Source organism: Notamacropus eugenii, chromosome 5, assembly GCF_028372415.1.
Source record: "Notamacropus eugenii isolate mMacEug1 chromosome 5, mMacEug1.pri_v2, whole genome shotgun sequence".
Lineage (NCBI taxonomy): Eukaryota > Metazoa > Chordata > Mammalia > Diprotodontia > Macropodidae > Notamacropus > Notamacropus eugenii.
Genome location: NC_092876.1, coordinates 4,656,585 through 4,713,968, shown reverse-complemented (window position 1 = coordinate 4,713,968; position 57,384 = coordinate 4,656,585). Strand labels below are relative to the sequence as shown.

Below are 57,384 nucleotides of genomic sequence, written 5' to 3'. Positions count from 1 at the left end.
TGGCAAATCAGTATCTCCAGTATCTTTGCCAAGAAAACTCCAAGAGGGGTCAAGAAGAGTCAGATGTGATTGAAGTAACTGAACAACAACAAAATATTCCCTTGATAGTTTAATTGGCATTACACTAAACCTGTAAATAGATTTATAATAGGTAGCATCATTGTTTGTATTATACTGACATAACCATGAACAATGAATAGCTTTCCACTTATTTGTCTTCCTTTATTTCAGTAAAGTGTCTTGTATTTGTATTTATATGTCTTGGCTGAGTCCTAGGTAGGCTCCTAGATATCTATTCTGTAGTTGTTTTAGATAGATGTTTTACCTTTCTACCATTTCTTTTGGTTTTTGCTTTTGCTGCATGGAAAAGTTGACCATTTTTGTATATCTTTGCATCCTATTTTAATGAAACTTTCTCCCAGTCCTTTAATGATTCCCTAGGGTTTTCTAAGAAAATCATCCTCTTGTCTGTAAATAGTGATAATTCTCTCTCTCTCTCTCTCTCCTCCACAAATATGAATTATTATGGTATTAAAAGATAAAATATGTTGACATTATACAATTTTATTTACATGTATATGTGTATATATAATGTATTTCTGAGTTTCTAAACTTTTCTGTGTCATCAGCAGCTTCCACAAAACTCTCCCCAAAGTTCCATTCAATTTCTTATACCAGCCCATGATACATCAAAAACATGATAGGGAAAGTCGTGAAAGGCCAGATACCTTATCCACAGCACCACCTAAGCTGCCACAGTAACCCCTGTTGTTTAGTCATTTTTCAGTCGTGCCTCACCCTTTTCTTGGCAAAGATCCTGGAATGGGTCGCCATTTCCTTCTCTAGCTCTTTTTTTTAATATAAATGAGGAAACTGAGGCAAACACAGATAAATGACTTACCCAGGGCCACAGAGCTAGCATCTCTGAAGCCAGATTTGAACTCAGACCTTCCTGACTTGAGGACCAGAATTCTTCACTGTGTCACTTAGCTTTCAGTATCTCACCTTTGCAATTAATAGCTTTAGGTTTTGGATTTATGTTATTGGTCATTTTAAGAAATAGACTGTCTACGCCTATGATTTTCAGAGTTTTAAACAAATGAGGACTATAGTTTTTTGACTTTTTTGCATCTTTTGATATAATCCTGTGGTTTTGGTTATTTTTGCTAATATAATTGAGTCTGCTAATTGTTTTCCTAATACTGAACCTTCCTCACATTCTGTGGTATAAATCCAAACTGATTATAGTGAATTTTTTTTTTATCTATTATTGTCATCTGTTTGCTAGGTTTTGTTTAAAAGTTTTACACCCGTAGTCACCAGGGACAACAATGTCTAGTCCTTTGCTTCATCTCTCCTTGGTTTTGCTATTAAGCCCATATTCATCTCACAAAAAGAATCTGGAAGAATCCTCCCCCCCACTTATATTTAGAATAATTAGTGTGGCATAAGTATGAACTACTCTTTAAACGTTTGATTATTAGAAGTTGTAATCATGCTGTGAGATAAAGCAAGAAAAAAGCCCACAATATTAAAGGAGATAAACAGGGAAACTACATCATGCTTAGAGGCACCATAAGCAATGAAATTATCACTAGTAAACATATGCACCAAATCACATAACATATCTAAGTCATAAAGGAAAAGTTAGCTGAATTACAAAATAATGCACTCATTTTAGGAGACATTAATGTTTCTCTCCCAAAGCTGTATCAGTCTTCACAGAAAGATAAAAAAAAAAAAACATGGAACTGAACAAGATGTTGGAAAAGTTTGATTTGAAAGTCTGACGATATTTTTTGAATAGGGGCTCTTGGTTGGTCGCTGTCCTTTGTCCTTGAAAGGACCAAAATGACGTCACAGAAGAGTGTCTGACTGTGGCTGATCACCCCAATGAGCTTGGAATGTTGTACCACAGGTCAGGCACAAATAGTCTGCGTGAACATTTGCTAGATAACATGAAAATATATGTTATTGTGCCTTCCACATCATCTTCACACAATCTTTTCACATAAAGGAACAAAATTATAAGGAAACATAAAAATACAAACATCAAAGAGATTCTTTGCAATCCATAACACAAAATTGCGATTAATATAGGGAATTAATATAATTAATATTAATATTAATTAATATAAGCAGAAGATGCAGATTCATGTGGAGATGCAATAATCACCTTCAATAATGAGTGGTGTAAGGAAAAAAGCACATAAACAACTATAAAAGAAAATCATAAAAAAAGAGACAACATGCCAACATTTTTGGCATGCAGCCAAAGCAGTCCTCAGAAGAAAAATTGTTTCTCTGCAAACATACATTAACAAAATAGAAAAATTAGATGAATGAATTGGGCATGCAGTTTTAAAAACTGGAGAATCAATGTAACCAGCCCAAAATAAGCACAAAAGGAGTAATCTTGAAAATTGGAGGAGAAATAGAGTAAAATGGAAAACAAAAATACAATGAAAATTGATAACACTTTAACATGATTTGAAAGAAAAAAAGTCAAGTTATTGAAATAAAAAATGAGAGCGAACACAACAAACATGAAGAAAATAAAAAGAATTAACAGAATCCACTATATACAATTATAACAAACCAAGAATTTAAAGGTATTGGATGATTACCTGCAAATTATAAAATATCCAGGTTAAAGAAATTTAGAATAGAATTCTTAAGCCAATCTAAGTGAATTTTAACAAAGTCAACAAGCATCTAAGTGCTCATATATCAGACACTATGTTACGTGCTTTTTACAAGTATCTCATTTGATCCTTATAATAACAGTAAGGCAGTCAGGGCTATTTATATTATCCCCATTTTGCAGATGAGGAAACTGAGGCAGAGTTTAAGAGGCTCATCCAAGGTCATACAGCTAGTAAATTTCTGAAGCTGGATTTGAACTCAGGTCTTCCTGACTCAAGCCCACCATATCTCTAGTTACTGACTCAGTAGTGTTTTTTAGTTATATCGGAAAGAAGGACAACATCAAAGGAAAGATTGGAACCATTCCTTAAGGGGGGCAAATGGGATGATGATAATGCAGAGCAGTAACAAGGCTGGATTAATCAATTTTTGTTTCACACAAGAAATTCTGGGAAAGCAGAACCCCACCCCTTAAAAATCAAACAAACTAACAACAAGAAAGAGGAGACAAGGAGTATGACATTATTGCAATAACAGACGAATAGGACAAAGAAAAGACAAAAGATTTTCTGTCTCCAGAAACTCTACCTTGAATTAGCCATATAGCTACAATGAAAACTAGGGATAGGAAAGAGCGAAAACTAGATTTAAAATGGTTCAGGAGTATAAAAGTTATGATGGAAGGCTTATAGATTTTATGCAAGCCTCATGTTTATAGATGAAGGATATTTTCTTCAAGAACAGCATGAGGAGGTGATGGATGTGGCAAGAACTGGATAACATCACAAAAAATAAAATTTGTTACATTTTGACAGGAAATAATTGGTTACTGAAATGAAAGTGATTTCTGACAGACCATTGAGGTGTTAGGGGAAAGACAAAACTCAATAGAAATTGAAAGAAAAATGTGTCAGTAAATTAGAACAACTATGTTGATCTTTTCAAATGATGTAGGTAGAGGAAAGAACATCAACATTAATTATGATTTTGTATAGTTTTAAGATAGCTAGGTGGTACGGTGGATAGAGTGTTGGTCTTGAAGTCAGGAAAACCCAAATTCAAATCCAACCTCAGACGTTCAATTTCCTCATTTATAAAATGGGGTTAATAATAGCATTTGTCCTATGGAGTAGTAAAGATCAGAGGAGATAACAAATGAAAAGAGCTTTGCAAACCTTAGAACATTATGCAAATGTTAGCAATTAAGTTTGACTGATTTAAATTAACTGACAAAACTAGAAACTGTCTCACCAGCAAACATCTGATCTCCTTACCATGAATTAAAGAATGCATTTGTTAAGTGGTTAAGCACGGTTAAAGCATTGTTCCAGCACGGTTCCATGGGGCAAGGGATACAAAAAGAGGACTAAGACAGTCCCTGCTCTTTCAATAGAGAGAGAAAGATGATAACACAGGGCAACAGTGGGTTAGGATATAAATTCATTTGTAAAATCTATGTATTTTGAATTACTTGACGCAAAGAAAATTTTTATTTCAACCCTTCATTTTCCACTCTGTTTATTTTTTTAAAATTTCTTTTGTGTAGCAAACTGTCAAATTTTGTTTCCTTGTCCATTCTACCATTTTTGGAGAATTTTTATTTATTCATATTTATTTATTCATATTTTTAGTTATAATTGTCATGTTCATATTTTCCTCTGTTTAATTCTTTGGTATTGCTTTATACCCCCTCCTGCTTTGACCTGAATACTTGATCTAGATTTGTCTACATTGATTTGATTACAGTTTCTTCCCATGGTCTGTCTCCCATTCCTGATTCCCTGTCCTATCCAGGTTTCTAACCCTAACTGCACTAAGGTGATTTTCCTAAAGTTCAGATTCAAGCATAGCACTGCTCCACCCCCTACCCTCCACTCAAACTTCAGTGGGTCCCTACTGCCTCTGGGATCACATACCAAATGCTCGGTTTGGCATTCAAAGCTCTTCCTAACTCAGACCCCACCTACCTTTGGGTCTTCTTTCATCTCACTCCCTGCCATTCCATCAGTGACCCTGGCCTGTTCCAAGAACAAGACCCTCCACCTCTTGCCTCCTGGCATTTTCACTATGCCTGCAGCTGCCAATGTCTTCCTCTCCAAGACTACCTTACATCTACTCTGTCCATGTGTGCCTAGCTATTGGAATGAGTGAATGAAAAAAAGCATTTTTGAGGACTTACTATGTGAAAAGCACTGGGCTAAGTGCTGGCAATACAAATAAAGTCTGCTCTCCAGGGACTCGCAGTCTAATGGGGAGACAACACCTAGTGGGAGGTTATAGCTGCAAGTCAGATGCACAGCTGCGAAGTGGATGGTGGTGCCTCTTCTTTATTCAGTACCTACTATGTGGCTGGCACTGTGCTAAGAAAGTCCCTGCCTTCAAGGAGCTCACAACCTAAGGGAGGAAATGAAGAAACGCTTTCTGGAGTTGTCATTTCCATGGAAAAACTCCTATCCATTTCTGAAGTGGAATCATCTCCATCTCTACAGTGCCAAGCCCTTTATGGACAAGAACTTCCTTTTCTGGACTTCAGAAACTGGGGATGTAGCCCCTGTGGGAGCAGTCCGTGTCCAGGCAACATCTCCACAGGGGCTGCTCCCCAAGACTGGGGGAGAACACTGGGAGGGAAGCCCTACTATTGCCTATGGGGTCTTAGGCTGTCTTCTTCAGAGTCTGGGGGAGATGGTGATGGGAGGGTGGTTTTCACTTACTTGGCACACGCTGCTTTTGTCTCCCTCATTCTGTGAACTCCTTGAAGGCAGGGGTCATTCTTGCTTCTCTTTGTATTTCCAGCACTTAGTGAGGTGCCCTACACTTGGTTCGTTGTTCTTTGTTCCAGAATGGAACCAAAATGACACTTGTAGGTACTTAATAAACGATTAGGCAGATCGGTGGTTCAGTGAATAGAATGCTGGGAATGGAATCAGGAAGACCTGAGTGTGACCCTGGGGGAGTCACTTGACCTCTGTTTGTCCAATCCACTGGAGAAGGAAATGGCATGCCACTCCCGTATCTCTACCAAGAAAACCCCACCTGGGGTCATGAAAAATCAGATATGACTGAATGACCTAAGAAAAATAAAAATAATGCTTGTTCCTGGACCACAAAGCTTCACTCCCCAAGCTCTCAATTCAAAAGAGACATTTTGATACCCAGTTTCCTGAGTTATGGCATCTAGTCTCTATCTCATCTCTTGCCTATCCCAATAGCCTTATATGTCATGCCTCAAATTGCATGCTCCCTCTCTCACTTAGATATTCAGCGTCCTTAGAAGCTGATATACCCTCTTTCCTGCTGTGGGCTGCATACCATCTTTGCATAAAGAAGGGTTCTCCTGAGGTACCCAAAATGAAGTCCATTATGGGGGCCCCAACAGTTCCCCCCTTTCAAGTAAGGGAATTTTGATGTCCCTCAATTTAAGATGAAATCTGCTTCCTCTTCCTCCTGACATCACAAGTGTCTTCTTACTACTGTTACGCTACTGGTTCCTTCCCAATCTCTTCTTCCAAAGCAGGTCAAGGGACCAAAGAAACTGCTTCTTTCTCTTAAAACCCAGCCATATCTCCAACTTTGCCAATGTAATAAAAATGACAGCACTACCTGAAGTAATTTGAAGATTTAATGTTACACCAAACTACCAATGGGTTACATGATAGAATCAGACTCTAAAACATGAGAACAGGAGTTCTTAGCCTGGCATCTATGCATTTCTCTTTGAAAACATTTTTATGATTATGTTTCAATAAAATTGAGTTCCTTTGTAACCATATGTATTTTTTTTTTTGTATTTGAAAACATTATTCTGAGAATGGGTCCATGGGTTTCATCAGACTGTGAAAGAAGTTCATGACACACACAAAAAGTTAAGACTCCCTGGTCCAGAATCTCAGCAAAAATTAAAAAAAAAAACCAGTTGAAATGAAGGTGTCACAGTTTTAAAATAATATTACAAAGCAGTAATTGTCAAAACTGTTTGATGCTGGTTAATAGAAAAATAGGTAAATGGAAAGATTAGGTAAACAAGAATCAGAAACAATGGAGTATGGCAGCCCAATGTTTGAGAAGCCTATCTATTGCACAGTCTACTGGGAATGACTCTGTATTTGGCAAGAACTATTGTGAAAATTAAAATTGGTTTGGCAGAAAATTAGGTTCATACTAGCAACTTATACCATATATTTCAATAAGCTCCAAATGGATACTTGAACAAAATATATAAAGTCACATTATTGTTTAAATGGGAAGAGGTACCTTTCATGACCATAGTTAGAGTGAGAGGTGTGTGGAAAAAGTAAAATAAATCCTTTTGATTACATGAAAATTTAAAAAAAAAAACTTTTTCAAGAGTAAAGTAAATTCAACTAGAATAAAGAGGAAAAATTGGAGTGGAAAAAATTTTTTGCACTAAATATTCATCATAAAAGTCCAATATAGTGAGGCAAGTATATGACTCAGCAAACATATGACCCTAATACATAAGTGGTCAAAAAACCCTGAACATTTCCAGAAGAAATGCACATGATCACCATATGAAAAATTGTTCCAAATATTAGTAAGAGACATGCAAAATTAAACAACTCTGAAATTAAACACTTTCCAACCTTGACAAAAGATGATTAAAAACAATAATAATCAATGTTGGAGGGATTTGAGGGAAGACAGACATTAATACAATGTTGGTGAAATAATGAATTGGTTCAACTATTCTGAAAATTAAACTGGAATCATGAGATAAATTACTGAACTGTTCATACCTTATGACTCAGCAGCCCCACTACTAGAACTGACCAAGAAGGACCAAGAAGGCAGAAAGAAATGTTCTATACCTAACAAAATATCATAATGGCACTTGTAGTAGTGAGAAACTAGAAGCAAAATGAGTGTCCATTGACTGGGGAATGACTAAACAAATTGAAGTCTATGAATGCAATGAAATATTATATCCCTATAAAAATTCCAAATATAAATATTTCAGAGAGAAAAAATACTCTAAATCACTATTGATTAAAGAAATGCAAATCAAAACAAATCTGAGGTACCATACCTAACATTGGCTAACATGGCAATATAGGAAAATTATAAATGGAGATGTGGGAAAATTGGAACACTAATGTGTTGTTAGTGGAGTTGTGAACTGATCCAACCATTCTGAAGAGCAATTTGAAACTATGTCCAAAGGGTTACCAAACTGTGCCTACCCTTTGACCTAGCAATACCACTTCTGGGGCTGTATCCCAAAGAAATCATAAAAATTGGAAAAGGACCCACATGTACCAAAATATTTATAGCAGCTCTTTTTGTGGTGGCCAAGAATTGGAAACTGAGGGGATGCCCATCAAGTGGGGAATGGCTGAAGAAGTTGTCATATATGAATGTAATGGAATACTATTGTGCATAAGAAATAATGAGCAGGCAGACTTCAGAAAAACCTGGAAAGACTTCAATGAACTGATGCTGAGTGAGGTGAGCAGAACCAGAACATTGTACACAGTAACAGCCAATGATTAATTTTGTTAGACTTAACTCTTCTCAGCAATACAAGGTTCTAAGACAACTTCAAAAGGCTCATGATGAAAAATGCTGTCCACATCCAGAGAAAGAACTATGGAATCTGAATGTAGATTAAAGCGTACTATTTGCTCTCTCTCTCTCTCTCTTTGGTTTTGTTTCTTCTTTCTCATGGTTCATCCCATTAGCTCTAATTATTCTTTACAACATGACTAATGTGAAAATGTTTAATATGAATGTATATAGAGAGTCTATATCAGATTGCATGTTATCTTGGGGACAAGGGAGGAGAGGGAGGCAGAGAAAATTTGAAACTCAAAAACTTGTGGAACTGAATGTTGAATAAGTAATTTTTAATTTACTTATTAATTTAATTTAAAGTAATTTAAAAATAAGTAATTTTTTAAAAAAAGTCAATTAAGCAGTTATTAAGTGGGTCCTACGTGCCAAGCAGCATGACTACCATAATTTAGAAGATGACACTAAAAAGCTGCCAATCTGATGAATTGTGTTGAACAAGCTCTATCCTGAAGGTATGATAACTTCTTCTTTAACCCCAAACACACTTTCTTTTTCTCAGATGGTGAAATATGATATTCACAATAGGATCAAATGGCTGGGTTAGTTGGCTTTGCTTAAATCTCTTTTATTGTTACAAAGAAGAGTTCAATGAAGGCAATTAAAAGGAAATGGTTTATGGAAAAACAAAAGACAACAATAAATCCTTTTATAAAGGAAAAATCCTGTGGAGAAAGGTGGTGAATGACCATGAGTAGGACTCGTGAAGTGGCAGTGGAAACAGACCCAGCGGCCATGAAAAGCTAAAGAAAGCTTGGCCAAAGACCTAACTGAACAAAGTCATCCTACGGTGAACATTTAAGGTAAACATTGGAAAGGGAAAAAAAGATCTGTGGTAGAGCATTTTGAGCTCGTATTGGTCCAATTAGACACAGTCAAACACATTGAAACTTGACTTTATCATAGTGATGTCATTTCTTCCAGAACGAAAGACAACAACGGGTACCAGTACCAGGTCTCTCCTTGGGTGACAAACGCTGAAATGAAATCTTCTGATCAAAGTGGATGAACATTTTTAAACTTTTCTTACATCATTTAAATTCTTTTCCAGAATCGTTGGACCAATTCAATGCTAAACCAGTCATGACTAAGGTGCTTGTCCTTCTATAGCCCCTCAGATAACAACTCTTCCCATCTTTTAGCTACTGTGCTCATTTGAAGGATGTGAGGTGAATCCAGTGGCTTTTCTGTTAATGATTTCAAATGGTTATTGTTAGTTTGCAATTTTTCTTTGGTAAATTGTTCATATCCTTTGATCCCTTGTCTTTAGAGAATGCCTTAATCTTGTAGCTTGCTTTCAATTCCCCATAGATTTTAGATATCAGAACCCATTAACCTTTCCAAGTTATTCTTAAAATTAATTTTTAAAAGAATGTTAAAATTGTTTTTACATGTAATTGGGAAAAATTCCACCCTACAAATGTGTTGAATATTGGATAGCCTTTATTATTGAGTTGACATCACCAAGTTCCTCTTAAACGGAAACTCTATGAATGCACTGAATGTGGAAAGCCAGAGATTGAGCATTAGTGAATGCAGGCTGGAGGGCATTTCTTTAGATCTATTTTTAAAATAGTCAAAGTTATTGTTAATTCCACTAAATCCTGTTATTCCTCTTTTGGAGGGAAAAACAGCACTTGGTACCAGCAGTTTGTTTTGTAAACAATCCAGTCCTTATATCGCTAAAAGGAAAAATCTTCATTAGGGGTTGTTCCTGCTTAAGGCAAACTCAAGAAGAGAAAGTTAAAAGGGAGTCTAATAACATACTAAGGCAACACAAGTTGGTGGGCTAGCATGGATTCAATTTGTGCCCACTATCTTATGTAGGTAAGAAATTTTAAACAAAGTTTTAAAGTGGAGTCACCCAGACTGACTCAGCACAAATTTCAATGATATCCTCCATAACTTCTCATACCAACCTAGAGCCACAACCTAGGACCTTGCTCTTTAAGGAACAGGCCCTTTTGGGTTGCTGTTCAGTCATTTTTAGTCATGTCAGACTCGGTGACCCCATTTGGAATGTTCGTGCTAAAGATCCTGGAGTGGTTGGCCACCTCCCTCTCCAGGCCATTTTGTAGATGAGCAACAGAGGCAAAGAGGGTTAAATGACGTGCTCATGGTCATACAGCTAGTTAAATGTCTGAGTCAGATTTGAACTCAGGAACATGAATCTTGCTGACTCCAGACCCAGCACTGTATCCACTGTGCATAGGTATGTGACTGAAGTCACTCCCCTTTACCCTTATACACAACACCCCCCCCCCCCCCCCCCAAACTTGCCTAACCAAACCAGAACAGATTTCCTGAAACTATGACATTTCACTTTCCTTGTGTGTGGTTCATTAAACCTAATCTCCTCCACCCTCCTTGACTATCTTTCACAAGCAATTTCCAGAAATGGTTGTCACTTTTTCCCTCATCCCTCCCTTCCTCCAAAAGAATGCCTTCTTCTCTGTTACTGCATTGACCTTTAGATAAAGAGAGATTTCTGTGAAACAACCTTCTTGTATTATACTAGGAGCCCTTTTGCATTTGCCTATTACTTCAGGATATGCAAGGTTTTCTTTGTGAGGATTTCTTTCTTTTACGTTGATGGACACATTTCTGGAAGTTTTCAGGTGAAAGGAAACTAGGCTTAGACATAACCACTCACTCTTTACTTGCATCCCTTACATCTGAAGAAATGCCCCCCAACATGCTGGATCTCTGGCTTTCCACATTCAATGCATTCATAGAGTTTCCCTTTAGGAGGAACTTGGTGATGTCAACTGAGACCTTTCCCTCAATAATAAAGGCTTTCCAATATTCACTACATTTATAGGATGTATTCCACCCACCAGGCGGAATTCTGATGCAGGATAAGGGTCCTCCTCAGACTGAAGGCTTTCCCACTTTCACAGAATTCACAGAATTTCTCTCCAGTGTAAATTCTCCAATGTTGAGTAAAGTTGAGCTGATGGAAGAGTCTTCTACAATCTTCATATTCGTGCTGTAGAACAGAGGCATTAAACTCTGGGCCTGAGGCCCTCAGACAGCAAAACTGCCTGAACCAGATTCAAATGCAACTGGGAAATGTTTTTTAAAAATAAATAAAAATACAATGCAATGCAAACAATGTTAACTCGTGGCTTTCTAAATCCCTAAGAGGCCTTTGGGTCTGATGCCACTGGTGTAGGCATACATGAAATAACAGCACTACACTTTGTATTTTAGGCACAAGTCTGCCAGAACCAATTTTATTAAGCATTATTCTAAATCCAAGTACTTCCATCCTAGAGAGAAAAATGTCCAAACTGACAAAGCTCCCAGCACATATCTCTGCCCCGAGACAACGTTGAGGTAATATATAGGGATTATAGGGCTCTTGAACAAGGAACAGGTCACAATATTAAAACAGGGGCTTTGTTGGGGGGCGGGGGCCAACATTCTCCAACAGTCATTTAATCTTCAACTAAACTACTAGATTCCTTCCTCAACCACTCCCCTAAAGAACTGAAAGGGTCTCCAGCCTATGTTCCATATCTTAATCCTCAAATGGAAAAGAGGTGACCTCCCTTCAGCGGGTCACAGCACCAGTCACTTCAGGGCTGGGGAAAATGAGAGCTGCACCTAGACAACAGGGATGTCTCAGTTCTAAGTCTGGTTACTATTCTTAATCCCTATTCCTAAGACCGTAGCCACTTTTCTAAAGGGAAAAGTCTTGAAAAGATTTTAGACTGAAAGAAATATTATTTCTTAACATTTTTAGTTGAACTAAAAAGGATGTTTACATAAAACAGTTGCACCATTTATACCAGTATGCACCATGAATTAATACATATCCTTCAAGGGCTGAGACCCAATCGAAGTCTTTCCCTTCTTCCTTACTTTCAGTGTTTTTCCTCCAGTATGATTTTATTGGTGTTTAGTAAGGGAGGAGGTCTGGATGGAGGCTATCCCACATTCCTTCATTCATAAGGTTTCTCTCCAGTATGAATTATGTGATGTCGAGTAAGGTCTGACCTCTGGATAAAAGCCTTCCCACACTGCTTACATTTGTAAGGCTTCTCTCCAGTATGAATCCTCTGATGATGAGTAAGGGATGATCTCTGGATGAAGGCCTTCCCACACTGCTTACACCTGTAAGGCTTCTCTCCAGTATGAATTCTCTGATGATGGGTAAGTGCCGCTCTCTGGATGAAGGCCTTGCCACACTCCTTACATTCATAAGGTATCTCTCCAGTGTGGATTTTCTGATGTTCAGTAAAAACTGCATTCCAGCGAAATGCCTTCCCACAGTCTTTACATTTGTAAGGTTTTTCTCCAGTATGAATTATCTGATGATGTATGAGGGCTGAGCTCTGCCTAAAGGCTTTCCCACATTCTTTACATTCATAAGGTTTCTCACCAGTGTGAATCCTCTCATGCTGGATAAGGCCTGAGTGCCCACTGAAGACTGCTCCACAATCCTTACATTTATAAGGTTTCTCTCCAGTATGAATTCTATGATGTTGAATAAGGGATGATCTCTGGCTAAAAGCCTTCCCACATTCCTTACATTCATAAGGTTTCTCACCAGTATGAATTCTATGATGTTGAATAAGGGATGAGCTCTGGCTAAAGGCCTTCCCACATTCCTTACATTCATAAGGTTTCTCAACAGTGTGAGTTCTCTGATGTTGAATGAGGTATGAGCGCCAACTGAAGGCTGCCCCACAATCCTTACACTCATATGGTTTCTTTCCACTATGAATTCTTTCATGTTTAATAATATCTGAGCTCTGGCTAAAGGCCTTTCCACATTCCTTACATTCATAGGGCTTCTCTCTCGTGTGAATTAGCTGATGTCGGATAAGATGTGAATTCTGTCTGAAGGCCTTGCCACACTCCTTACACTTATAAGGTTTCTCTCCAGTGTGAATTCTGAAGTGTTGAGTAAGGGATGAGCTCTGACTGAAGGCTTTCCCACACACCTTGCATTCATAAGGTTTCTCACCTGTGTGGGTTCTCTGATGTTCCAAGAGGTTGGAATGCCAACTGAAAGCTGCCCCACAGTCTTTACACTCAAATGGTTTCTTTCCACTATGAATTCCTTCATATTTAATGTCTGAGTTTTGGCTGAAGGCCACTCCAAACTCTTTATATTTATAGGGTTTCTCGAAAGTGTGAATTTTCTGTTGTTCCGTAAGAATGGCACTCCATGTAAAGGCCTTTCCACATTGTCTGCACTTGTAATAAATTCCTCCATCATGACTTCTTCCATGATATATGATATCTGAGCTCTGATTGAAGGCCTTTCCACATTCCTGGCATTCATAAGGTTTCTCTCTAGTGTGAATTAGCTGATGTCGGATAAGATGTGAGTTCTGTCTGAAGGCCTTGCCACACTCCTTACACTTATAAGGTTTCTCTCCAGTGTGAATTCTGAAGTGTTGAGTAAGGGATGAGTTCTGGCTGAAGGCTTTCCCACATACCTTACATTCATAAGGTTTCTCACTAGTGAGAATTCTCTGATGTTCCATGAGGTTTGAGTGCCAAATAAAGGCTGTCCCACAGTCACCATACTCAGATGGTTTCTTTCCATTATGACCTCCTTCATATTTAATAATATCAGAATTCTGGCTGAAGACCTCCTTAAACTCCTTATATTCACAGGGTTTATCACAAATTTTAATTTTCTGGTGTTCAGTAAGAACTGAGCCCCACATAAAAGCTGCTTCACACTGCCTATACTTATAGTGTTTCTCTCCACCATGAGTTCTTTCATGACTGATGATGTCTGAATAGTTGGTGAAAGCCTTCCCACATTGTCCACATTTATAAGGATTCTCTCCTGAACAGATTCTCTGATTTTGAATAGGAAATGAGTTCCTGCTGAAATCCCGTCCACCTTCAAAATCACAGGGTTCATTTCTCTGATAGTGATTAAAGAGAGTATAGTAATGGGAGAGATTCGAATATTTATTATAATCCCATGATCCTTTGTGCTTGGGAATGTTCTGATTAAAGCTTTTACCAAAGTCAGTACATTCACGGCTTCCGTGCTCAGTGGAATTTTTCTTATGGAGGACTGTAGATGCAAAGAACCCTCTTTCCTGGGAAAGGACTTTCCTTGGAGTCTCTCCTGCAAGGTTTCCCATTTGCTTCCATAATGTGATCTCTTGGGTAGGACCCTCCCAAAATTCTTTCCTTGGATCCTCCTGTGCAAGGTTTCCCATTTGCTTCCATAACATGCTATCTTGAACAGGACTCTCCCAAAATTCTTTCCTTGGAGTCCCTCCTGCAATGTTTCTCATTTGTTTCCATAAAGTGATGTCTTGGACCGGACTTTCCCAAAGTACTTTCTTTGGAGTCTCCTCTGTAAGGTTTCCCATTTGTTTCCATAATGAGATGTCTTGAACAGGCCATTCCCAAAATTCTTTCCTTGTAGTTTCCCCTGCAAGGTTTCCTATTTGCTTCCATAATGTGATCTCCTGGACAGGGCCTTCCCAAAATTCAGGGATCTGGGGAACAACATCCCTTCTGGGGCTTTCCACTAATGTTTCTGAAGTTCCTTGTTCTTGTTTATGAGGTGACTCCTCCTGGTTCTCAGTTCTAGTATCCCAGGCTGAAAGATAATAAGAATGAAAATCATTTGCATTGAAATTGTAGGTAACCTCAGAGATCTAGTCCAGCCTTTATTAGAATCATGATTCTCCCTAGCCCACAGAAAATCGGCAGCCTAGGGAGGTAATACAAGCACAGGATATGCAGAGGGAGGACACAGTTCAACTGTATTTGACCATGTTCAGATTACACTGGATGGCTGAGGTTCAGTTGAAGAAGTCACACTTTAGGAAGGCCACTTATGACCAGGAGAGGGTCCTGAGGAAGGACAGCAAGACGGTGAAGGGACACATGTTCAGATAAAATGAGGGGAGGTTGTTTCACTTTAGCACATATTCCCAGGACTTAGCACAGTGTTGGGCACACATTAAGCATGAAATCTATGCTTTTCATTTCTTCCTTCATAGCTTGTAAGATCTAGGGATAGTTAGTCTGAGAAAGAGCAGACATGGCAGCTGTCTCTGAGAATCTGAAGTGCAGCCATGTGAATGAAGGATTTCCAGGGCTGGGGAACCTTTGGCCTAGAGGCCACATCCTTCTAGGTCCTTGGGTGTGGCCTTTTGACTGAGTCTAAGCTTTGTAGGATGAATTCTCTAATGAGGGGAATTCGTTCTGTGAGGTCTAGATTCAGTCAAAGGGCCACACTTGAGGACCTAAAGGGAGGCCCCAGGTTCACCACCCTGGATTAGAGTTTGTCTTCATGGCCACCAGAGACAGAAATAAGGACAGTGGGTGGGTGTTCCAAAGAGGCCAGTTCTGCCTTTGGACATGGACAACCTTTCTGAGCAGCTCAGCCCTCCAGAACGTGAATGGGGTGCCTAAGGGAGGAAGTTGGGAGGGGCCCTCCCTGGGGGTCTCCAAGCATTTGTTGGGGATTCAGGGGTGGACTTGACAGCCTCTGGGGGCCCCTGACAGTCCACTAGGCTGTCCTGCTCTGTCCTCACTGACATGGGACAGCCTCTTTCTAGGGAAGAAGGCTGAGGCTCAGAGAGGTGACCAATGTGGCCTTGAAGGAAGTTAGTCCCAGGGCTGGGACCAGGCCTCAGGCCTGGCCTGTTGACTCCTATCTCTGTGCTGTCCCCACTGAGCCATGTGCTCAACTACATGGAGAAGGAGGACTCTGCCAGAGGATGAGGATGCAGGAATGGACAATGAGACTCATTTAGAAAATGAGGGAGTGAGCCATGACAAGAGGGCTGGGCAGAGGGAGGCAGGCCCAGGAGGCAGGAAGAGAGAGGCAAAGACACTGGGTGAAGGCAGCCAGGCTAGCTCATCACTGAAGGAAGGCATGACTGTGGGTCATGCAGTCACTCAACTGACCAACAAGCAGGCTTTAAGGGCCCACACTGGACCAGGTACAGGGAACACAAAACCAAGAGGGAAACAGTCCCTGTCCTCAAGAGCTTCCATCCCACTGGATAGATAGACCAAGCCATTGAGAGGTGGGGGTAGGCCCTGGCAGCTGGGCATCTGGCTAAGCTTTGGGTAGGAGGTGGCATCTGAGCTGAGCTCAGGAGGAATCGGGGCTTCTCAGAAGCACAGGAGAAGAGGGAGTGCAGCCCATAGCCTGTGCAAAGGCATAGTAATGTGACCTTGCGGGAGAAGCAACAAGAAGGCCCATGTGACTGGACTGTGGAGGGCATGATGAGGAGGGATGTGTGAGATCTGGGGAAAGGCCTTAGAGCCACAGAGGAGTTGGAGCATCCTAAAAACCCCAGGGAGCCACAGCAGCTTAATGAGCAGGAGTGGGACCTGGAGAGCCTTGGGCTGGAGAAATGCTGACTGGTCAGAACAGCATTTAGAGGTCATTTTTTAAAGTCTTCTCATTTTACCAGTTAGAAAACTGAGGGGAAACAGATACTTGTTCCCTCAAGGGCATACACTGAGTTATCCTGTGTGTGCACTGAGAAGGCACAGAGTGATCTCTGCATGAATCTCAGGGTTTGGATTTCCCTACCCTCAGACACTGGGAGGTGGTTGGTACATCCCTAGCAGCCCATGCCCCTGGGGACCCGCCAGAGCCCACCTGCACCAGCCCATCCTTCAGAGAAGGCCATACCTGAGGGCCCCACTGGGATGCAGCATCCACTGGCTCCTAGACACGTGGTGGAAGTGTCTCCTTTCCAAGGACAGGGGCTGCTCAGGACCTCTCCCTGCAGATCTGAGGCTGATGGCTCTTCCCCTTGTTCCAGCCAGGAGACCACATCTGGCTTGTCCTCTACTAGCCCTGCCCAAGGGAGAGGAAGGAGAAAGCTCTGTACTAAGAGAAGGTGGAAGGGGGCTCAGCTTTGACTGCCAATGGATATGAGAGAAAGAAAGGCAGGTTCTGCAGAATTGTTGTTGAGCTGTTTCAGTCACGTCTGACTCTTCATGATCCCATATGGGGTTTTCTTGGCCAAGATACTGGTGTGTCATTTCTTTCTCCAGTTCATTTTCCAGATGAGGAAACGGAGGCAAACAGGATTAAGAGACTTGCCCAGGGTCACACAGCTAGTATTTGTGGCCAGATTTGAACTCATGTCTTTCTGATACAGTCACAGCACTCTGTGTAATACAGTGCCACTGAGATGCCCTCTTTTATCTGTTTGTAGCACCTGGCTAAATGTCTGAATCCAACCCACAGGCATCTAGTAAATATTCTTCTGGAATTCTCTACCGTGGTCCAACATCTTACCCAGTCTTTTCAGTTCTAGAATTCAGTCCTCATCCCTGCCCTTGGGCCCCTCCCTCTGAACAGGGAGCAGAGAAGTGCTTCCAGAGCCTCCACCTAAGGGGGAGGGGGGCCCCAGGCCAGTTGTGTCTTCATTTCCGACTGCACTGTACTGAGCGCATGCATGTGTGCACACACAGCAGTTCAGGCACCAGCCGCTGAAGGGGTCAGGAAAGACTCCATGTCAGGAGGGGGTGGAGCTGAGCTTGGAAGGAAAGCAGAGCTTCTAAGAGGCAGAAGGGTGGGGGGAGGGAGCCCTTCCTGGCCAGGGGTGGATCTGTATGAACAGACATTTATCACAGACGTTTGGGAGATAGGGCATCTTCCCTAGTTACACTGCGGTTTACACAGGAGCTTTTTATAGACACACAACGGTCTAATTTAATAACAGCAAACCTTTATATCATTCTTTAAGTTTTGCAAAATGCTTTGTATCTATTAACTCATTTTCTCCTCCAAACAATCCAGGGAGGAAGGTGCCACTGATGGATCCATTGCAAAGATCAGAAAGCTGAGGCAAGCCGTGGGGAAGGGACAGAGTGCCCCAGGCTGCATCTGAACTCAAGTCCTCCCACCTCCCTCCAGGCCCAGCTGGAGGCTTCCCTTTGGTGATCATCTCTACCCTTTATTTATTTTCTTCCTTTCTCCTACACATTTGCCAAAAGCACAAATCTGCAGGGCACCTCCTTCCAGTCTGCCCTGCTGCTCCATGCCACTTTATCCATTAAGAATTTGTTTTCCTAAGTGGGGTAAATAGAATCTCTGTGTCTCCATCAATCTCTCTCTCTGTGTCTCTGTCAGTCTCTCTCTGTCTCTGTCTCTCTCAGTCTTTCTCTGTCAGTCTCTCCTCATTCCTGTATGTTCCCAATGTCTCTTCCCTTTGGGGGCTGACCTCAGTGGAAGGGTCGTGTATTTGTCTTCCTTATCCTTCGCTGTCTTATTTCCTCTCTGCAGTCTGGCTTCCAACCTCATCACCCAATTGAAACCATTTTCTTCAAAGTTACCAATGATTTCCAAACCACTAAACCTATGGCGCATCTTCCCTCCTCCTTCCCTCTCGGTTCTCCCTGAACCATCAGCCCTCCACCCAGAGGCCTTGTCTTAGAAGCCAGCTGGGCCACTCAGCCTGACTCTGGCTCCCATCCCCAGGCCTCTACGCAGGCTGCCTGGCCCTCACCTCCCCCTCTTGGAAGGACAGTCCGTCAGTCTGTGGGTCAATGTGCATTTATAAAGTGCTTCCTGTATGCCAGGCCCTGTGCTAATCTCTGGAGTGCAAAGAAGGCATGAGCAAGTCCTGCTCAAGGAGCCCCTTGGTACAAACAAAAATAAAGTCCACAGGGGCCAGCCAGAGAGACAGAATATTAGCATTATTTCTGGCATAAAGTGGGACTCCACCTGAGGCTTGAAGGGAATCAGGGGAGCGAGGAGGGAGGGTGTCCTTGGCCTGGGGCAGTGCCCGGATGGGCATGAGGAGTGAGGAGACTGGGAAGGGAGGGGCGGCTGGGTCAGGAAGGCCTCTGAATGCATCGGACCTGGAAGTGACTGGGGAGCTGGAGCTACCCCAATGGGGGTGAGCGGCCGTCCCTGCGTTTTGGAAGATCAGTTGAGTGGAGGATGGATTGGTGGGTAGGGGTGGAGGAGACTCTCGGCAGGGAGAGTGACTACGTGGGGGGGGGGCAAGCTGAGGGGCGGGGGGGCGGGGTCAGGCCAGGGGGCAGGCATGTACAGACACTCAGGAGGTAGAAAGCACAGGCTGGGAGGTGCTGAATTGGGAAGGAAAGGTAACAGCTCGATTTAGGACAAATCGAGCTTAAATGTCTATGAGACTTCTGGTTGGAGAGGCCCATTAGACAGCGGGGAAGTTGAAGCTGGATAATCGTCTGCACAGACGATTGTGGACATCACCAAGTGAAGAAGGCTAGAAGGTCCAGTATGGAGCCTTGGGGGACACCTATGGTTATAACAGACAAGATCCAGCCAAGGTCGGGGGTCGGGGGTTGGCATGTCAGAGTGGGAGGAGAACTGAGAGGGGGGAGGAAGGGAGGGAGGAGGAGGAGGAAAAGGAGAGGGTGATCTCCAATGTCCAAGGCTATAGAGAGGTTAAGGATGACCCCAGCTTGATGCTGCCTCACAAAAAGCTGGACCTGAAGTCTGGGAGATGAGTTCAAATCCAGCCTCAGACCCTGTAAGCTGTGTGATCCTGAGGAAGTCACTTAACCTCTGCCTGCCTCAGTTTTCTCCCTTGTAAAATGAGGACCATTGCGGCACCCACCTGCCAGAGCTGTTGTGAAGATCCAATGAGATGGCATTGGGGAAGCACCCTCTGGATGCCAGCCTTCACTATGATCATTATTGTCACAGGTTCCTACTGTCTCCTCAAAAACAACCTAAGTTTCTGGAGGGCAGGGCCCATTTCTGTGCTCCTTCGGTCCCCTCAGTTTGCTAACTGGTTGACACAGTGCTTTCCAGACTGAGGGGATGCTCATCACTTGGGGAATGGCTGAACAAGTTGTGATATATGAATATAACGGAATACTACTGTGCTATAAGGAATGATGAATAGGTGGACTTCAGAAAATCCTGCAAAGACTTCTATGAACTGATGCTGAGTTACGGGAGCAGAACCAGAAGAACATTGTACACAGTAACGGTCACAGTATGTGATCACCAGCTTTCATAGACATGGCTCTTCTCAGCAATGCAAGATCTAAGACAGCTCTAAAAGAGTCACGATGAGAAATACTCTCCACGCTCAGAGAAAGAACTATGAAGTCTGATTACAGATCAAAGCCTGCGATTTTCTCTTTTTTTTCTTTCTTGGGGTTTTTCCCTTTTGTTCTGATTCTTATTTCACTACATTAATGAGCAAGTATATTTAATACGACTATACACGTGCAGTCTATAGCAGAATGCTTGCCATCTTGGGGAGGGGGGAAATTTAGAACTCAGAATCTTATAAAAGTAAATATTGAAAACAAAACAAACCACCAAAGGGCTTTTCAGGTTGCTCCACAAATCTTCCCCCACCCCGCCCCTTTGGGAGACTTGTGCTTTCTATCCCCTGGATTTCCCAACCTTTCCCAGAGGGCCATGCATTAGAACAAAGAATAAAAAGGGGGGAGGTTCAGCAGCCCCCAATGTCTGCTAAAGATGGCTGTGTGTGTGTCGTGCCCCACAGCCACAGCCCCCACCTGAGCAAAGCAGCAGGGGAGGTGGGGCACTCACCCTTCCGCTTTGACACCAGGCAGCATCAGCGTTACCTTTTTAAAGATACATTTTGTGGACATCTTTTGTTTCTGTACTAAATACATTTCCTTACATATCGGTCCACTGCCTCACCTCAAAAAAGGCTTTCAGCAAAACTAACCAAGCCACGGAAACGCCTGATGTGGGGGGCTATATTCCACAACTGTGCTCCCACACCTCAGAGCAGAGGTCAGGTCGGCCTTTGGGGTGAAGGTGTCTCAACTCCAGCTGTTATTAAAGGAAAGCAAATGGCAGCTTTGACGGAGCAAGGGCAGCGGAGGTGGAGAAGGGGAGATGCAGCCCTGGTAGGAGGCTGGGGAGCTGATGAGAGTTACACAGAGGCGAAAGGAGAGCTGTACAATTAGTTAGGGCTTAAAGATGGGTGAGAGCTCTTCTGGAAGGAGCCGAGAATGAAGACGATGATGAGTTGTACTACTACTAATACCGAGCACTTGGGTAAATGTCTCCAAGTTTGCAAAGCACTTTAAAATCTGATCTCATTTTATGCTCACAACAACCCTGGGATTTTATTATGATTATCCCCATTTTACAGATGAGGAAATGGAGATAAACATAGGTTTAATGACTTCCCCAGGGTCACCCAGCTATGAAGTTTCTGAGGCTGGATTTGAACTCAGGCCTTTCTGACTCCAGGACCAGCTCTCTGAGGAAGAAGCTGCTGGTCCTCCAAAGAATTAGCAGACTCACAGAATCCACCAGGTGAGAGAGCCTCTGGTCAGGACCAGGGGAAGGAGAGAAGAGGAGGAGGAGTTAGTGATTCCCTGTCCATGGGCACTGAGGCAGCATCTGTCTGTCCCCTTGATAACAACCTTAGGGAGGGACCGAAGCCTTCCCAAGACTCTCCAGGCAGTTGACAACTCCCCTGGGCTGGTGAACCCCAGGGGCACAAAGGCTGGAGGGAGCCCAAGAGCACTGAAGACCCAGAGACACTGGCTCTCTTTTCCTCACTGTTCTCACTGAAAATGAGGGGAAAAAAGAAAAAAATCATTTGGAAAGCTCCCCCCAGGCTAAGAAGGGGATGTGTGAGGATGGTGCCTTTGGGGCCATGGCCTGGTGAAGCCTGGGGAGCACAGCTCCATCTTGCCAGGTGTCATGCAGACCCAACCAAAAAGGTCTTCAACAAAAAGCAAGGAGGGCAAGAGAAGGCCATTCAGGGAGAAGAGACAAAAACCCAAGAAAGCGTAGGGGGATAAAACCCAAGAAAGTGTAGGGGGATAAAACCCACACCCTAAAGCATCCCACCCTCCTGGGCCCCTCAAAGTGGAGCAAGAGGCCCCCATAGGGCCTTGAGGGTTCTGACAGGAGGAGGCAGGGAGACCCAAGAGCTGAGGCTCAGTGGGAGGAGACCCTGGCCTGGACTAGGGATCAGAAGAGGTTTCACAGGAGAGGGAAAAAGTGGGTCTGAGTCAGCGTCAGATACTTAGAAAGTAGAGTCATATAGGATATCCAAGAAGCAGAGGGACACATGACAGTATTTGGGCAAAGCTCAATGGATGAAGAAACAAGCTGTAGAATATACTAGGCCACCTGGACAGGAGGAAGAAACAGATGAGGAGCCTGCACCACAGACCATGACAGAGGTGATGGAGTCCTGGACTGCACAGGCGGCTGCTGGAGCTCACTTGGTCTCTCCTCTCATCACTACCCCATCTCCCAGCTGTCTCCCTTCCCCCAGCTCTTCTAGCATCTGTGTCCCTATCAGTGTCTCTCTCTCCCTCCTCTGTCTCCTTTTTCCTCCTCCTTCTCTTTCCTCCCTCTCTCTTTCCTCTGTCTCTCCATTCCTCCCTCACTTGTGTCTGTCTCATTTATCCCCTATGCTTGGAACATTCTCTTCTCTGATCCTTGCTTCTTAATTTCCCTGGCTTATTTCAAAACTAATCTCAAAGACCATCTTCTACAGAAAGCATTTCCCAGCTGTTTTGAAGATCTGGGGGTCTGAGGGTCCTGCCAGCACCACAGGAGCAAATGGCTGCCCAAAATGGCGATCAGACCTTGGACTACGTTGAGAGGAGGCACTTCCAGGAGGGAGGGGATGGTCCTCCTGGACACACCTTGCCCTCATCGGATCTCACCTGGGGGACTGGGGTCAGTGTTGGGAGCTGTGGCTTAATAAGGACATTGAAAAGAGAGGGCGTGCCCACCCTAAGGAGGGCCTCCAGGAGTCCAGGCCACACTAGGATGGAAGGAAAGCCCTGGGTATGGAGCTTTTTAAGCAGAGGTGGGGGGACCACATGCTTTCATGGGGATTCCTTTCAGGCATGGGCAGGAATCAATGGCCTCTGGTGTCCCTTTCCAAGTCTGGGACCACAGCGAGGCAGAGCAGAGACTGCAGCACGATTTCCCTCCCCCCCCCCCCCCCCAGAGGGCCAGGAAGACCCGAGGGAGCCTTTGTTGGGGTCCATGGGGACAGGTAGGAGAGGGCCTGAGGTCACACTGCCCTGGAGCCCCAGACCAGAGGATGTGCCTCCAAGGACCGCCTCCTGGACATTGCCCCCCAGTTGTGGGCCCCCCAGCCTGGGCCCAGGGGAGGTGGCCTTACCCAGGGACACCAGGTTCCTGTAGTTCTCCAGCATCACCTCCTTGTAGAGCTGCCACTGAGCCGGGCTCAGGCACCCCCATTCCTCCTTGGTAAAGTCCACAGCCACGTCCCTGAATGACACGGCTTCCTGCAACACCAAATACAGGCATGCTGACCCATGGCTGGGGACCTGGGGGAGGTGGAGGTGGAGGCAGAACCTGCTCAAATGGCCTTTGTAAGTGAGGCTTTGAGACTTGGTTTCCTCACCCCAAAAATGAGGGGCTTGAACCAGATGCTCTCTGAGGACCCTTTAGGCTGTCCATCTCTGCTCCTCTTGGCCCAAAGGTGGCCCTGGGGTCTGGGGGGTGGCCTGGGGAGAAGGGTCCCACATGGCAAGGATGTGGATCTGGGGGTAGTGGGAGCCCTGTGTCGTCCAGTAAGCTCGGGGCAGGGGGGTGTCTGCAGGCTCTGCTGGGACCTTGCTCTTGGAGGCTGGACCACATGACCTCAGTGGAGGACTCTGGGTCAAGCCTACAGCCGAGGGTCTGGCCAGCCTTGTCCATGGCTGATTCTCATGACAGACCAAGAAGCCCCTGAGGACTCAGGAGCAACATGGCATCGTCTGGGGGCCTGGAGGACAGTCCTGAAGGAGGAGAAGACCCTGACTCACCTGGTGTAGGGCCAAGGGGACCCCGTGGGACCCACCATCCTCCTCTGGGCTTCCCTCATGGAAAAGAATGAGATTCAGAGACATGAGATCTGAGACCTGAGGGGAGAGAGAGGAGCCTCTGTTAGGGAAAGAGGAGATCCCCCCATCTAAGTCCTCCAGGTGTATATACACACACACACACACACACACACACACACACAAACACACACACCACAAAGGCAGCCCTGGCATCGCCAGGCTCCCCAGGAGAGAGAAACTGAGGGGGAGACACGGATCATGGGGCAGAGGTAGTAACTGGAGGATGCAGGTGGAGGGCAGAGACCCCCATTCAGGCCAATTCTGGCACCAATTGTAGAACTCCAGCCAATATAAAGGTAAAACTACAAATCCAGAGGAATGAGGATGAAACAGGCCATCTTTGCACCTGTTTGATCAGAATACAGAGCCGTGCACTGATGACTGTTTTCTTTTAATTTGCTGGGGGGGAGCGAGGGTGGTATGGTGGGAAGCAAATTAATTTAAAAAAAAAACTTGTTACTTGAAAAATCAAAATAATAAAGTATTACGTAGAGCAGGAGGCAGGACCCTCCTCAGAGGGCAGCCTGGGAGGTCACTGTAGGAGGGCAAGGGGCAATGAAAGGTGGCAAGGGCTGCCACCAGGCACCTGGGAGGCCCCGACATCTGGCCACATACTTGCAGGGAGTGCAGCTGGAATGAGGGGGGCCAAGGACGGGGGGCAGGGCTGGGGTGATGCAGGGGAGGGGGGAGCAGGAGGACACAGAATGGATTGGGAAGTGAACCCAGGGAGGCTGAGCAGAATCTGGGAGATGGAGAAGAGGGGAGGGAGGGAGAAATGGGGAGTGGGCAAACAGTTTAGAGGGAGGGAGGTCCAGAGGGCAAACGATGATGGGGGATGGGGACATCCACGGTGCAGCCAGGTGGGAGGCCAAGCAGTGGGAGAGGAGGGAAGCTCTCAGGCAGGAAGGGAGCAGACCTACCCACCAATGAGGAGGAAGGGAGGGAGGAGGAAGGGAGGGGGAGAAGAGGGGAAAGGAGTAGAGGGGAGCCCAGCCTGGGGAGGAGGGGTCTGTTTACGGGGTTGGCCCTGCTGCTGCCGACGCGCCCCGACCAGGGGAAAGTTCGGTGGAAGCCAAGAATGGGCGCCTCCTCAATGGGAGCCCTGTCTGGGGGGCGGGGCGCAGGCCATGAGCGCTACTTTGTTACAGGCCTTCACAGCGGGGAGGCTGAGAAGGGTAGTGGGCGCCCCAGCCTCGCTGCCCAAGGGCTCCACCACGCGCACATGCGTGCCCGTGCCCGTGTGCGCAGACACACGCATGCACACTTACACCTACTGGGCACAATGCATGTACCCACACACATATACACGTGTGCACACATGCACACACAGATGCGCGGACACGTGCACACATGCACATTGCACAATGCACACACACGCACAGTGCACACATACAGATGCACGCACACACTGCATGCATGCACGCACTCACACAAGCATGCACACACATTGCACAATGCACACACATGCATACATGCACAGTGCACACACACAGATGCACGGACACACGTGCACACATGCACATTGCACAATGCACACACGCACAGTGCACACATACAGATGCACGCACACACTGCATGCATGCACGCACTCACACAAGCATGCACACACATTGCACAATGCACACACATGCATACATGCACAGTGCACACACACAGATGCACGGACACACGTGCACACATGCACATTGCACAATGCACACACGCACAGTGCACACATACAGATGCACGCACACACTGCACACACTGCATGCATGCACGCACTCACACAAGCATGCACACACATTGCACAATGCACACACATGCATACATGCACAGTGCACATACACAGATGCACGCACACACGTGCACACACTGCACACAGCACGCACTCACACACACATATTGAACAATGCACATACATACATGCATACACGCACACACGCACAATGCGCACTTATGCCCAGTGCTCACAGACGCACACGCACGCACACACCCGCACACGCACGCACACACGCATTTCCTGACACAGGCAGTGATCTCCCCGCCAGCTCAGGGATGTCAGGGGACCCCAGCCAGGGAAGAAGCCTTGGGGGACGGGCTGGGGCGGGGTCTCCCAGGTGAGGACAGTCCCTCTGCAGCGCAGCTGGCAGCTCGGGCACCTCCACGGCCCGAGGTGGGGTCCTCGGGGCTCCCAGGGGCCCCTCCCCCCCCGGGGGCGCCCAGACCACACACACACACACACACACACACACACACACACACACCTCCACGAGTGCAGACACAACCACAGCCCACCTTGGCACACACCACACGCATCACAGACACATCGCGTTCGCGCGTACACAAAGACACACGGACACACAGACACAATGACAGACCCTCCCCACACCGCGGGGGGGGCGTGACGTCACACACTCCGCCCCCTCCCGCAGGCCCGTGACGTCACGCACCTCCGCTCCCTCTCGCGGCTGTGGAAGCTCCCGCCGGCGTGGCTTCGCGCTCCCGCCCCGGCCTATCTGCGCCTGCGCGTCCGGAGCACGGCAGGCCGCCGGGTACAAAGGCAGAGACGCACGCGGAGGCCTCTGGGAAGCCCCGAGGGACAGCTCCGCGCGCAAGCGCAGGCCCGGGCTTACGTCACGATCCAGGGGGAGGGGCCATTGACGAGAGGGGGGGGGGGGCGAAGCCTCGGGCGCGCATGCGCCCCGCGCCTTCTCCGCCACCGCCTCCTCTGGCCTGCTGAGTGTGCCCTTGGACACGCGTGTGAATGAGAGGGGCGGGCAGGTCACTGTGTTTGTACGGAACTGCGCGCGCTCGAAGGTCGGGAGTCCCCTACGCGGGGAGCCCGACGCTGCGGGGATTCCGAGGGGCGACCCCCATTGGTCTGTGCCTGGCCTAGGAGGCGCGCTATTGGTCGGGACGGGGGGAGGGCGTGGCCTCGAAGAGCCGGGCGGACGTGAGGCTGCGGAGGAGGGAGGAGGCCGGGCTGGGTGTGTGTGGGAGGTTGGCCCCGCCTCCCCCGCGCCCTCGCGGCCCCGCCCCCTCGGGCCTTGGCCCCGCCCCCTTGAGCTCGGTCCGCTCCACCTTCCCCCCCCCCGCCTGGTGGGGTGTTAAATGATCGGGGTGGGGGGGCGCCTCATGCAGCACGTTGGTGTCTAGAGTAACCCAGCGAGCCCTCTGTGGGCGGCGGAGCCCGAAGCGGCCCTTCGTTAAGGGGGCCCTCGCCTCGGACCTCCTTCGCCCCCCGGTAAAGTGCCTTCCAGGCGCCGATCGCGGGCTGCCCGGAGCCACGGTCCGTAGTGACGTCGGACTGACCGCCGGAGCCCCGGCCGCCCCGGGCGGAGCGCGACCGGCCTGGCGCAGTCTGTTGTAGGGGCTTGAGCAGACCCCCCATGGAGACCGCAGCAGGAGCTCAGCGGGGGGCCTGGGAGAGGGGCTTTGTAAGTCGGAAGTGGACTGGGAAGGTGGGCAGAGACCAGGGCAGGTGAGACAGATGGAGCCCCCTTGTGGTCTTCCCCGCGTGCCTTCACCAAGCCCCGAGCAGCTCTCCCCCTCCCCCTTTGCGTATCCGTGTGGACTACGTGACATCCCGGAGCAACGCTCCTCTTCCCCCTTACCTTGCTTATCACCTCCGGATTGCCCAATATCCCAGGCATTCCAGGGTGCCCCTATCCCATGAGACCCGCGCCTAACCCCAATAACGGCTCTGCCTCCTCTAGGGGAGCAGGACCCAAGCGCCCATGCATGCTCCGTCTCCCCCACATGCAAGCGGGGCCAGCTTGGGTGCATCACCCCCACAAATGTCTTTCTACAAGTTGGAGACGGTCCCAGTGAATTCCTCCAGACGCTGGGACCGCCCGTCTATTCCTCATCGTTTTAAAAACCGTACAGAGGATTTCCCCATTGATTCCATTTGCTCATAGGACTCCACTGGGCTTGGTGGTATAGGCAGGTGACAATGGTCAGCCCTCTGTCTACTGCTGTTACATGGGGAATGAGAGCATCGAGCTAAAGAGCCTGGGTGACTGGGAGGATGGTGGTACTATTAGAAAAGGAGGAAGGAGAGGGGTTTTGAAGGAAAAGAGAATGAGTTCAGCGTTTTGACCTCCAAAGGTTCCCTTGCATTTGAAAACTTTGAAGTTAATAACTTGGGAAAATACAGATCCTGGAACTGTTTCTTGATTATGGGACTTTACCTTATATGTCCTTTACCTAATTCAGTTTAGTGATGAAAAGGAGAATTTGGTTGATAATCATCAGATGATGTAAGGTCTCCTCTCCGTCGACCAGAAAAATCAATTGGAAACTGTGCCAAAGAGAGGCCACCACCTTCTTTGCACTGCTACTTTATTTCCAGAACGTTTTGTTGGCCAGAAAGAGCTTGGGGTCCTCACCTGAGCATGAGGGGAGCGAAGTCTTCTCTCCATCCCTCACTTGGTCAGGTGGGCCGGGTTCTCTACTGCCTCCTGCTGCCCAGAAGAAGGTTAACTGACAAGCGATCGCTCTTTATTGACCCCTTTGGGTGCCTAGAGATGAAGAAGACTCCTTCCAAACGGAGCAGAGCTGGAGAAGCACTTGGCCCTAAATCGGGAGAAAGGTGCTGCCTTTCTTACTTCAGCTGAGACCGAAGCTGAAAATGACAGATGCTAGGAGTGAGCCCAGGTAAGCTGCAGCAGAGCACAGGCACAGAGCACAGCAGAGCCTCATCATAAAGGAATTTTGGCAGTTGACGTGTCTCGCTGAGATGCTGTGCCCAGGAAGGCACTGGTCAGCGCAGCATGGGTCAGCCCAGCTTAGCAGTGGACACATACATTCCACACTGAAGCCATGTCCAGCAAAAAAAACTGTGTGGACAGTTTCTGAGACAGAAGGATGATATCAAAGTCTGCACTTCTAAAGCTGTTGGTCTCCCTGACTTCGTGTATTTCCTACACTTGGGACTTACTACCCATGGACCTGAAGTGAGTGTCCACTCTCTCATGGACACTATATGCTTTGTGTGGGACAGTGATCCAAATGGATTGGCTATTATGCAAATACATATTTGCATTTTCATGAAATATTTTGTTTAAGATGGATTGAATGTTAATGACTGATTTGCTCTTGGGGAATATGCTTATGCATGCTCATCAGCTACAGTGTTAGGACCTGCTACTCAATATTCTAGCTTTCCCTATTAACTCTAGAATGAAATAATAATTTCTATTTTATCCTTTAATTTCTTTATTTTGGGGGCCCATAGTCCTCTCTGACTATTTAACTGTATCAGTTAAAAAAATCTGAGAATGAACCCTCAGTATATATATACTTACCTCATTTATTTATTTACTTATTTTTTTGTAAATATATTTACATATATTTACTTACATACATAGATATCAAGTCAAATCAAGAAGCATTTCTTAAGCATTTACTATCTGTCAGGTACTGAGCACACACTGGCAATACAAATGGAGGTTTCCTTTAATTTTCCAAGGGGACCAAAGTGACATCTCTATGTCAAAGTCCAGGTATAGTGTGTCTGACTGTGGCTGCTCAGACCAGTATGAGCCTGGAAGGTTCCACCACAGGTTGTGCGCAAGTAGTCCATATGAACATTTGGGGTAGAGATGGCTCTAAGTTTGCACACCTCCCATTTCTGTTGAGCTACTTTAATTCTGCTTCACTCATACAGCACAGTACCTTCTTCCATGCGGGCATAACATGGTGGGAAGTCCTTCACCAGTATCTCCCACGTCTCCCAATCAATTCCAAAGTTCTTTAGAGAGACCTTGAGAGTGTCCTTGAATCGCTTCTTCTGACCACCATGTGAATGGTTGCCTTGTGTGAGTTCTCTGGAAAACAGTCTTTTAGGAAAATGTCTGTTTGGCATTTGAATAATGTGACCAATCCTTTGGAGTTGTGTTTTCTGCCGTAGAGGTTGAATGTTTGGCAGTTCAGCTTGAGAGAGGACCTCAGTGTCTGGTACCTTATCCTGCCAGGTGATCTTCACAATCTTCCTAAGATAATTCAAATGGAATTGATTCAGTTTCGTGGCATGGTGCTGGTAGACTGTCCAGGTTTCACAGGTATACAACGAGGTCAACACAATGGCTCTGTGGACCTTCAGTTTAGTAGTCAGTCTAATACCTCTTCTCTCCCACATTTTCCTTCACAGTCCCCCAAATGCTGAGATAGCTCTGACAATGTTCTGTATGAACATTGTTCATTTATATGAACATCTCTGGAAAGTATATTGCCAAGGTAAATGAACTTACAGTATCCAAAATTTCTCCATTTCCTGGAACCAATGGTTCCATGTATAGATGGTGTAGTACTGGCTGGTGGAGAAACTCTGTTTTCTTGGTGTTGGTTATTAGGCCAGAATTAGCACAAGCAGTGGAAAATTGATCCATACTTTATTGTATCTAAGCCTCAGTGGCTGCACTGAGTGTGCAGTCATCTGTGAACACAAAGTCATGCATCAGCTCTCTCTCCACTTTAGTCTTGGCTTATAGCCTTTTCAAGTTAAATTATTTACCATCAGTGTGGCAGCTGACCTTGATGCTGTTTTCATCTTCATTGAATGCATCTGACAACATCACAGAAAACATCAAGCTAAAAAGAACGGGAGCAAACTCACAGCCTTGCTTCCCTCCATTAATGACAGGAAAAGCAAGAGAGCATCACCTATCATCCAGAAGCCATGCAAGCATGCTGTCATAAAACAAATACAAGAATACCACAGAATACTAATAAAAGAATAAGAAAGAGAGCAGTTTTGGCACACAGTGAGTCCTTCTTTGATAACTGTATAGATACCTTCCCTGATAACTGTTAAGCCCTTTGGGCTTAACACTACGCTACTGTTTGCTTGGTTCTGGATGTTGCACCCAATCTGTTTCGATTTTGTAACTGGTACAGAATTACTATTTTATCATTAGCCCATCCCTGGTAGAGTTATTGGTATAGGTTCCACACCTCCCTTATTCCTAGACCTGGCTAGTCAATAAATTGAATCTTGGGACCCCCTGTTCTCATTACTACTATGCAAATGATAGAGATGAATGAGGGAAAAGTTATTCCCAAGCTTGTTCCTTACCAGGCTTGCTCTTGGGTCTTCTAGCGATCTTGTTCGTAGGATATCCTCTAGGAATCATAACTGCTTTACCACCATTTCAGCACATTAATAACTTTGTGCAGTTCCCTCCTAACTCTTTCCATTCTTCTTGAAAGAGTAAACTTGAGGTAGCATGTAGACTACTTGAAGGCAAGGAATATGGCCTTTCTTTCCTCAATCTGCACTGGTAGAGCTATATTGGACACTCATTTAGCATCATATTTGGTGATACTATTGTTATTAAAAATATAATCATATTCTTGCATGTAGCAAGACCACTTGGAGTAGAGAATTTCCTGCATCTCAACACCATTGATCCCCTTCTGGGTTACTTCCCTCCTACTGCCTTTCACCTCTGCACTCACAGGCCAGTGAATTGGTGAGCGAATACTGGTTTTCACTGAAGATAGTTATATTTGAAAATGAAGGTAAACTCAAAGTCAAGGTTCAGAGCATGATCAGCTCATTAGTTAGGCCAGCAGTAACTAATAAATTAGGTCAATGGCCTCTCTCTGTTAGTGACCAAAGACTGGGACCAAACTCTTTAATGATTACTGCTGTCTAGTAGTTGTAGATCTGGTACTGATATACCTCCTTCTCTATCACTTATTTTTCAGTACTACTATGGAAATTCTTGACCTTTTGCTCCTCCATGTAAATTGCATTATTATTTTTCCTAGCATCATAAAAATGTCCTTTTGGTAGTTAGTTGGTATGGCATCAAATACATAATTTATGTACTATTGTTATTTTATATTGGCTTAAAATACTCATGAACAATTCAGTTTCCTCAGTTATTTAGATGTCTTTATTTCTTTAAAGAGCATTTTATCCATGTATTTTCATATAGAACTTGGATAAATCTTGGCATGTAGACTCCAAATAGTTGATAGCTTCTGTAGTTGTCTTGAAAGGAATTTCTCTTTCTAGCTCTTCTTGCTGGGTTTTTTATTGGCAACATTCAAGAATGCTGAGGATTTCTGTGGATTCTTTTTACTTCCTGCAATCTTGCTGCATTGATTATTTTTTTTTCCAGTTAATTTTGGGATCAACTTTTTAGAGCTTTCTAAGGAAATCATCACACCTTCAGCAAAATGCAGTAATTTGGTTTCCTCTTTGTCTATGCTTATCCCTTAATTTCTCTTTCCTCTCTTATGGCCATGTCTAGCACTACATTCAAAAGCGGTCATGACAATAGGAATCCTTGCCTTATGCCCAATCTTATTGACAAGACCTTTAACTTTTCTCTATTACATATAATTTTCCTTTTGAATTTAAACATAAATACTATTTACTATGTTAAGGAAAGGTCTGTTTATTCCTATGATTTCTAGATTTTTTGAAATAGAAATTAATGTTGGATTTTCTTTAAAGCATTTTTGGCATCTTTTGATATAATTGTATGGTTTTTATTATTTTTATTGTTAACATGATTAATTCTCTTTAGTCTTACATTGAGCTAATCCTGCATTCCTGACCTAAGCCCAGCCGGGTCATATTGTGTAATCTTTTTCCTATGTTGACTAATTTACTTGTTACAGGGATTTTTTTTTTCAAATATGGGAAGTGGAGAACTTGAGAGGGAGAAGAAAAGAGGTCATGGAAACATCGGTCTCAATGAAGGCATCCTTCGTACTTCTTTTTATCCCTTCTTAATATTTTCATAGACAACGCTGGTCAAACAGTATTTATTAAGTCTTCAGACCAGGCTCTGCCCCAAGCACTGGGGATGCAAAGAAAGGCAGAAGACACTCTCTGCTCTGAAGGAGCTCATAGTGAGAAATATTTACAGACAAGCCACAGACAGGATAAAGTGGAATCATCCACAGAGGGAAGTGACTAGAATGAAGGATTAGGAAACACTTCCTGTAGAAGGTGGGATTTTAGGTGGCACTTGAAAGGAAATGAGGGAAACCAGGAGGCAGAGGTGGGAAAGAAAATGCCTGGAGCTAAGAGGTGGAGGGTCTTGTTCCTGGAATATCACAGAGAGCAGAGACACTGGATCTAAGAGGATGTGGGGTTAAGGGTAGGTTAGAAAATGTAGGAATTCTGGAAAGGGCTTTGAATACCACAAAAAGATTCTGTATTTGACCCTGGAGTTAATAGGGGCGAGTGAGAGAGAGAGTGAGTGAGTGAGTGAGAGAGAGAGAGTGTGTGTGTGTGTGTGTGTGTGTGTGTGTGTGTGTGTGTGTGTGTGTGTGTGTGTGTGTGTGTGTGTGTGTGTGATGGCAGCTAAAGGAAAGATGAACTGAAGCGGGGAGACATTTGGGGCAGGAAGACGAATCAAGGTGAGATGAGTTCAGTTGGTCCAGTGATGAGGTGCTGAGGTCCTGGCCCAAGGTGATGGCAGTAGCGGGGGATGTTGCAAAGGTTAAATCAGTAGGCAACTGACTGGATATGGGGACAGGTGGTGGTGAGAAACAGTGAGGAGTCAAGGATGATACCTTGCTTGGGAGCCTGAGGGACTGGGAGGGTGGGAGTGGTCACAACCATAAGAAGGAAGTTTGGAAGGGGGATGTATTGTTAATGTATTTTTGCTTAATTTGAAGATCTTTCCCATCCATTAATAGTCCCATGTGACCTGCTTAAATCATATGGAAACCTAAGTCACATGTGATGGGAGGAGCTTGTTGAAAGGGTGGAAGAGAAGCAGAATTGGGAAGAAGTGAAGGAGACCAGTTAGAGCAGAGGGAGAGAGAGAGGCAAGCAAGTAGACAGCAAGGATTGTGTTTGTTTGTGGGAAGGCCCCAGGGAAGGGGGGAAAGCATGGGAATGGCGGTGTCCCCTGCAGTGATAATGTGCATTGATTTCTTTGTTGTTATGATGGATTTGGTTTTCTGGTGTTGGGATCTGGCTCTCTGCTATCTGAATAAATGTTTTTCTTCTGCCTTCCCTGTGGAGAGTCTGTCATACTTTGTGATTCAGAACTAAGCCAGCATATTCATAGTTTCCCTCAGTGCTGTGAATATTGCCATGGTGATAGAGGAGGGCTTGGGGATAAGGATAATGAGTTCGGTCTTAGACGTATTGAGTTTAAGATGCCTGCTGGACATCCAGTTTAAGATATCTGATAGGCAATTAGAGATGTGAGGCTGGAGGTCAGCCAAAACTTTGGGGTGGGATAAGATTTGAGAATCATCAGCTCAAAGATGATCATTGAGTCCAAGGAAGCTGGTGAGCTCAACAAGTGAAGTACTACGGAGGGAGAAGAAAAGAGGCCCAGGACATCCCAAAGAGCTCTTTGGGATACCCACAGTTCAGCATAGGAGAGGGGGTGAGGACTGTCAGAGAGGTAGGAGGAGAATCAGAAGAGGGGTATGTCCTGAAAACCAGGAGAAAGTAGGGTGATTGACTTTCAAAGGCTGCAGAGAGGTCAAGAAGAATACGGATTGAGAAAAGATCCTTGTATTTGCCACTTAGGAGATCACTGGTCAGTTTGGAGGGAGCAGTTATGGTTGGATGATGAGGTTGGAATTCAGATTGTAGAGTTAAGAGGGTGAGAGCAGAGGGAGTGAAGGTACCTGGTGTAGGCTGCCTTCTTGAGGAAGTTAACCACAAAAGGCTAAAGAGATATGCGATGGTAATAAATAGGGATGTGAGGATCAAGTGAGGGTTTTTTGAGGGTGGCAGGAAGGAAGCAGCTGTAGGCAGGGAGAGATGGAAGAGAAGCGAAAGAGTGAAGATGAGAGAGGGCTTGATGTGCTGGGAGAGACAGCACAGAGGGGGATCACCTGTGCAGACAGAAGGGTTTGCCTTGGCGAGGAGAACACAGTGGTAGACAATGGTGGAGACAGTGGCAAAAGGCATGAGATGAAGAGGAGACAAGGGCCACTCTTAGAGGATGACCCCCGAGGCAAGGGCCTCAGCTGAGAGCCATAGAAGTTGGGCAAGTGAAGAGAAGATTTGGAAGAGCTGCTGTGGCTATCGGAAGAGTGAGTTAATTAGGTGTAAAAGGATTACCTTACATCAGTGAAGGCCCAGTTTCACGCAGCTGCACATACTTAAGAGGGAAGGCAGAGGATGGTGAGAGTGAGCCTTGGCAGAACAAGATAAGTGACATTATCAGGGGTGAGGGAATCAAGAGAGGACAGTGTAGAGTTGAACTGGTTCACTAGCAGGTCAGGAGGGGAAAGGAGGAGAATGTAGCCAGCCCAAGAGTGGCCAGGGAAAGAACTGAGGGGCTGAAGGACTGAAGGTCATAGTGGGGAACAGGAGCAGAGTTCAGTATTGGAAAGGCAAAGAGAGAGATAGGATTTCAGTAGATGGTGATCAGATATAGGAATTTCAGAGTTCTTGAGCTGACTGAGGTGCATTTATGGGTGATGGAAAGATGAAGGCTATGACTCCCTTTTGGGTAGCTGAGGTGGAGTGAAAGACAGGCCTGGGTAAAATGCTGCTTTTCTAGCCGTCAAAGGAGGGCCAGGGCTCAGTGTAATGATGCCTCTAATTCTGGGGGCAGCTTCTCCAAAGATCAGAACGGATGCCCTCCTTGCGCCCAGCTCCAAAGGCTCTCACCCACTTTTGTATCTGTCTCACAGTGTTGGGGGCCAGACCTGGTGTCGCCCACAAGGATGGCTCTTGCATGCTAAGAGCAACATTCAAGGATACCCTGCCCCTCCTGAGTGTCTTTGTGGCCCTTAGGCTTAGGATGAACAGACAAAACAAACAAACAGAAGAATGAAGCTCAGACTTGCCATCTGCCTGCTGCCAGCTAGATGATTAGGTTAGAATGTAGCACATTCCATGCCATTTTGGGCAAGGCCAATGTGGCAAGGTGTTTTTCTTCTCCAGGTCTGTTTGTAATATGGGTTTGGCTTTTACTTTGGCGAGGGTATTTTGGACCGTTCTTCAGATTTTTGTTCAATGGGGCTGTATCACTGCCCCCTTCTCACCTTGATTTCTCATGCCCTTGGGTAGAGCCTGCCATAATGCACCAAAGAAAGGTAGAGGGCATGCATGATTACCATGGTTCCTCTTAGAATCCTTTGGTTCCAACCATGGACCAGCGCACCCCGAAAGTGTGCCAGTAGTGATGCCCGCTTCTTATGCTCCTTCCCATCTCCCATTGCAGACAGAGTGGGATTTCTAACAAATATCTCTGCATTATATTAGCAATTTTCTTTAATTTACTCATGGCATCAATGTCTGGTGATCATTCCGCAAGGTTTTCTTTTCGAGAATTTCTTTCTTCTCCCAGTTTTAATTGTTATTCTTTTAGTGGGCCCATTTCTGAAGTTTTGAGATGAAAGCAAAATGAAGCTAGGCATGCCTACTCACTCTCCTTTCCCACCCACATGCCTTAAGTTGGGAGGCATTCTTTTCAGCATGAGGTCACTGAGATAATTGCTTTACAAATATCACATTGGTGACAACCCTGGGAGGTGATTAAGTGACTTGCCCAGGGCAACACAGCTACTAAGTGTCTGAAGCTGGATTTGAACTTAGGCCTTCCAGACTCCAGGTCCACTACTCTATCCACTACACCACCTAGCTGCTCCCTTCTCTAATTTCTTAAACTCAGATTTTCTTTTGAGTATGACTTCTTTGTTAGTTAACAAGGGGGGAGGTCTGGTTGAACACTGCCCTGCATTCCTTATATTCCTAAGGATCCTCAGTATTATTAATATGATATCTCATAGTGACTGACATTTGGATGAAGGCCTTCCCACTTCTTACATTGGTAAGGTTTTTTTTGGTTTTTTTTTCCAGTGAAATAGCAAAGAAGGAGAGGACTGAGCCGTGGGGAAAGCCACAATGAGCCAGAGTGAGCCACATAAAGACACAGCAAAGTGGACTAAGAAGGACTGGCCAGCTCAGTAGGCAGACAGTGAGGATTGTAGGGAGAGAGGAGGAGAGGAGAAATAAGACGAGGACCAGAGCCTTGCTATTCACTGGATACCAGGGCCACAGCTGTTATACCTACTGTAGAAACACTCCAAAACCCTCTCCTTCAAATGCCCATCATTTTCCATTGCTTGGGCCCAAGTTTGTAGGATGAGAAGATCTCAGAATGCAGGGGTGCAATTGCCCAGAGCTTCCCATCTCCTAGGTGCAGTGGGTCCCCTGAGGAATGGCTGTTGGGGCCAGGCTGGGCATCTTCTACCTCCTGCTCCAGCCCAGTCTTGAGACAGGGATGTGGAGAACTTCCAGGGTTGAGAAGGGCAACCCTCCCCTCCCCTCCCACCTCCTCTGAACATAGAGGAGCAGGGCGGGGGGCCCTCCACTCAGTGACCATCATTAGCACATAGGGCAGCTAGGTGGTGCAGTGGATAAAGCACCAGTGCAGGAGTCAGGAGGACCTGAGTTCAAATCTCACCTCAGATACTTGACACTCACTAGCTGTGTGACCTTGGGCAAGTCACTTAACCCCAATTGCCTCATCCTGGGTCATCTCCAGTCATCCTGATGAATATCTAGTCACTGGATTCAGATGGCTCTGAAGGAGAAGTGAGGCTGGTAACCTGCACAGCCATCACTCAAAACAAAGTCAAGTGCAAGTCATGTCATCGTTTCTCTGATGGCATGGTCTTCTTTGGCAACGAAGGATGAACACAGACAGCATTAGCACATCTGGTCAAACCCCTCACCTCCCAGTGTCTCTGAATTCCTGTAGATCATTCCCCAACCCCCCCCCACCCCGACTCCCCATGCCATCCCCCTCAACCCTCCCACTTCGAAGTTTCAACCTAAGTCCAACTATCCCTTCTATGTTTTCCTCTGAAATGCCTCCTTCGTAGGCAACAAACTTTCCTGCAGATTAACTCTCCTCTCCCACTCCTTCCATCTTCTGGCTCCGAGCCTCCCTGGCCTCCCTCTCCAGTCCTGGCTGCCTTTTTACTCACTCTCCTTTGCTCACTGGTCAAGGTGGAGAAGTCAAAATCCTCCTTACTCTCATCTGCCACTCCCCGTTCCTACTCCTTCCTCCATCACTCAGTAACCTCTCCTTCCTTAAGATTCGTGCTACTCATGTCTGCCCCCCCAATTAAAATCCTGGATGTGGTTGTCCACAGAATCGGAGGTCATTTTTCAATGACATCAGGACCTGGCTTTCAGTTTTTCCTCTTCTGCCAGGCTCCTGCCCTCATACGAGGTGGCTTACACTCTAACCATTCATTTTCTCAGCCTACTCACCTTCCATGACCTGCTCTTCCACCCCACCTGAGCCACATACAAAGGTGGATCTTGCCATCACCCACAAATAGAACACCTCCATGGTCAAGATTTCTGAAATCTCATCATCTGACCATGATCTATTGCTTTTCACCTCTTCTTCTGCCTTCCCTTCCATAAACCTACTCTTCATCCACACAGTAATTTCCAGGTCTTTGACCCTGAAACTTTCCATGTCATCTTCCCTCCACTGGACACTCCTCTCCTCCCCATTTTGACCCCTTGGTAAACCAATTAAACTTTAAACTGTCCTCCTCTCTTGAATCCCTAGCCCCCTTACTTTAGCCTTAATTATGCCCAGCCAAGTATTAGCCTTGCATCACTCCCACCATTCATTCTCTTTATTCCTACACACAGCTCCCGGGAAAAGGTGGGAAAAAATCACACAATTGTTCTGACTGGGTCATTACAAATTTATGTTACACAACCTTCACTGGGTCCTCACTGCTGCTAGGCAACCCTACTATATATCTCCCTTATCGGTTCACTCTACCACCCTCCAAAGTGGATCTTCCAAACCCCAAATCTACTATGACTTCCCCCTTGCATTCTTAGTGGAAAACCTTGTTTCATATTTTATGGGAAAAATTGAGGCCATTTGCCATGAGTGCCCTCTTCTCCCCTCTTTTTCATCTCTCATCACTCAGGTGTGTTCTGCAACTCTCTCCTTCATGCCTCTCTCCTCCTGGCCTTACTCCTAACCAAGACCAACCCTGGTCAAGAGATCCCACTTCATCCCATCTCCTCAGTTTTCCTCTCTGTCAATCCTGTTCTCTTCTTTATTTTCCATTTCTCCCTCTCTGATTCATTTCCCAATACAAACATGCCCATGTCTCCCCTGTCCTGAAAATGCCGTTGCTTGATCTTCTGTCCCTAATAAATATCATCCTGTGTCTCCTCTGCTCTTTATAGCTGAACTCCTGGAAAAGGCTGTCTGTCTATAATCAGTGCCACCACTTTCCTCTCACTTTCAACCCCTACAATCTGGTTTCCAACCTTATCATTCCACTGAAACTTCTCTCTCCAAAGTCACTAAGGATCTTCCAGAGGCTAAATTCAATAGCCTTATAAATCCACATTCTCTTTGACCTCTCTGCAGCCTTGATCACCCTCTCCTCTTCGATACTTTCTTCTCCCTGGCTTTCAGGACATCTCTCTCTCTCTCTCTCCTGGTTCTCCTCCTCCTTCTCTGACCACTCTTCCTTTGCTGGGTCCTCCTCTGAGTCACACCCTCAAAACATAGGTGTCCTGGGTTCTATCCTGGGTTTCTTCTCCCTCTGTATACTACTTTACTTGACAGTCTCATCAGCTCCCATGGATTTAATTACCATCTTTATGCTAATGATTTTCAAATCAGCCTTTCCTCTCCCTTTCTCTCCTCTGACCTCCAATCTCACATCTCCAGCTGCCTTTCTGACATCTTGACATCATAATCTCAGCATGTCTCAAATAGAACTCTTTATCTTTCCCTGTTCTTACCTTCCCTATTACTAGAGAGAGCAACACGATCCTCCTATTCCCTCAGGCTCCCAACTAGGAGTCATCCTGGACCCCTCCCTCTCTCTCACATGGTGCCAAGGCCTGTAGTTTTTACCCTCGAAACAGCTGAATAGGTGCCCTTCTCTCCCCTGATGGAGGCTTATTGGGGGTGTAAGCTCAGTTCCATGTGGACAGTCTCGGGCAGGTAAAAGTGAGGACTTCTAAACCTTAGAGTTCTCATGAGGCCCCCCAGGGAATAGCTGGGAATTGAGGTGTGAGACCCGGGCTATCTCCCGCCTCTTCTCCGTGGGATACGTGCTGGGGAGAGCATCCTGCCCTCGAGATTGGCCCTGGGTCTGAGTACACCTGTTGTTGACTAACAAAAGGCTGAGAGCACGCCCGGTATTCACGTGCAAACTATGCGGCAGGAGAGCTTAAGTAGGGTCAGGAAAGCCTGAAGGCGCTCTTAGCGCTGAGGGACCCTTAGAGGACAGAAGGCCCCTCTTCCCCCTCTTCCCTCTCCCCTCTTCCCTCTCCCCTCTCCTACTTCCACTTCCACTTCCATCCTCTTACTGTAAGATCTTTGCCTCCTTGGGAGATCCCTCTTTCCTCAGGAAGAATTCCCCCTGCACATGTAACCAAGACCCTGAATAAAGCCTAACCCTCGTTCGACTCTGGAAAGTCTCTTCTCTCATACATTTATCTGGTTTGGCCAGCCGAAGACCTGCGATAGGTAAGGTAAGACTTGGGTAGCCCTTAGGCCTCTAGGCCTGACACAGGCTCTCATCACCTCATGCCTGGACTATGGCAATGGTTCCTAGGGGTCTGCCTGCTCAAGTCTCTCCCCATTCCAGTTCATTCTCCATTCATTCACCAAAGGGAGTTTCCTAAAGTGTAGGTCTGATCATGCCACCCCATACTCAAGTCTCAGTGGTTCCCTATGGTCTCCCAGATCAAGTACAACACCTTTCTGGTGTCTAAAGCTCTTCATAACCTGAGTCCGCCTCCTACCTGTCCAATCTTCTTATGCCTTACTCCCCACCACCCTCTGATCTAGGGATAATGATCTTCTCAATACTCCTTGAACACCCCTCTATCTCTCAGCTCCAGGCATGTTCTCTGACTGTGCTGGTCTGGCTTGCTCTCCCTCCTCCCCTCTGACTACTGACCACCCTGGCTTCCTTTAAGTCCCACCTCCTACAGGAAGCCTTCCCCAATCCCTCTTAATTCCAAGTTCCCTTTTTTAATGATTTCCCATTTATCTTGTTAGATCTTACTTTGTATGGGTTTGCTTGTCCGTTCTCACTCCCACTAGACTGTGAGCTCCTTGAGAGCAGGGACTTTCTTTTACCTTCTTTTGTGTCCCCAGTGCTTAGTATAGTGCCTGGCATAGACACTTAATAGATGTTTACTGTGTTATATTGTACAGCAGTGAGTTCTTTGATGCTGATTAAGAGTGACTTCCTGGCATTCAAAAGGCATCTCCCTGGTGTGAACTCTCTGGTGTTCTGCGTTCTGGCAGGCCTTCTCTCATTCTTTACATTTATAGAATTCTCTCTAGTATGATCTGTCTGATGATGAATAAGGCTGGAGCCCTGACAATAGGTCTTCCTACAATCCTTACTTTCCTAAGATTTCTCAGCAGTGTGAATTCTCTGATGTTTAATGATGTATGAGTTCCATTGATCCACATTCCTTAAAGTCATGTGACTTCTTTCCACTATGATTTCCTTCATATTTAATAATGTCTGATCTCTGGCTGAACGCCTGCCCACATTCCTTGCCTTAATATTTTCTCCCCCATTAGACTGGGAGCTCCTTGAGAGCAGGGACTGGTTTTTTCCCCCTTTCTTTGTATCTCTTGTAATTAACATAGTGCCTGGCACATAGTACACATATAATAAATGCTTATCGACTTGATTTGAATAAGGTTTCTTTCTACTATGAATTCTCTGGTGTCGAGTAAGATGTGAGTTCTGCCTGAAGGCATTCCCACATTCCTTGCATTTATACGGCTTCTCTCCAGTGTGAATTCTCTGGTGCTTATTGAGGCTTGAGCTCTGACTGAAGGTCTTGCCACATTTCTTACATTCGTAATGCTTCTCACCAGCGTGACTTTGATGTTTCTCTCCATCACGATTTATTTCATGTTTAATAATGTCTGAACTCTGGCTAACAGTCTTACCAAATTCCTTGTACTCATAAGGTTTCTTTCTAGTATGAATTAACTGATGTCGAATAAGATGTGAGTTCTGTCTGAAGACCTTTCCACATTCCTTACATTTATAAGGTTTCTCTCCAGTATGGATTCTGAAGTGTTGATTAAGGGATGAGCTCTGGCTAAAGGCCTTCCCACATTCGTTACATTCATAAGGCTTCTCACCAGTGTGACTTCTTTGATGTTTAGTAAGACTGGAGCTCTGCCTGAAGGCCTTCCCACATTCCTTACATTTATAAGGTTTCTCACCAGTGTGAATTCTCTGATGTTCCATGAGGTAGGAGCGCCAACTAAAGGCTGTTCCACATTCCTTACACTCATATGGTTTCTTTCCATCATGAATTTCTTCATGCTTAATCAAGTCTGAATTCTGGCTGAAGACCACCCCAAATTCCTTACAGCCATAGGATTTCTCACAAGTGTGAATCTTCTGGTGCTCAGTAAGAACTGACACGCACCTGAAGGACTTTCCACATTGTCTACATTCATGTTTCTCTCCATCATGATTTCTGTTATGATTTGTAATGGCTGAATAGTTCATGAAAGCTCTCCCACATTTATAAGACTTCTCTTGAGCACAAATTCTCTGGTTCTTAAGAAGAAATGAGTTCTTTTGGAAATCCTGTCCACCTCTCAAATCCCAGGGGTCGGTTCTAAGATATTGATTAAGGAGTATGTAATTACGAGAGAGATTCCCCCAATTATCATAATTCCATGATCCTGGGTATTTGTATGTGCTCTGATGAAAGCTGCTCCTGAAGTCAGCATATTGATGACCTCTCTGCTCAATGAATGTGTTCATTTTTCTCCTTTTTTCTTTCTATTCTCAAAAAGTTTACATTCTGTTGGGGAGAAGACATGTACATATATAAAAATATACAAAGTAAATCCAAATAATTTCAGGGATAGAGGGCAATCACTAGTAGTTAGGCATCTGGCTGGGCCTTGGGTAGGAAGTGAGCTGAGCTCAGAAGGAATCAGGGCTTCTTAGAGGCACAGGGGAAGAGAAATGCAACCCAGGAGTAGAGTACAGCCTGAGCAAAGGCATAGCGATGTGACCCTGGGGAAGAAGCAGCAAGAAGGCCAGTGTGACTGGACTGTGGAGGGCATGATGAGGAGGGAGGTGTGAGATCTGGGGAAAGGTCTTAGAGCCACAGAGGAATTGCAGCATCCTAAGGACCCCAAGGGGCCACAGCAGCTTAATGAGCAGGAGTGGGACCTGGTGAGCCTTGGACTAGAGAAATGCTGACTAGGCAGAAGAGCATTTAGTGGTCATTTTTAAAAGTCCTCTCATTTAACTAATAAGAAAACTGAGAATGAGCCAATACATGTTCCCTCAAGGGCATACACTGAGTTATCCTGTGTGTGCACTGAGGAGGCACAGTGTGATCTCTTGGTGAACCTCAGGCTTTGGACTTCTCTACCCTCAGAGACTGGGGAGGTGTTGGTAAATCCCTAGCAGCCCATGCCCCTGGGAACCCGCCAGAGCCCACCTGCACCAGCCCACCCTTCAGAGAAGGCCATACCTGAGGGCCCCACTGGGCTGCAGCATCCACTGGCTCCTAGACACCTGGTGGAAGTGTCTCCTTCCCAAGGACAGGGGCTGCTCAGGACCTCTCCCTGCAGATCTGAGGCTGATGGCTCTTCCCCTTGTTCCAGCCAGGAGACCACGTCTGGCTTGTCCTCTACTAGCCCTGCCTAAGGGAAAGGAAGGAGAAAGCTCTGTACTAAGAGAAGGTGGAAGGGGGTTCAGCTTTGACTGTCAATGGACATGAAGGGGAGAGAGGCGGGTTCTGCCTATTTGTAGCAACTGGCTATGTGTTCAGAATCAATTAATCCACAAGCATCTGTTGATGCCTACTAGGTATGAGGGAAGCAGTTGTGGAGTGGATAGGGAGCCAGCCTTGGAGTCAAGCCCCACCTCTAATGCATATGACACTAAAATGCTCAGTGACACACAACTCTCCAAAACTATGGTCAATCAACGGATCAATAAACCTTTATTAAGCACCTAGTGTGGTGCTAAGTCTGGGGATACAAAAAGAGGCAAAAGTCAGCCCTGGCCTTCAAGTGAGTGACCTAAGGGGGGAGGTGGTCTGCAAATAAACACACAAAAGCCAGCTAGGCACAGGACCAACAGGAAGTCACTAACAGGCCCTGGAAGTAACAGGGCTTGAGGAAAACTTCCTGTGAGAGACTCAAGGGAAGCCAAGGAAGTCAACAGAGCAGAGGAGGTCGAGTTCTCCGAGCAGCAAACACAGCCTGAGAACACGCCTGGCACTGAGGGATGGAGGGTCGTGTTCATTGGGAACAGTCAGGAACTGAGGTCTCTGGACTAAAGAGGACGTGGTGGAGAATGAGGGGCAAAAAGGCCGGGAAGGGAGGAGGATGCTCAGTTAAGAAGGGCTTTGACAGAGCCCTTGATCCTGGAGGCAGGAGAGGGTCACTGGAGTTTACTGAGCAGGGGGTTGACATGATTTAGGAACGTAACCAACAGCCTCAGTGTGAGACCCCCCAGCAGCTACTGTAGCAGTCCAGGTGTGAGAAGATGAGGGTCTGCCCCAGGGTGGGCACAGGAGAGATGCTGCAGAATGAAATCGACAGCCCTTGGCAACCCATTGTATCTGGGATGGGGCAGTGATAGGAGCTGAGGATGGTGCCCAGGTTGTGAGCTTAGGGTATTGGGAGGATGGTGTGCCCTCTAAAACAACAAGGAAGTTTTGAAGGGGTGAGGGTTTAGGAGGAAAGATAATGAATTCCTCTTTGGACATGTTTACTTTAAGATGTCTATGGGACCTATGATTGGAGATGCAAGTCTGGAGGAAAGCAGAGAGGTGAGGCCCAGTAGAGAAGACATAAGAATCACCAGCACAGAGATAGCTGAACCACCAGGAGCTGATGAGATCACCAGGCGGAGCAGTCAAGACTAGAGAGAAGAGGCAGCCCTGAGGGGCCCCACCAGCCTGCGGGGCAGGCAGGATCCAGATGTTCTCAGCACAGCGGTTAGACAGTAGGAGAACCAGGAGAGGGCACACAAGTCAACAAGGATGCGGACTGAGAAAAGGCTGTAAGGCTGAGCAATGACCAGGTCCTTACAACGTTTGGAGAAAGAAGCTTCCGTGGAATATCAGACTTCAAAGAGGTAGCAGAGCAAGAGGCCTAGTGTAGACGGCCTTCCCAAGTTTAGGGAGATGAAAGAAGGCAGGATCAGAGGAGGTTTTTGAAGATGGGGGAGACGCAGCATGTTTGTGGGCAGCAGGGAATCAACTGGAGAACAGGGAGAGACAAGATAAGTGAGAGTGGAGATGAGAGAGGGGACACTTTGCTGGAGGAGACAGGATGAAATAAGACAATATGTGTTTGTGGAGGAGCTGGCCATGTCAGGAGGTCCATCTCCACAGAGAGCATCTTGGGTATAGAAGACAGGGAGGTGGGGAAACAGGGCGCTCTCAGCTAATGGCCTCGAATCTTTCAGGAATAGGAGGCAAGCTTGTCAGCTGAGAGTGTGGGACAAGGGGAACCACAAGAGGCTTGAGGAGAGGGAGAGAGTGAGCTGATAGGTGGTCTGGCAGCAGTGGGGGTCCAGCGGAGATTGTGTAAAAGCTTTGTAGTGAACCCAGAAGAGTCTGTGATTTTCTCCCCCACGGCTTCATTCAGCAACGTTTGTAGGCGGGAAAGCAGGTGATGGTGAAGGTGAGCCATAGCGGAGGCTCAGCTGGCCATAACTGGCTCTATGATCAGAGGTGACAGATTTGAGGATGTTGTAAGGTTGGCTTGGTTCTCCAAGGGGCCAAGACGGGGAAAGAGAAGAACGTAGCTGATACAGGGTGATGGTCTGGGAGAGAAGCGAGGAATGGTGGCACTGGAGGTCCATGAGAGGGGTGAATAAAGAAGATGGTTTGGGGGTTGCAAGGCAAAGGCTGACTGACAGCAGACTGTGATCAGATAGAGGAATGTCAGTTTGTGAACCGGGACATAGTGCCCTGATCAGCAAGATGAAGAGGATGGCTGTCTCTGGATGTGGTGGAGGCAGGGCGGGGAGGAGGACACCAGCATCCCTTACGATGAGGGCTTTAGCTGGGAAGGGGAGAAAGACTGACCCAAACTCTGGATTCATTGTGGAGGGAAGGGAAGCAGTTGGCAAACAATGGCTTCTGGAATGTTGATGGGTGGTCCATACGGACTGAGTGAACCTCAGCGTGGGGAGATCAATGAGTGATGGTGGTACAGGGAGAGCCTGCAAGTGGCAAGGAGCTGCAGAGTAATCCAACCAGCTAGAACAGTGATCTGAGGAACGGGGGAAGGTGCAGCCAGTGCTGGAAAGGCTAGCCAGGGATGTAGGACCTTTGGGAGGGAGCAGAGGTCTCTGTGAGAGCCAGAAAATGGAAGAATGGAAATATTTTTAAGAAGAAATCTAGTTTGTTGCTTGTGGAACAGGTATTTCAGGGACACAGTAAAGGGGTTGGTGTTGGTTACTGAGGAAATAGCTTAGGTAAGTTTTCATTGTCCATCAGTGTTTGACTTCAGGGAGGAATCTTCTCTGGGCCATGGACAAGCATTTGAAACTGAAGACACAGGAGACCAGGCTGGCATGACCTTCCTCCTCTTGGAGGAAGTGAGGCATCAGATACAAAGGCGGTAGAGAGTGTGACACATTGTCCAAGCGTCCCTTTCCCTGTATCTTTCAGTACAGAGGCCAATCATACAGGCAGACACGAAGATTGTTTATTAGGCTCAGAGTGCAGGCATCACTGGACAAACAAGACCAGTGAGCCCAGTGCATCTCTTCTGGCAGCCTTATAGCGCTTTGGGTTACATCAGCAGGATGGGTACAAAGGAACTTCAAAGACCAGATAAGAGAAGGTAACAACTCACACACCAAAGGACAGATGGCAGAAGGGGAAGAGCTGTGTTAGGTTAACTTTGGAGCTGGAGTGGCCTCTCAAGCTTGAATTCACAGAGTGGGAACTAACCAGTTAACACCACACTAGTGTTGAGGTTTCTGAGCTCGCATTATAGCTAGTTATAGCTTGTCCTCCTTTTAAGTAAATGGTAGTAAGAAAGCTAAGCCAGAAATTCTTTTGTGACAAGGGGAAACAACAAAAACTTCATAAATATAGACACTATATTTAAGTGAAAACACATGGAAACTGGAGGAAGGCAGGCACCAGCTGATGAAGGGGTCAAGAAAGACTTCATATCAGGAGAGGAATGGAGTTGAGCTGGGAAGGGAAAGTAGAGCTTCTGAGATGCAGAACTGGGTGGGTGGGGGTCCCTTCCATGGCCAGAGAGTAGGGGGAGGCAGCCCTGGGAGATGGAGATGGCTCTGAACGAATAGCCACTATCAGGGAGGTTTGATAAGAAGGGTATTTCCAGCAGTTCAACATTTTCTCTTCACACAAAAGCTTTTTAATTTTACAGAATCACAATGGCCTAATTTAATAATAGTTAACATTCATAGGGTTCTTTGAAGTTCTGCAAAGGGCAATCCTGGGAAGCAGATGTGCTTAAGATCCCCACCGTGCAGATAAGGAGGCTGAGGAGGAATCAAGAGACTTGCCCTGGGTCACACGGCTGGCAAACCACAGAGGAAGGACTGGAGTTCTGCCTCAGTTCAGCTTTCTCCACCGCAGCTCCCGAGATGCCGAGTTTGTCTTTGGTTATCTCTGCCTCTGGTTTTTGTCTTTCTCTAACTTCTCCTAAAGCACGAATCTGCAAGCTGCCTACTTCCAGGCTCCTAGTAAGGTAGTTTTATCCACTGGGAATTTATCTCCCCATGTGGTGTAAGACATTGGTCTAAACCTGATGTTGACCTCAAGCCTCTCCCTTCTCCAATCCGCCCTTCAAACTAATGCACTACCAAAGTGCTAATCCTAAAACACCAGTCTGATCAGCTCACTCCCCTGTTCCTTAGGGCCTGTGGCTCCCTGTGGCCTCCAGTATAAAATGCAGACACCTCCACTGGGCATCCAAAACCTTCACCATCCAGCTTCAACTTCCTGCCTCTCCTCTACTGTGAACTTAACAAACTAGACCATTTCTTTACAGAAAGAACAGGGAAATGAGACTGTACGTCCTCTGAGCCACAAACATCCATCCCAGTCTTTAAGGAGTAGGACAGGAGCAAGACAAGCACACTTGGCCAGTCCAGCTTGGCTCTCTGAGGCTTCATTGATGCTCCTTCCACTTCGGGATCTCTATTTCGCTCCTCATTGATCTTCCCCAAACCGCCACCCTGCAAAATAAAAATCCCTCCCTTGCCTGCAGAGGCAGAAGCGCTCCAAGCCCCTTCTGCAGCCTTACTACTTTCCTCCATGCTCTCAAGTTTGGCCAAAGCTGCCTCCCCTGGCTCCAGCTCCAACCCTGACTTTCCGTGGGCCCCTGCCTGGTCTGCTTGACCCTCACCTGCCCAGCCCTCTTCTTCAAAGCTCAGCCAGAGCACCATCTTTCCTAATTCTCCCAGGTGCTTGGTGCCTTGCCCCCAACTGTCATGTAATTTATACCCACATTGATGTTTCCCACCAGACTCCGAAATAGAGGTTTCCTGAGGGCAGGGCTGGCTTCATTCTTGTCTGTCTAATCCAATGCCCAGCTCCTTGCCTGGCACATAGTAGCAGCCAAATACGTGTTTGTTAATAGGTTTATATATTTATTTCCAGTTTCCCCCAGTTTTCTTTTGAAAAAGCAGAAGGGAGGCAGAGCGCTCATCTCCCTTCTTTGGGACCAAGATTCGTCAGTGTCATCTTTTTAAAAATATAGTTTATTGACATCTTTTGTTTTTGTACTAAATACATTTCTTTACTTATCTGTCTATTCCCTCACCTCAAAAAAGGAAAAAAAACCATTTCAGCAAAACTGACCAAGCCATGGAAATGCCTGGTGTCGGGGGCTACATTACACAACTGTGCTCCCACGTCTCAGAGAAGAGGTCAGGGAGCCCGGCCTTTGGGGTGAAGGTGGCTCAACTCCAGCTCTTATTAAAGGAAACAAAATGGCAGCTTTGATGGGGCAAGGGCAGTGGAGGTGGAGAAGGGGAGATGCAGCCCTGCCAGGAGGCTGGGGAGCGGTCGAGAGTTACACGGAAGTGGAAGGAGAGCTGTACAATTAACTAGAGCTTAAAAGAAGGTTTGAGGCCCCTGCAGGTGGAGATAATGATTATAATACCAAGCATTATGGATAGCTTTAAGGTTTGCAAAACACTTTACAAATGTTATCTCATTTTATCCTCACAACAACCCTGGGAGGTAGGTACTATTATTATCCCCATTTTACAGATGGGGAAACTGAGGCAGTAGAGGTTAAGTGACTTGCCCTGGGTCACGCAGCTAATAAGCGTCCGAGGCAAGATTTGAACTCGGGTCTTCCTTAATGCAGGTCCAGAGTTCTATCCACGGCGCCCCCTAGTTGGATGCTCTGAGGAAAAAGCTGCTGGTCCTCCAAAGAATGAGCAGACCCACAGAATCCAGCAGGCGAGAGATCATCCGGTCAGGACCAGGGGAGGGAAAGAAGAGGAGGAGGAGTTAGTGATTCCCTGTCCACTGGTACTGAGGCAGCATCTGTATGTCCCCTTAATGATCTCAGGGAGGGACCGAGCAGAGGACAGCTCCCCTGGGCTGGTGACCCCCATGGGCACAGAGGCCAGAGGGAGCCCCCAGACCACAGCCAAAGATCTGAAGCCTTTGGTGCGGCACTAAAAACTGCTGTTCTCACTGAAAACAAGGGAGAATAAAAATTCCTTTGGCAAGTCCCCTGCTGGCTTTTGGGGTGGCGGTCTACAAGAATGGGGTGGTGGAGACTCCCCAGCAAAGCCAGGGAGCAGCCACTAGCGAGCAGTCAAGCAGATTTAATCTAAAGAATTTTAAGTATAAAAAGCGGGGAGGGAGAGAGCAGATGTCCACAGCCCCTGGAGGAGCCCAGGATGAATTCAAATCTGCCTTGGCGACTCAGGAGCTGGGACCCTGGGCCAGAGACAGCCTCCTCAGAAGATAAGGAGGTTGTGGCCAGGATCCAGTGAGTTAAAGTAAAGTGCTTGACAAACCTCCAAGCGCTACATCACATTATTATGACCTGCTGCTATTAACACAGTAACGAGGATGTAGAGGAGAGTCTGTTGGACTACCCAGGTGTGCTGAGGAGGAAAAAAATCCAAGAGGTAGCTCCAGTGTCAACAAGATAATGTTCCTAGGTGGACCGATAACCAAGAGGACCTAGAGGTTCTAAAAGGAAGGAGCCAAGGGACCCCAGCGCTCAGACTTAGCACCAGGAGACCCCGGGCAGGAGGACGGTTCTGGAGATTTCCCTTATTCAAAAGTGACAGGAGAAAGTGGGACAAGGCAGGCTGTAGCTTTAAAAGCTTCACAGTGCCCATGGGGAAATCCAAAAACCAGAGAGGAGACGTGTGGCTGAGGGATCTGGAGAATGTGCCACAGACTGCCTGGATGGAAAGAGGAAATGGATGAAGAGGCCGAGAAACAGATCATGAGTGTGGGACGCGGTCAATGAAAGCGCAGTGCTGGAGCCTCGGACTCTGCAGGGTTTGTTGGCGCTCTCTCTGCCCTCCCTCCCTCTCTCTCCTTTGTCCTTGTTCCTCCCAAAAGCAGAGCAGCAAGTGGCTCCTAGATGTGCCTTGGCAGTCATTTTGTCCTTGAGAAGTCCCCGCATTCTGACTTCCCCACCCCGTCCTGTAGACATCCCTATTTGCTGTACAGCTGGGCAGGCCCTCAGCACCTCCTGCATGTTTGCTCCTCAGGCTCACTGTCTCCCTGCAGGGTCCACCCTCTGCCCAGCATGCCTGGCCTGACCACACCATCCCCCTGCTTGCTAAAGCCACTGACTCCTTCCCATCTCTGGGACAGTGCAAGACCCCTTGTCCCCTGTGCTGCCCACTCGTGACCCCACCTCGCTGGCCTGCATCTCTTGCCATGGGACAAGCCATCCTCCAGATCTGGAATGCTCTGACCCCTTGCCTCTGCCCAGTCCCCCGGCCGCTCGTGCCTTCCTCTCTGAGATCTGCCCACTGTCTCACTGTTAGAGGGTGATGATCTTGAAGGCAGGAAGTTGCCTTTCTATGCTCAGAGTGAACACATGGTAAATTCTTTAGAAACTGTTGCTGACTGGCACAGAGAAGAGGAGGAATCGCCAAGGAAAATGTCTGTCCTCAGCTCTATTCTCCTTAACAGTATCTATGATAAAAGCCAGCATTTCTACAGTCCAGCAGGCTTGCAAAGCACTTGACAAACACTAAATTCATCTGCTCCTCAGAAGCGCCTTGGGAGGTAGGTGCCATTATCACCCTCATTTTTACAGGTAAGGAAACTGAGGCAGGAGGTGGTTAAGTGACTTGCTCAGGGTCACATGGCTGGTGAGTGTCTGAGGTAGGACTCAAATGCAGGTCTTCTGGATTCCAAGGCCCACGCTCTATCCACTGTGTCCCCTAGCTGCCCAGTAAAGAGGAGAGAAAGGAAGGCACTCTTGGAGGGGAGGGACTATTGCTTTCTAGGCTTTGGGAAAGAGAATGAGAAATCCGGCCTCATCTTTGTGCACTCCAGGTTGTGGTGAGGCCAACGTCAAAGGGCTGAAGGGAAAGACAGGAAAGACCGCATGGACTGAAATTCTACCAGAGAAGTTGTCCCAGGAGAGAGGAAGATATCAAGAATGACATTCTGGAGAAACAGAGGAAAAGGGGAGTTTGTCCAAAGAGACTGATGTGGGTGCACAGAAAACTCAGCAGGAGACTCATGAGGCCAGGGGACAGACAGCGAAGGGGACAGGGGGACAGAGAGGGAAGGAGATGGGGGGACAGAGAGGAAAGGAGATAGGGAGACACAGGGACAGAGAGCAAAGGGGTTAGAGAGTGAAGGGGACAGGGAGAAAGAGGGAAGGGGACAGAGAGCAAAGGGGATGGGGAGAAAGAGGGATGGGGACAGAGCGCGGAGGGGTTGGTGGGATAGAGAGGAAAAGGGATGGGGGGGACAGGGAGGGAAGGGGATGGGGGAAAGAGAGCAAAGGGGACAGAGAGTGAAGAGAATGGGGGGACAAAGAAGGAAGGGGATGAGGGAACAGGGGGACAGAGAACACATGCATGTGCAGCAATATCAGGAGGGCTCAGGCTCAGAAGGAGCGAGGCTGGCAAAGGGACCCAAGGACAACAAAAGCAGGTATTGCTTTGTAGCTGCACTGAGAGGAAAAAGGTCAGAGAAGGGCAGAGCCTGGGATGGCAAACCCAGCAGTTAGCACTTATTCACTTTGCTAAGCTAAGCACTTTGCAAGCAGCATCTTGGTCAGTCCGCATGACCATGCATGGAGGGAAGTGCCTTTAGGATCAAGGAGGAAACTGAGGCAGGCAGCGGTGAGGTGACTTCTCAGCCCCGGGCTGGTCCAAGGTCCAGTGCATCCCCTCCCTGCTTGTGAGCCCCGCAGCCTGGGCCCAGGGGAGGTGGCCTTACCCAGGGACACCAGGTTCCTGTAGTTCTCCAGCATCACCTCCTTGTAGAGCTGCCACTGAGCTGGGCTCAGGCACCCCCATTCCTCCTCAGTAAAGTCCACAACCACATCTCTGAATGACACAGCTTCCTGCAACACCAAACAAAGGCATGCTGGCCCATGGGCATGGACCAGGGGGAGGCAACAGGAGGTGGAGGCAGGACCTGCTTGATTGGACTCTGTGGGTGAGGCTTTGGGCCTTAGTTTCCTCACCTCAAAAGTGAGGGGCTTGAACCAGATGCCCTCTGAGGACCCTTCCACCTGTCCATCTCTGTTCCTCTCAGCCTAGACATGTCCCTGGGGCCCAGGGGGGCCCCTGGGGAGAAGGGTCCTGGGGGATGGGGGGGGGGTCTGGGGAGAAGGGCTCTGGAGGTGAGGATGTGGATCTGGGGGTAGTGGGAGCTCTGTGTCCTCCAGTAAGCTGGGGGAGGGGGGGTCTGCAGGCTCTGCTGGGGCCCTGCTCTTGGACGCTGGACCAGATGACCTCAGTAGAGGACTGGGCCACGCCTGTAGACGCTGTCTGACCAGCCTTGTCCATGGCTGATTCTCATGACTGACCACCCACCCCAAGAAGCCCCTGAGGATGCAGGAGCAACAAGGCATGGTCTGGGGACCTGGAGGATAGTCTTGGAGGAAGAGGAGACCTTGACTCACCTGGTCTAAGGCCAAGGGGACCCCGTGGGACCTGCCATCCTCCTCCGGGCTTCCCTCATGGGGAAGAATGAGATTCAGAGACATGAGATATGAGACCTGAGGGGAGAGAGAAAAGCCTCTGTCAGGGAAGCCCTCCAGGTGCACACACACAGGTAAACACACATAAACACACACACACCACAGAAGCAGCCCTGGCATCGTCCAGTGCCAGGCTCCTCAGGAGAGAGACAGAGGGGGAGACGCAGATCGTGGGGCAGATGTGCTAACTGGAGGATGTAGGTGGAAGGCAGAGACCCCCATTCAGGCCAATTCTGCCCCCTGCATCAGGTCCCCAGCAGGGGCAGGGTGCCCGGGCACAGAGACAGGAGAGATGCAGTCTCTGCCCGCCAAGGGGGCACATAGCCTGGGCAGAGACAGGCATGTTCGCAGTCAGTGGGATGTGCTCCCAGGGAGGCGACTCTGGGGCTGCACCTGGAAGGGGCTCAGGATCCCCAGAGGCCCAGGGGAGGACGGAGGAAAGTGCAGACTTGGAGGACAGCCTGGGCAAAGGCATGAGGCAAGAGGTGGGTATTACAGAGGAAGCCAGCCGGCTGGCTCTGCCCAGACCCTAGCACTGGTCCTGCCAAGCAGAGCAGCCCAGTCCTCCAGGAGCGCTCCTGAGCTGGACAGGACTGCCCACCCTGGAGGACGGTGCTGGAGTTCGTGTGGGAGGAGGACTGAAAGGGCGGGGGGAGCCTAGTGGAAAGGGGAGCGGAGGCCCCCCGGCCCCGTGCTCAGCGCTGAGCCCTCACCCCCATTTTACAGAGGAGGAAACTGAGGCAGAGCACCTGGAACTCGCGGCAGGCTGGATCTGATCAGTGCGGTTCTGGTCCTGGCCCCCTCATCCCCCCGGGGAAGCAGCCCCGGAGGCAGGACCCAGGACCCCTCCTCCGAGGGCCGCCAGGGCTGCCAGCGGGCACCCGGGAGGCAAACTGGCAGCGGAGGCAGCTGGCCCGAGGGGGCGGGAGAGTGAGAAGGGTGCTGGCACGGCCCCTCCGGCCTCGCTGCCCAGGGGGGCACACACAGTGCCCACACGCAGACACAGTGCCCAACAGACACAGTGCCCACACGCACAGTGCCCACACAGACACAGTGCCCACACGCCCACACAGACACAGTGCCCACACAGACACAGTGCCCACATGCACAGTGCCCAACACAGTGCCCACACACCCAGCGCCCCCACACAGTGCCCCCCCCCCGGTACCCCCCCCCCCCCCCCCCCAGGACGCCCGGCCCGGGCGGCCTGAGCACTGCAGGCGTTTCCTGACCCAGGCAGGGATCTCCCCGCCCGCTCAGGGATGTCGGGGGACCCCAGGCAGGGAAGAAGGCCGGGGGGAGGGGCTGGGGCGGGGTCCCACCTCCACGGCCCGCGGGGGGTCCTCGGGGCTCCCAGGGCCCCTCCCCCGGGGCGCCCAGACCGCACGCACGCACACCCAACGCCTCCCAGCCCCCCTGCGGACACCCGATCCCCTCCCCCCTCCTCTCCACCCAGGTCTCCGGACGTCACCAACCCCCCCCACCCGTGACGTCACACGCCCCCCTCTCACCTCTCGTTCCCCCGGAGCTCCCTGCGCTTCCTCGTTCGCTCGCCCCTCGATCTGCGCCTGCGCGCCCGGAGCCGCCCGAGGTCTGTGTACAGGGGCCGCGGGAACGCAGAGGCCTCTGGGAATCTCCGGGGTGCGCAGGCGCAGCAGCCTACGTGAGGGGAGGGCGGTGCGGGCCCGAGCCTGAGCAGTGCGCGTGCGCCGTACTCCCCCTCCGGGCGTCCGCGCCCTGCGCGTGTCCGTGGGCTCGTGCGTGCGTCCCTGCCCCGAACGTGTGTGTGCGTGGGGAGCCGTGCGCGCCCGGGGGCAGGGCCGGGGAGCTCAGTGCGTGCCGAGGCAGCGGCACAGCCTTGGCGACCCAATTGGGGGGACCTCCTGCTGCTGCTGGGGGGGTTCTCGGACCCGCCCGACCTGTAGCGTTCCCCCGGGTGTAGACTGCCTGTGCAGCGGGCGCAGCACAGCCCGGGCCCCTCCCCCCAGGCTCCAGACCCCTGCCCCTCCCCCCAGGCTCCAGACCTCCCCGGCCCCTCCCCCCCAGGCTCCAGACCCCGGCCCCTCCCCCCCAGGCTCCAGACCCCTGCCCCTCCCCCCAGGCTCCAGACCTCCCCGGCCCCTCCTTGAGCTGGGAGGGGGTGGTCCTCCAGGATACACCTGGGGAGGGGGCGGGGGCTTGGCCCCCTCGCGGGGTCCTCGGAGCCCTGGGGATCCCTGCTCCCTGTCCTGGGGTGTGATAATGTTTAATATAAAATTTTGGAATAATCTCTTTGTTCTCTCTGAAGTAAACTCAGAGAATGCCTCTTCCTATGTCAGCAAAAGCCAGCCAAAGCTGACTCTGCATTCCTTGGGAGACCTTTAACCTATGACATATCTTGAATAATGGGACTTTCCTTTGTATCTTATTATCTATAGACACATACTATGTTATGGCATATTAATGGTAAGGAAAAAATAGGCATCCTGGGTTTCTATTGAACATTGTTTGCCCCTTCCTGTGTCAGTTACCTGTTTGGGGCAGGAAGCCTGCCACTCACTAGTGGTGGGATTTCCTTCCTTGTCACCGAGACATGTGTTTGCCCAGCTTGGAATCCCAACATTTGATTGACATTGCTTTGTTAATTGTCTTGTCTTAATGAATTTATGATTTGCTTAGTTAAGAGAGTTTCCTCCTCATGGCAAAATGTATATAAGCCAGAAGATTTCTGCACTGGGTAGCCAGAACATCTCTGGCTCCATAATGCATTATGTAACTGTTTTCTTTATGGGGAATTGATCAATTAATTAATTAAATCATAAAATGTATGCATTCAGCTATGTTGCCTTTTCTTAACAAAGTTTTCAGGTCAACAGGTGAGATGCACAAAGTAAAGTTCACGGACCCACGAAGGAAGCTGGGGCTCCGGTGGACAGGCCGCGGTCAGGACGTCTTTAAAGATGGTTTCAGGGGCCGCTGCCCCACGTCCTCCCTGCCCTCGCCCACAAGAGGCCAGTGTGCCCCCTGGCACCCCCATGGGCCGGGCATGGCAGAGCCCCCGGGGCTCCAGTGACGAGCTTCATATGGGGGGGTCACGGAGGCCAGCCAGGGACGTGCAGCGTGCGGCCAGGAGGACCATGTGGGCCGGCAGGCAGGGCTGGACTGCTTATGAAGGACTGTGACTGTCCCAGCATCTTCTGTGTGATCCCGGAGGCCACTGGGAGCCTCTGGAGGTCCCTGAGGAGGGCACGGGCATGTTTAGAGGAGGAGAGTCACTGTGGAGAATTAGTGGAGGCCGGACTGGAGTGGGGAGAGACTTGGGGCAGGCAGGCGCCCCCCAGCTCTGTTGCAGTACTTGAAGTGTCAGAAGGACAGAAGAGATGCCACCCTGGTTGAAATCCCAGGACCTCACTGATAAGATGTGGGATGGGGGGCGAGGGAGATGGAGGAGGCGAGGATGAGTCCTAGGTTGGGAGCCTGGGAGATTGGCGGTGCTCTCTACAGTGACAGGGATGGTAAGATGGAAAGAGAAGTTCTGTTTTGGACATGGTGATATTTGTAGGATGTTCAGTTCAAGGTGTGTGGAGATGTGAGCCTGCAGGCCAGGAGAGTACGAGTATAAGTAGATCTCAGAAGCCTCAACATTGAGGCGAGGCTTGAATCCATGGGAGCTGATATCGCCAAGTGAAACAGGATAGAGACAGAGGAGGGCAGGGTCCAGGTCACAGTTCTGAGACTTCTTTGCATTATTTAAGCACTGCGGATCACCTTATTCTCCTGGATACTGTTGACCTGAAAATTTGGTTAAAGTAGAGGCAACAGGCTAAATGCATACATTTTTATTATTCTTATTCTAAATTCCCTTTAAAGTAACGGTAGGTGCACTCCACAGAGCTAGTCATGATCTGGCTACCTCAAATAAAACTGACCAGGCTTAAATCTGTTTTAGAATAATTCAAAGTGGTTTGTGTCCTTCAGATTTATGGTCTCCAGACCACTAGAAAGGAATTTCTTAATTGCATAGGTTATAAATACAATAAGATAACAGAATTTGACAAAGTTTCAAGTTGAAATTACAACCCAAGATGTCTGTTTTCTTTACTATTAACATGCCATAACGTAGTATGTCCCCAAAATATTAAGATATGGAAAACGTCCCATTATTCAGAAAAAATGTCTTAGGTTAAAG

General features: G+C 47.5%; 2 protein-coding genes across 3 annotated transcripts; both read right to left on the bottom strand.

Moving 5' to 3' along the window:
- Positions 1 to 11,433: 11,433 nt before the first annotated feature.
- LOC140508140 (uncharacterized) lies at positions 11,434 to 26,574 on the bottom strand. 2 transcript variants are annotated; one of them, XM_072615898.1, is made up of 5 exons: positions 26,490 to 26,574; positions 23,983 to 24,078; positions 23,334 to 23,460; positions 16,877 to 17,044; positions 11,434 to 14,818 (listed from the first exon to the last, which is right to left on the bottom strand). In XM_072615898.1, exons 2-5 carry the CDS (start codon positions 24,064 to 24,066, stop codon positions 12,180 to 12,182), a joined length of 3,018 nt encoding a protein of 1,005 aa, XP_072471999.1. In that variant the 5' UTR covers positions 24,067 to 24,078; positions 26,490 to 26,574; the 3' UTR covers positions 11,434 to 12,179. The 2 variants fall into 2 exon arrangements, with proteins under 2 accessions (XP_072471999.1, XP_072472000.1); XM_072615899.1 differs by lacking the exon at positions 26,490 to 26,574 and adding an exon at positions 24,190 to 24,228.
- Positions 26,575 to 41,642: 15,068 nt separating this feature from the next.
- On the bottom strand, positions 41,643 to 54,857 carry LOC140508189 (uncharacterized). The gene is given in 7 exon segments (XM_072615969.1): positions 41,643 to 41,750; positions 41,752 to 42,809; positions 42,812 to 42,844; positions 43,529 to 43,696; positions 52,448 to 52,574; positions 53,139 to 53,234; positions 54,728 to 54,857. Coding segments are annotated over 6 exon segments (1,569 nt in total). The 5' UTR covers positions 53,223 to 53,234; positions 54,728 to 54,857; the 3' UTR covers positions 41,643 to 41,651.
- Positions 54,858 to 57,384: the final 2,527 nt, after the last annotated feature.

Bases quoted from the DNA above. Each gene is read 5' to 3' on its own strand.
- LOC140508140 (XM_072615899.1), bottom strand. From the start codon at position 24,213: ATGCCAGGGCTGCCTTTGTGGTGT. The intron at 24,079-24,189 runs GTGTGTTTGTGT...CTCTCCCCTCAG, and splicing joins CAGGGCTGCCTTTGTGGTGT to GTCTCAGATCTCATGTCTCT. The intron at 17,045-23,333 runs GTAAGGCCACCT...TCCCTTGGGCAG, and splicing joins CAGGAACCTGGTGTCCCTGG to GGCTAGTAGAGGACAAGCCA.